Genomic DNA, 72,089 nt, shown 5'->3' with positions numbered 1-72,089 from the left:
TACTAATTGATCCTAATTAATTCTAACTATATTCTAATATCCCTAAAGAAAATTAAAATTTATAATTGAGTCCCACTAACATTCAATGTAAAAAAAAAACGTTAAATGTTATTATTTTACCATAATGCTTTTACGAAGCAATGTTTTAAGGATTCGTTTTGAATGAGAAGATGAAGATCTCTCACAACATATTTCTAGTATCTTTGTTAGGGTTAAAGACTTTTTTCAAGTTTGAATGGATCCAAACCAATTATTTAAAAAAATCTCAACATCTAGGAGTATGAACAAGAGAAGATATTGATGTTTCTATGGGAAAAAGGTGATGGAGCTCTTCTCGTCATCCATGAATAGCTTAGGTAGTATATTTGTGACTTGTTGTAAGTTACCAAAATGTAATTTCTTTGAGTGGATTGATGAAGAAGAAGATGTGAAAGGTAAGGAGAGAAGGACTCACTCCTTTTGTAGAGATTCGCTGACACTTCGAACATCCAATACTGTGATGAATCAAAATAGAAGATTTATCTCCTGCTCTAGTAGATAGGTTTGTATTTAAATTGTATGGGTTGTTATATGTGTTTGGTGAGAGCGTAGGTTAATCAAAGATGCAAATTTCAATATATATATATATATATATATATATATATATATATATATATATATATGGTTAAATTACACAGTTAGTCCCTACACTTTCAGTGAAATTACAAATTAGTCCCTACACTTTAAAAGTTTATAATTGAGTCCCTAAAGAGAATTAAAATTTGTAATTTAGTCCCCACCGTTCAAAAAGTGTTTGATTTAACAGAATATTCTCAGAATATTCTTTATTTTGAACATGTGACCTGCACATGTTTGACAACAGGGACCAATTTATAATTTTAGTGAAAGTATGGGGATCAATTGTGTAATTTAATCATTTGGAGTGACCAAAAACTCCCTAGACTATCTGAACCTACCCCGTCCCCCCCCAACTCTCTCACTCTCACTTTCTCACTTTCTAAAACGACACCCAAACTCCACCGCTCTCTATCTCTCACCTCGGTTCACCGTCGCTACGCCGGATCCACCGCATTTGTGCTCACGAGTCAGGTCTCACCTCCTTTCTCCATCTCGCCTCTCTCATCCGACAACTTTTTCTTCTCTTCCAATCCCAATACTGAACACCGACGATAAATGAAAGAGAATAATTCCAATCACAAGCATGCTCAAAGCAAATAATTTAATGTCTAATAAAAAAATAGCAACAAATCAACACAAAAATAGCAACTCAATTTATTAGTGAATTCGGCATGGTGACGGAGGCGAGAGGCACAACGATTGTGAGCCGAGGTGAGAGACAGAGAGCATTGGGGTTGGGGTGCCATTTTGGAAAGTGAGAAAGTGAGAGTGAGAGAGCTGGGGAGGGGTAGGGTGGATTGAGATAGTCTAGGGAGTTTTTGGTCATTTTCAAATGGTTAAATTACACGGTTGGTCCTCATACTTTCACTAAAGTTGCAAATTAGTCCCTATTGCAAACATGTGCAGGTCACATGTTCAAAATAGAGAATATTCTGAAAATATTCTGTTAAATCAAACACTTTTTGAATGACGGGGACTAAATTACAAATTTTAATTATCTTTAGGGACCCAATTACAAACTTTTAAAGTGTAAGGACCAATTTGCAATTTCACCAAAAGTATAGGGACCAACTGTGTAATTTAACCTATATATATATCCTTACCTTAACCCTAACCCCATTACAATCTTGTGGAAAGTCCTCATAATATTTGTATGCATACATTGAATAATTGTTTATTGTTAGATGAAAAACAAATCTTAGAAAGCATGATTAGAGGAAAATTAAGTGAATCAACCCTATACACTTGAGCAATTAGAGTGTATACACATCTGGTGAGGGTTCGATTGCTCAATTCTATGTTTCCACCGATTATTATCTCCTTCTCGCAAGTTGTTAAATTCTTTTCAATAACTCAATTCAATTGTGGATTTGATTTGATTATGATTGCTTTAGCCCTTATGTTTATACACGTTTTTTTGGAAATTGATTTATTTTGACCAAGTTGTTGCATGCATGTAGATAGGTTGCATATAGGTAGTTTGCATTGAATAAATATTGATACCCCTTTCTTGTATCGTTCTTAACTTAGCATGAGGACATGCTTAGTTTAAGTGTAGGGAGGTTGATAAATCCTAATTTTAGGGTTTATCTTGTGTTGAATTTAGTGGATTTTATTAACTTATCTCACATTTATTCAATAAAATAGCATGATTTTGTGAATTTCTCCTAATTTGTGCTTAAGAGTGAAAACATGCTTTTTAGGCCTTTAATGCTAAATTTAATTCACTTTGATTCTACTCGATGCCTTGATGTGTTTGTTTAGTGATTTCATGCTTAAGAGGCAAGGATTGGATCAAAGAAATGAAGAAAAAGTAAGCAAAGTGAAGAATTCATGAAGAAATGAAGTTTGGAAATCTGCCCAGTTTCGCGTATGCGTGACACTCGACACGTGACTCACTTAAAAAAATTGTGGCTGGTAATTTCTGAGCTCACTCAGGCCCAAATCCAACTCATTTTCTAAAGTATTTGAAGCCAAATTCAAGATGGAACAAGGGGTGAGCAATTAGGGTAGCTTAGGAATCATGCTTTAGGTCATTTTCTAGAGAGAGAAGCTCCTTCTTCTCTTTAGAATTAGGTTAATCTCTTTTAGATTTAGGTTTTATTTCTTGTTTTTATCTATTTTTTTTACCTTTCTTTATTCTATTGCCTTAATTTTCTTAGTTTATCTTGTTAATTTCTCATTTGTGTCACTTCTAGTTTCATGAACCTTTGTTACTTTTAATTTTATTTAATGTAATTTGATATTTTTATGTTTATTGATGTCTGTTTAGATTGTTATTATTATTTTCTTGTATTTGGTAGTAGTAGATTTTATTATTATTACAATTTAATATGCTTTTTTTTATAACTTCCAAGTGTTTGATGGAATGCTTGGCTTAGTTTTAAAGTAGATTTTGAGCATCCTAGGCTTGGAAAGAGAAGTTTGGTAATCTTGAGTCATTAATACCCAATTTAGATTGGTGATCTAGAGTTGTTAGTTGATCTTATTTCCATTGATGCTACTTATGGATTGGGATTAACTAGGTTCATTTGACTTTCTCTCAATATGGGGATAACGTAATAGGCTTAGCTCTTGGTAATTATTGTGTCATGATTAATGACTAGGATAGAAAACCTTGATTCTTAATCCTTTCCATGAATGCCTCTTTAGGAATTGTTATCTTTAGTTGTTTTCTTAGTTTTATTGTCATTTAGATTATTGTTCTCTTATCTGCAAATCCCCTGGAACTTCATAACTGATAATACGCATACCTCACAGCAATTCCTTTGAGAGACGACCCGAGATCTAATACTCTCGGTATTTTTATTGGTTTGCACTTGTGACAAATAAAATTAAACTCTAATGAAGTCGATTGTTGGTCTAGAATTATACTTGCAACGAAGCGATTCTCTTTTATTGAAAAGAAATTCTAGACCGATGATTTGCCCGCCATCAAGTTGTTTTAGCAGTAGAGAGAATCAAGTCCATTAAAATTGTACCCCCTTCAAAGGCCTTCTTACAATTGGCATATAGGTGCTTAAGGCAAAACCTATGCTTAACTACCGAAAGCATTTCATGAAATATTTGAAGTAACTCCTGTCGTAATCAATTTTTCAGGTAATATTTTAACAAGTTATGTAAGAATAAAATTCATTGAAAATGTAAACATTTGGTCATATTATTTAAAGTTAAGTGCCTTGTCTTTTGATGGTCAAACATAGAGACCCATTTCTTAGCTGTGAAGTCACCAATGTCATGAAGTAATAACTCCAAAAATCAGGCCCATTGAATCTTTAGTCTTTGCCTCCACTGCTGCAACTGCTAGGAAAAATAGTTATAATTAGGATCTTTACTTATAGCAACCAACAATTATTGTCCATGATCACCCTTCAGATGGCAACTATCCAATCTTATAATAGGCCTACAAGTAGTCAGGAACCCTTTTTTCATAGCATCCAAACACATATACATTCGCACAAACCTCACCTGGATTGTTGGAGAAGGTTTATCCAACTTCAGCTTCAGTGTAGATCCAGGGTTTGCTCTCAGTACCTTTGCACAGTAGTCACTGATCCTCCCATATTGCAGCACTATCTTTTCATGCACAACTTTTTTTGCCTATTTCCTTGTCCAATAAGCCTTCCACACAGATATATTTGTCATGTATTTATCTTGACGTGTTTGAATTACAGTACCTAACTTCATATCTTCCCCTCTACTTAAGTTATTGGTGATTTTCTTTACAATTCAATTGCTGAATGCAGGACAACTACTGTAATTCCTTTCATAAGTGTGCTTGCTCTTCAATGTCTTCAGTCTAACACATTCATATTTTTCTACTTTACTTGCAAATACCATCTATAGGTACTCTCCACCTAAATCCTTACATTTGACTTTGCATCTAACCTGATCGTTCTTGACATATCTAATGTCCCTCCCATTCAACAATGCATGCTCCTTAATAGCCTCCTTAAACTCAGCAATAGACTTAAATTTAGTCCCCAATCGAAACTCATAATCAACATTCATGTTAGCTTCATTATATCTAGGATACCTCTTCCTCTTTATTGGCTCATCAAAATCTTCATCATAGCTATCCAATGACTGTCTCATAACGTGAAGAAATATCTCTAACATCAATTTTTGTACTATCTTCACTCACCCTTCCTTTGTTAGTTTTCACACCAACTTTCACATTAATATTATTATCATCTTCTCCTAATGAGCCACTGTTATCTCCCAAGACATTTGGATGCTGACCTTGTTGATTTTCATCTTCAACATCAAAATCAAAGTGATCCTCATGATCACCATCATCAGCACTGTCATCAAACTTGTTATCTTCACTTGAAAACTCTGATTAACTGACCACTTCTACTTCAACTAAAGTATCACCACTGTATTCACCATCAGAAGGTACATAGTCCTCATCATTTGAGGTTATTTTAATCTCATTTTCTTGTCTGTATCCATTAACCACATACATATGGTAGTGTTTAGTCTTTTGATCCACTACAAACTTATCCATTCTCATCATATCTCCATCAGACTTCAACTTCCTAAAGCCATCATTCAATGCAGCTCTAGGATTATTCCACTAAATTTTAGCATTGTCCGTGTATCCAAGTTCTTTTAGCTCAGTAACAATTTCTTACATGGACCACTCATCTAAGTTAAACCGTAACACTTCCACTATTATTTCATCAAGATATTCTTTCCCTCCTCTTGTACTAACTAACTGACCACCATGGTGGAGATGAACAGTAAACAGTAAATCTTCTATCACTACCCAAAAAAAAAATCATAGACTTATCAGAGAAATTCTAAATACAGTAGATAGTTTAACCTCCACTAGAAAAATAAAAATCGAAAAAAGAGTAAAATCATAACATTCACATCACAACTGTGTAGGGACTAGGGATTAGGAACTCTTACCTGTTTTAGTGTTGTTCTTGCAAATTTCACTCTTCAACTTTCAACAAGGTCAATCAATCACCAACTCCACACGGTCCGAACCACACTCAACAATCAATTCCAACGATGGAAAAAAAGCATGAGTGAAAAAAGATTTTGAGGGGGATAAAACGCGAAGACAATGAAGCGTGCAAGTGGGGTTTTTGGTTATTATAAAAGAGTAAAGTATCGTTTTTGTCCCCAATGTTTGGGGTAAGTCTCAAAGTTGTTCCTAGTGTTTGAATCGTCCTATTTAAGTCCTTAACATTTCAAAATTAACTCAATGTTGTCCTGTCGTTAGAAATCTGTTAACGGAATTGACGGCGGGATAAAATTGAGACGATTTTAAAACGTTAGGGACTTAAATAGGACAAAAATGTTGAGGACAAAAACGATACATAGAAATAAATTTTAATTTTATCCTTCACCAATATCAATCTTTCATGATACATAGTTATTTAATTATTTTTTAATCATATTTAAGTAAATTACACTTAATCTCATTACTTTGATTCTAAATAAATTTATTTTTTATAATTTTACTCTTAAAGATTTTTACTCATCATGAAATGTTTGTAAAATGAGTTGAATCGCATTACTTTATTGTATATGTATCATTTTTTTCCCCACAAGTTTATGTACTAGTCATTCTACAAATATTTTATGATAAGTAAACAGTTCTAAGAGTAAAATTATAAAAAAAATAAATTTCTTTAGAATAAAATTAATGTGATTAAGTGTAATTTACTTAGATGTGATTAAAAAATAATTGAATAACTATGTACCGTAAAAAATGATATTATTGAAGGATAAAATTAAAATTTATTTCTATGTATCGCTTTTGTCCCCCAACGTGTTTGTCCTATTTAAGTCCCACGTTTCAAAATCGTCTCAATTTTGTCCCGCCATTAATTCCGTTAACAGATTCTTAACGGCAGGATAACATTGAGTCAATTTTGAAACGTTAGGGACTTAAATAGGACGATTCAAACCTTTGGGACAACTTTGAGACTTATCCCAAACGTTTGGGACAAAAACAATAATTTACTCATTATAAAATTTAGAAGACAGAAATAGAGTCGTTTGCTCTCCACCTTTTGCACGTGCAACTCACATGCTCAACATAGTGAATATGCTAACGAATATTCCGTTAAATTAAATATTGTTTGAACGGTATGGACCAATTACAAATTTGAATTTTTTTACGGATTTAATTATAAATTTTTAAAGTGTAGGGATCAATTTTTAATTTGATTGAAAGCGTAAGGATTAACTATGTAATTTAACCTAAAATTTTTATTAAATAATAATAATAATACATGAATAAAATAAAAATATATAACAAATTAAATATATTACATATAAAATTTATATTTAATAATAAATAATAAATAATAATATTATATCATATTTTGCGATCTTTAAAAAATGGATTCGAATTATGGTCCACTCCATATAATCTTTCAAAAATGAAATTCAAACTAATTTAAATTAGTGCATTTTTTATGTTTCGATTAGATTGAAAGATAGTTTTATCTGAGTTGATTTAGATTAAATACACCTACTTTTAACATTTTTTTTTGTTTATGTTTTTATTTATACAGACATTTGTGTTTTCACTAAAAAGTTCTCTTCAATATAAAAATTTTTTGTATTTATTTTTTGTATTTATTTTATTTCATAAAATATATCAGTTCTATTATTAAAAAAATAATAATTTAACAAAAATTTAATTGAAATTTAACTAAAAATACTTTAATTAATATATTTTTTAAAGATTTTTTTTTGAAATGAAACAAAAAAATTTATTATTTCCCTAAACCCAATATTCCAACTTTAATTTTAGAAATGCGATTTTTTTTAGTTAGAGTGAGTTCGCCGGACCTTTTCTAAATTTTCAAAAATTTTAATTTTTACACAGAAGTATACCGACAACAATCATGACTTCTTCAATATCACCGGCACCAATGGCAACCAGAAATATACAAATACACATAAATAAGCCATATTTTAATCAAGATTTTTTTTCCATTATAAATTAAAAAAAATATTATTTATCCAATAAAATATGACTTATTTCTGTGTACTATTGTGTATTCTTATGTACTATGGAGATGATGATAATAGTTACTATTGTCTGCTGTGAAACTTAAGAATTTGAGTTAGTCATTTTTTTTTAAATTTGAAGTAAAGTTCGCCGGGTTAGGCGAACTCTATAAAAATTATAGAGTTCGCCCAAGTGCGGCGAACTTGTTTTAACAAAAAAAAATCGTATTTAAAAAATTAAAGTTAAAAAATGGGGTTTTAGAAAATAATATTTTTTTTTAATTTTATTTTAGAAAAAATTCCTATTTTTTAACAACACTATATGTTGAGAAAATATTGTTATTTTTAACTAACAATAATTTAGACTCATATTTATAGAAATTTTATACACAAAAAATATATAATTTACACTTATATTTATTAAAATTTTGTACATATGAATTAATATAATTTTTATTTATATTTTTTTAAAATTTGTACACAAATTAATAATTTTTTTATTAAAAATAATTTAATATTTATACTCATCAAATAATAACAAAAAATATTAAAAAAATTACTAATTCAAAGGAATTTTCCTCTTTTCTTTTTCATAAATAAATGTTTTTCCAATTTAGAAATGGAACAATTATCGAAGCCGAACCCGCTTTTCTCCACTCAGCTTCACTTGGCAAGTGGCAATCCAACTTTCCATTGGTGACGTCATCTACGGTCCCTCCAACAACGTCATCACATCTAGATCGCCCCTTCAGCGACGGCCACGTGTCGTCATCATTGAAATCCCTAGATCATGATAATGCACCCCCAGCCAAAGACTCAGCGCGTGCATTCCACGCATCTTAATGGCCCAACAGTTTTCACTTCAAATTACTATACACATTTATTGTTCACCAAAATTAGATACAAACGGACCAATAGAATCTTTGTATGCTTTGCCACTGCTCTAAAAAGGATGCACGCGCCTAGTGTCGGCTGAGATAGATAGCATCATCAACAATATTTGTATACTTATCATATTTCTACACTAAATTAATATATGATTTCTTATTAAATAAAATATATATGCCGTTAATTAAAATAACAAACAAATGTAATAATAAAATTAAATACAAATAATAATTTATTAATTATTAGCAGTTTCTTTTATAGCTAAAATTTTATTCTCTTATTGTCATCTTTTATATACATCTTTTTTTTTCTGGTCTGTTTCTCTTTATTTTTCCACAGAGAAGTACACAGCTATATTACCCACCCTATAATTTGTCCAAAAAATCTTCGGTACCAATAGCCTTCACTTGTTTCTATGTAAAGTTGTTGTTATTATTATAATTTTGATCTTAATTTTCAGGAGCATGGATAGCCTTGGGAATTCTTCTTCAGCCATGAATGGTGTCCAACAAAAAACACCAACTAAAAGAAGCAATAAGCAGAAGAAGAAGAACAACAATAATAACAAGAAGGAAATCAAGGTTGTGTACATATCCAACCCCATGAAGGTGAAGACTAGTGCCTCCGAATTTAGGGCTTTGGTGCAAGAGCTCACCGGCCAGGATGCTGAATTTCCTTATGACTCTTCTAGATTCAAGGGTTATGGCAGCGACCACGACGGCGACGACGACAGCAATAATAATAATAATACTAAAGGGGGTTATGATGATAATAATTGTACGGATAAAGTTGGTTATGATGAAGTAAACGATGATACACTTGTGGTAGTACCTCCTCCTTCTCCTCCTTCTCTTCTTCCTCCGCCGGAAAACCCTAATTGGGAAGAAAAAATTGTCGCCGGCGAAGGAGGAGAAAGAGGAGGATCTTCGTCAATAGAGAGCTTTGAGCCGTTTGATGAAGTTTTCACGCCTCAGATGATAGAGAGCATCTCGTCCTTCATTCCATCAAGTGTCTACTATGAATCTCCCCAACTTGATCAAGTGGTGATGCACTACAATTATGTTCATCAATGATGAACAATTATCTCAAGGCAAGTTTTAATTTATTGTTGTTATTGGCAAATAATTGTTGCTTTAGTTTTAATTCAATGTGTTGATTTTCGGGAAAAAATATTTGGGATCAAATGGTCAATCTTTGTTGCAGTTTGTCTATAATTAACTATCATATAATAATTACATTATTATTACTTTATAATAATTAGTTAATTATCTGTACTCCTAATTTCTTTAAGTTGAATGTGTGTGATGTGTCTATATATATGGCCAAGTTGATGGAATATAATAGAATTTAGGTAAATATTGTGATGAGGATATATTTAATTAGCATAGGATAACTCTAGGATAATATTTAGGATAATTATTTCTGGAAATAGTTTGCGTCCTTTTGGTATATTCGGGTTTGGTGTGATTAAAAAGTTACTTAGCAAGTTACAAGAAACTGAGTTTTTTTATATTTTATTTTATTTTATATTTGGGGGAAGGACTTGAATTTGATGTTGGAAATAAAAAAGTGTGGAAAGAGAAATGGGGACCAAACTCACGTAAAGAAGACTTGAATGACCCATTTATTTTTAGTACATTTAATAATTCAAATAGTAAAGGCTGAAACGGTAGGTTCTGGATATGATGAAAAAATAAGAAACTTTTTTTGATTGTGTGCCAAAATGTACGTCCTTGATTTGAATGAAGAGTATTAATTACACATTACAAATACATATATCGTTGCGGCAGTTTGTTTGCAAACTTTTGATCTTCAGACTTTACTTTGTTAAAAAATATCTGATAAAAAAAATAAAAATAAAAAATAGTTAGAATTTATTTTATTTAATATTTATTAATTATTATATAAAAATTAATAAATCAAGTTTTAATTTTTTGTTTCTTTAATATTATCGTTCTACTTTGTTGTTGTCCAAAATATTTAGCACAACTATTTATATTTAGAAGATAGATAATTAATTTTTTTAATTAATATTAGATCATTTTTTAAAAAATATTTTATTTATTTTATATTTTATCTTAAATCATAAATTTTTTATTTTATATTTTAAATTATAAACTCTAAACTCTAAAGTTGGTTAATATAAATAAAAGTTAGTTTTCTATATTCTTATATTTTTTTTTATATTTATGTGTAAAACAAAGGAAAAAAAGCACACTAAAATTTAGAAATGTTAAGTAGTCAAATTATTTTGATAACTAAATTCAACCAAATTGGTTCAATAACTTAAGGACTAATAACAAAAATTTTAGTTAAAGAAAAAAAGAAAAAAAAAATAACGTCACAGTTTAAAATAATATTTATTTACTAAATCATGCTAAGTGTACAATTAATAAATTAGTTAGATGTAAAAGAAAATTTGTTAATTTTGTTAAATTATTTTAGATTAGTCAAGTCACTATACTTACAGAAAAATCTATTTGGACTTAATTACTAACTTATATATTCATCTAACATTTTCCTCCAAAATGTCTTAAGGTTAAGTGAAATTTATGAAGACACTATTTTTGGAGGGGGGGGGGGGGGGAGGTATCAAGTGAAAGTGATATTTTCTTAAAAGAAAGCTAAGATTAAATTTGTATTTAGAGTTAATGTATATTTTAACAATGTAATGCTCTTCATAATTTATCATAATATATTGACTAGAAATAAATGTATTAAAAAAAAACCAAACACAAAGGCAACAAAATGATATCAATGAAAATAATTGTTAAAAGAAAATTACAAATTACTTAATGATGAGGAGATTTAAGTTAATGAACACCAACTTCCCTTCATTTTTCATCTGTCCATCACTATAGCAGAATATATAGTGTAGTGCAGGTGGATAAGATCAGATAGAATTTCATATAAAACAGTAAATAATTAATCAATGCAAATTGCCTATATATTAAGATATAGATCACAAAATAAAGGATAAAGTTTCCTCATTAGGCTTGTTTATCACTGCCTCAAGCCTTTGGAAGATTAATTCGCTTCTTAGCTTGTCCACTTTAATTTATTCAATCACAACCTATATCTTTCTTTATGATTTTATATTCACTAAGTGTCTAAGCCCCTATATATATATATATGGGTCACTAATTATATAGATAATTTACAGAATAAGCCTTATAGCTATATATATGGATAAACTAAACATTATTATTGCTCCTTTGATATTGTATTATTGTTAATATCAATTTCTCAGGATGAGACAGTTATTTCAGAAAATGATGAGATCAGGAAACAATATATATGTTATAATTAATAATAAAGTTCAATGAGTTTTATTTCTTCTGATAACAATTAGTATAATAGGCCAAACATGGAAAAAGGTGAAACCTATATATATTTACTATATATATTTAGAAAAAGAGTAAAGTATTTTTTTTGTCCTAACGTTTGGGGTAACTTTTAATATTATTTTTAATGTTTTAATCATCTTATTTAAGTACTTAACGTTTTAAAATTGATTTAATGTTGTTCTGCTGTTAGGGATCCGTTAACAGAATTGACGGCTGAACAAAATTGAGACGATTTTGAAATGTTAGGGATTTAAATAGGACGAAAATGTTGGGAACAAAAACGATACATATAAAATTTTAATTTTATCTTTCAATAATATCAATTTTTTACTGTACATAGTATTCAATTTTTTTTATCATATCTAAGTAAATTACACTTAATCACGTTACTTTCATTCTAAATAAATTTATTTTTTATAATTTTAAACTTAAAGTAATGTATTTTTTTTATAAATAAATAAATTTTACACTTTCATTTTAAATAAATAATGTCATGTGATTAGAATAAAAGTGTAAAATTAAAAAAAAAATATAAGTAATGTGTGATTAAGTAATGAAAGTAAAATTACATTATTTAGAATGAAAGTGTAAAAGTTATTTATTTATAAAAAAATTACATTATTTTAAGTGTAAAATTATAAAAAAATTAATTTATTTAGAATGAAAGTGTAGAATTATAAAAAAAATTATAAGTAATGTGATTAAGTAATGAAAGTAAAATTACATTATTTAAAATGAAAATGTAAAAGTTATTTATTTATAAAAAATTATATTACTTTAAGTGTAAAATTATAAAAAAAAGTTATAAGTAATGTGATTAATAAAGTTACTTTAGGCCCAGTTTGAGTAACTAACTTAATTAAGCTCTTTTTGATAAAATAACTTAAACAATAAATGACTCTGTTAAAAGTAACTTATAAATAAGTTATTTTGTGTTTGGATTTTTAACTCTAAAAGTGCTTATTTTAAAGAAATGTAATGAAAAGTAGAAGTATTATGAGAGAAGTCATTTTTTTTAACTTCTCTATAAGAGCATCTCCAATGGTGAGTTCCTCTTTGACTTTTTTCTGACATATAGGAACTCTAACCATTGGAGGAGAGAAGGAGTGAGTTCCCGCACAAGGATCAAAGTAAGGGAATCCCTCTAAGCAGGGACTCAAATTAACCAATAACAACTTGCCATTTGGCAAGTTATAAAAAAATAATAATATAAAATCTGAAATAATTAAATAATAATTAAATTAGTAATAATTATAATAAAAATTATATTAAATAATTATATTTTTATTTAATTAATAATTTATATTAATTATTTAAATAATAATTAATTAAATAATTAATTAGATTAAACAATTAAGTTTTTATTTAATTAATTATTTATATTATAATTAATATTGAATATTATTTATATTATTATATTAAATTATAATTAATTAAATTTACTTACATTAAAAAATAAATTTAATTTTTATACCTTATAAAATAATTTTTAGTTGAGTTGGTTATTTTTATTTTTAAAATTTAAAATGCTAATGATATTATTAAAATTAGCAGTTGTAAACACAAAACTATAAATTAGTATAATCTCGAATTATATATTGTGTATTATTATTATATATGAATTTATTTAATATTAATATCTTTTAATAATGAATTATTTTTAAATTTATAAATTTAAATAATATTATTAAAAAAAATTAATTATATTAATTTTAAGTATTTTAATTAATTAATTAAGTGGGACCACAATAGGGACTAAAGTTAGTTCCTCCTAATGGAGAAGAGAGAGATGCTTTGAGTTCCTATTTATTGTTTATGACGCAAAAGCTGATGTGGAGTTACTTTTTATGACAGGTGGGTCATAAACAGGAACTGGGATGAGTTCCCTACTGGAGATGGTCTAAGCTCCAAAATAGCTTCTTAGAAAGTTGCAATTTGGTTTTGAAAATTGCACCCGACATTAATACTACTACTTTTTATAAGTCAAAAGTTAAAAAAAAACTACTTCTAGAGTTTTCCAAACGGGCCCTAAGTAATAAAAGTAAAATTACATTATTTAGAATGAAAGTGTAAAATTTATTTATTTATAAAAAAATTACATTACTTTAAGAGTAAAATTATAAAAGAATTAATTTATTTAGAATAAAAATAATATGATTAAATGTAATTTACTTAGATATGATTAAAAAATAATTGAATATTATATACAATAAAAAATTGATATTATTGAATGATAAAATTAAAATTTATTTCTATGTATCGTTTTTGTCCCAACATTTTCGTCCTATTTAAGTTTCTAATGTTTTAAAATCGTCTCAATTTTGTCTCACTACCAATTCTGTTAACGGATCCCTAATGACAGGATAATATTGAGTCAATTTTGAAACATTGGATACTTAAATAGGATGATTGAAACGTTAGAGATAATTTTAAGACTTATTTCAAACGTTAGAGATAAAAATAATACTTTACTCTTTAGAAAAAGCTTTAATTTCTTTGGAAAAGAGTATATATATATATATATATATATATATATATATATATATATATATATATATATATATATATATATATATATATATATATATATTGCTATCATCATCAGTGTAAAGTGTAGCAAGACTAATAATTGATGAGCATATATATGCATGCAAATTGATTAAGCATTCCCACGAGAATATCATGGATACATATATTGTTATATAGTTAATGACAAATAATGCTATATGGTACCTACTTGTTTTCGTACTTTTGTTCTTTCAACACATTATTATTATTATGAGCTGTCTCTTCAAGCAATTAGTTCACAAAATAATGTATTTTAAGATATAAGTTAAATAAAGAATAAACATTGGGACTAATTTTTAATTAGTAAATTAAATATTAATAAATTTTTATAAAAAAATATTATTTTAATTATTATTTTTTAAGGATTTAAATTTTAAAATTTAAAATTAAAATTTATAATTTATAATTTAATATTTAAAATTTAAAATAAAAAATAATAAAAAATAAACTAATACTAATTAAAAAATAATTAGGCTTTTAGATAAATTCTAAAAAATACACTATTTTTTTGTAACTATAAGAGATAATAAGGATCTTAAATATTTCTTTTCTTTTAACATGATATTATTTTTTTTAGAAATTTAAGTGGATATATAAGTAGATACATAAATGATTATATCTTTAATATGTCCTCTTATGTAATAGTTTTCTTTTTTTTTAATTTGTGTGAATTTTTTTTTCTTGCATAAACTTTTTTTTATTTTTATTTGTCTTATACTATTTTTTTGTTTTTTGAAAATAACAAAGATCAAGCTGTAGATCTTCTAGTCATATAAACTCTGATATTATGTTATAAAATTAGGGTAAATAGTCAAATTCATTTTTGAAAGGCCACTTATTTTTTAAAAGATTTTTTTTAGTCAAATTCATTCTTCAAAGATTTTAAATTAATCGCATTGTTAGTCCTTCTGTTATTTTTTTTATTGACAGCGCCAAAATTTATTAATGTGGCATGTTAAGTGATATACTACAACACACATAGAAATTTTAATTGACTATTAGTCCAGAGCGAAGATAAAATTTGGGAAAAAGCCAAAGTTTAATTTTTTTTAATATAAAGAGATTAAAATTAAAATTGAGAGAGCTAAACTAAAGTTTATACATCACTTATAAAAAAAATTGAAGTTTAGGGGGCCACTGTCCCTTTATATATGAGTGGTTCCACCCCTACTATTAGCATGATAAATTTATAAAATTTGATCAAATTAAAATTTAATTAAAAAATAATTTTTGGAAATTAATTTAATTATTTATTTCTTTTAAAAATTTAAACAAATAAAAAGAAGCACATCAATAATTATATCTCTAATATTCTATTGGATTCATGTATGTCCATGTTAATGTGATATGGTCTTAAAAAAATGCGTGTCATGACTAAGAATTTAATTTTAAATCCATGTTACTAATTGCCGGATATAGTTTTGTTAAGGCTAAATGAGTGTAAACCTATGATACATGACATTGACATAAATATAGAGTACGATACAATACGAGACAAGACATGGAGATATACGAATTTTAAAATCTTATAAAATATATATATATAAAGTATTTTTTTAAAATAAATTATAATGATATTTTGATATTTTATTGTTATTAAAATATAAAATCATTTTTTAATTGTTTTTAATATTTTTGTAATTATATATAGCATATTTAAAATATTTTTTGTTTTAATAAATAATAATATATATTATTTCTAAACTCATTTCAAGAATACATATTAAGAATAAGGTTAGACATATACGCTGATACGCACGTGATGGGTATTTAGCTAATTTAAGTGTGTTCAAGTGTGTGAAAAATTTTTTTTATTAAGATATGGTTAAACACAACAGACATACGTATCAGACAAATATCGTATCCAAAATGTGTCTGATATGCGGACATGGTAATATATATATATATATATATATAAGAATGAATAATATCTTGTAAATTCATAGGATTTTTATTGGGTGAATAAAATTATTAATAAATTTCCATTCTTTGGATTTTTATTAGGAGGTGAAAAGAATATTAACCAAAAAAAAAAAAGATAGGAAGCAACTTGCTAAAAAGATTTCGAAGCTAATAACAATGACAATGAATGAAAAGAACGACACAAGCAAACATATATGACCATCAAATTAAAACTCAAGGACCGACATTAAGATTATTCAATATTTTTTTTTATTTTAGTGAAATATCATGTTAATCATTGTTATAAACATATATACCCAAGACTACTAGCTATTCAGTTCATCGTTATTATTAATTATAAGCTAGAATATATAATCTATTTTAGGAAAAAATCTTAGTTAACTATATAGTATTAAGATAATGAGTCATGGTTATATATATATACATAGAAAAAGGTTATTCTATCACATATTTCCCTTTTTTTTTTCCTCCTACAACTTGCATCTATTTTGTTTATCATCTCTCTTGCTAGTGGGATCAAACCTTTTCTTCTTTCTTTTCTGTCTCTCACTCAACTTGTTGGGTGGGCTTTGATCATTCTCTATCAGTTTACACTTGTCTTGGTCAGGTTAAATTACTTCATGTCTTTTCCGATTCTTCTACTGCTTGAAAAGCTATGGCGGCTATGATAGTAATCAATAATTTCCATATATATTACAAATTCGAAAATAAATTAAAGAATGTAGCAATTTGTTGCACATATTCATCAGAAAACTTTTGCCACTTGATGGTACTTATTTTGTTTGTTTGGCTAAATTTGTGTGCATATGTCTGGCTACTAGCTAGCTAGGCCTGTTATTAGGTTTCTGAATATGTGGATATAATAAAATGGAAAAATAAAGAGAAATTATTTAGAAACATAAATGTAAAGAGGTCCAGATCCCGGTTAGGGTTACTAGTGTGTATCCTCCCCTTCCCCTATAAAAGGAAAATCCAGCCTAGGGTTAATGAGAAAATGAATGTGGGCCTTGACTTCAAATGGAGAAGAGACTTTATGACAAAAATAATAGACATTATTTTTACTTTCTAGCCAGGAATGATTTATGAAAATAAAATTTGTTATTCTTTCTATTACTTAAAAGTTTTAAATTTAAAAATACTAATATTGACCTAATTTATTAAATGATTTTAATTATTCTATTGGTTTTTATAGTTTTACCAAATTTGTAATTAAATTTTTATATTTTTTTTTCAATTGGGTCCATACATCACTTTTAATTTTATAATTAGATTTTTTTCGTGTCAAGAACATTAAAATTAACATAATATTTCTCCCAAAAAACATGTGGTCATCAATAATCATATAAGGTTCTTAATTATAAATATTTTTAATTTACAAAAAAAAATTCAGTTAATAACTATAATACTTTTTATACTAAAAAAAAATTTAATTATAAAATTAAAAATAATATAAAAATTTAATTAAAAATATATATAAAAACTTAATTAAAAATTTAGTGAACTAACATAGTAATTAATTAAATCTTATTAAATTCATATTTTAATAAAATAAGATACTTTTAACTAGATCCACAAGTTAAAAAATACAAATTTTAAAATAAACTTAAAAATCCAATTTTTTTCACACATATTATTTGAATGGCCACATAAATATGGTCAGTAATAGTACTAGTTTTATCGAGTCTTTAACCTTTTCATATTTTTTTACACATTTGAATATTTATTTAATCGTATAATTATAATTGATATTTTTATATTATATTTACTTATGATTTTTGTTCATACCCTAGTCCAAATTATAGGCCAGGCTTAAATTGAGCTAAAAGGCCCAATCTAAAAAATCGATTTTCACTGCCTATTCGATCTCCTTAAAGAGGTCGGGGTCAACGTAAGCAGGCATTTAACACTTATCTAAGTGAATAACTGTCCCCGTAAATCTCTCTCCCACTTTTAGAAGGGAGATCCCAACAACCCTAAGATAAATGGACGGTTATTCACCATCAGAAGTAGAACTATTTCAACGGTGGTTATTGGCTCGTCTCCTGTAGATATCCTGACACACTCAGGTACATCTAAGTTCCAATACTCTAAACCTGCTTAACCCCTTGCTAACTTAAGTATCAGAGTGTCTTCCAGGTATCACCTCCCACCTATTCAAGCATACAAACAACTCGAAAGGCGGCTCACAGACGCGAACCAGTCGGAGTCCACCTCTTTTCAACGTTTGGGTCACACATTCAAGCCCAATCAGTTCGGTTTTAGGTAACCCCCGGAACATCGGCGCCGTTGTCGGGGACCCCGAGATCGACGCATAATGGCAGACAACCAGTATGAAGACAGACACATTGCATCTGAGTCCGATCAAGAGCATCAGGACGCGGTCAATAATGGTCAAGCAATAAATACATCTCAGGCGTGAAGGAATCGCGTGGTGAAGGCCCCTCGAATACCCAGGGATCAAAGAAAGTTTTCTATGAGGTTCATAAGCTTGGAAAGGAGAGGCAACCTCATTCCACTGACCTCATGGGGCTACTACATGGCCACCAAGGTCGACTCGAGCAACTAGAACAAGAGCTGGAGCGACAGCGTAAAGCGGAGAGAAGCCTAAGGAGAGAAATTGAGTGACAAAGAGAGCTTGAAGAAAAGCTCTCGAAACTGGAATCTAATCTCCAAAATAAGGACTCTCGCGCAGACCGAGAGGACACCCCATTGGGGGGAAAAGACCCATTCACTGAGGATATCATGAGGGATAAAGTTTTCAAAAACTTTAAAAGCCCTGACATGGATCTGTATGACGGGACAACTGACCCGAAGCATCACCTCAACAATTTCAAAAGTCGGATGTACTTGGCCGATGCCTCCGACGCTACTCGCTGCAAAGTCTTCCCGATGACTTTAACAAAAGCGGCCATAAAGTGGTTCGACAGCCTCCCCCCAGGTCGGTCACTAGCTTTGACGACCTCTCGCGTAAGTTTCTTACGCGATTTTCAATTCAGAAAGACAAGGTCAAGCATGCCCCTAGCCTACTTGGAATAAAACAGGAGGTCGGAGAGCCCCTGAGAGACTACATGAAAAGGTTCAATAAAGCATGCTTAGAGATCAAGGACCTGCCTACTGAGGCAGTAATAATAGGACTCATCAACGGCCTTTAAGACGGACCCTTCTCCTAGTCCATCTCAAAAAGGAATCCGACTTTCTTGAGCGATGTACAAGAGAGAGCCGAGAAGTACATCAACATGGAGGAAAACGCTAGGTTACGAGAACCAAATTGGCGACTTGGGAACCCTCAACAATCAAAAGAAAGGGAAATGGAGCCCAAGAGAAAGGAAGAAGTCGGATCCGAGAAACCCAGAGGGTATCATAACTACACCCGGTTGAAAGTTTCCCTCGTAGATGTGTACAGGGAAATTTGCCACACCGAGAAGCTTCCTCTACCACGTCCAATAAAAAATAAAAGGGGGAAAGTTGTAATGAATATTGCGAGTACCTTAAGATTTATGGGCACTCCACAAATGATTGTTATAACCTTAAAAATGTGATAGAAAAGTTGGCCAGAGAAGGTCGGCTGGATAGATATCTCATAGAAAGGTCAGACACTCATGGGAAAAGAAAAAGAGATGATGAAGGTCACGAACAAAGAGGTCCACCCTCGCAGACTCCAAAACTACATATTCATATGATATCAGGAGGATTTTCTAGAGGGAGGTTGACCAAATCATCTCGGAAAAGACATTTGAAAGAGGTCTATCAAGTCGGGAGTGAAGGACCTGGCCTTCCGACCATCTCTTTCACCAAAGAGGATGGACAAGGAATCATACCTGGGCATGATGACCTGGTTGTAATTACAATAATCATAGCCAACGTTCACCTACATAGAACCCTGATAGATCAAGGGAGCTTAGCCGACATATTGTTTAAGCCAGCTTTTGATAAGTTGGGGCTAGAGGAAAAGGAGTTAATAGCCTGCCCGGACACACTTTTCGGTTTAGGAGACACTCCTATCAAACCACTAGGCTTCATCTCCCTACACACAACTTTTGGAAGGGGGTTGAAGTATAAGACTTTAAGCATCGACTTCATTGTTGTCGATGTAGCCTCTGCTTACAATGCCCTGATAGGCAGAACGACTTTAAATCGACTAGGTGCAGTTGTTTCTACCCCTCATCTTTACATGAAGTTTTCGACATCAGAGGGAATTGCTACCATTAGGGAAGATCAAAATTTGGCAAGAAAGTGTTACATTGAAAGCCTAAACCTAAGAAGAAAGGGTAAGGAAGTGAATACAGCAAAGCTCGGAGGAGTCCGAGCGAAAGAAGAGTTATGACCACAGCCCGGAGGAAAGATGGAAGAGGTCCAGATTGGACAAGAAGTCGGAAAGAACACTAGCATATGAGCCAATATAAGAGCGGAATTGAAGCAAGGGCTCATAAAACTCCTACGAAAAAATTTCGACCTATTCGTCTGGAAAGCCTCCGACATGCCTGAGATAGATCCCAAATTTATGTCGCACAAGTTGGCTGCTATCTACTCGGGATCCCGACATGTTCAGTAAAGGAGACAAAAGCTCAGCCCAAAACGAGCTCAAGTGGTCGAAGATCAAGTGCAAGCCCTGCTAGAAGCCGGGTTCATCAGAGAAGTTAAGTACCTAGCATGGCTGGCAAATATAGTGCTGGTAAAAAAATAGAATGGTAAGTGGAGGATGTGTATTGACTATACCGACCTCAACAAAGCATGTCTGAAAGACCCATATCCTCTACCTAATATTGATGCCCTAGTAGACTCCAGCTCGGGATATCAATATTTGTCATTCATGGATGCCTACTCGAGATACAACCAAATCCCGATGTACAAGTCGGATCAGGAAAAAACATCTTTCATCACGCCCAAAGCAAACTACTGTTACGTGGTCATTCCTTTCGGATTAAAAAATGCAGGGGCCACATATCAAAGGCTGATGAATAAGGTGTTTTCACCTCACCTTGGAAACTTAATGGAAGTGTACGTAGATGATGCATTGGTAAAGACCAAGGATAAGGCTAGCCTCTTGACCGACCTCTTGCAAGTCTTCAACACCATAAGAATGTACGAGATGAGATTAAATCCCACTAAGTGTGCCTTCGTAGTGGAAGCAGGAAAATTTCTAAGATTTATGCTAACACAAAGGGGAATTGAAGCCAACCCCGTAAGTGTGGAGCAATCCTAGAAATGAAAAGTCCAACCTATTTAAAGGAAGTTCAGCAGTTAAATGGAAGACTTGCAGCTCTATTAAGATTCTTGGCAGGATCAGCACTAAGATACCTGCCACTTTTTTCCCTACTAAGAAAAGGATGCCAGTTCAAATGGACTCCTGAATGTGAAGAGGCCTTTCAGGAGTTCAAAAAGTTCCTGAGCTAACCTCCCATTCTTACCCGGCCAAAAGCGGGGGAAGAACTCGTATTATATCTAGTTGTCGCCGAGAAGGCTGTGGCGTCGGCACTAATACGGAAAGATGAGGTCGGATAGCATCCCGTCTACTTTACAAGCAAGGTGCTATAAGGCCCTGAATTAAGGTATCAAAAAGTTGAAAAGTTTGCATATGCCTTAGTTGTAGCATCTAGAAGGCTTCGGCTCTATTTTCAAACTCACACCATAAGAGTTCGGATGAACCAACCCATGAAGCAAATCCTTCAGAAAATAGATGTTGTGGGCAGAATGGTTCAATGGGCTATAGAATTATCCGAATTCGACTTGAGATACAAAATTCGGACAGAAATCAAAGCTCAGTGTCTAACTGACTTCATAGCAGAGTATGCAGGCAACCAAGAGGAGGCCTCCACAATATGAGAGATATATGTGGACGGGTCTTCCAATAAGTTCAGAAGCGGAGTGGGTATAATACTGGTCAATAAAAAGAGAACCCAAATAGGATTTTCCTTAAAATTCGAGTTCCCTGCCTCCAATAACCAGGCTGAATATGAAGCTCTGATTGTAGGATTAAAACTCACCAAAGAGATCGGTGCCTCCAAGGTAATAATCTTTAGTGACTCTCAAGTGGTAACTTCCCAAATTAACGAAGAGTATCAGGCAAAAGATCCCAGCATGAAAAGGTAATTGAAAAAAATGCTTGAGCTTTTTAGACAGTTCCTTGAAATTGAAGTCAGGCATATAACAAGAGAGTTCAACAGTAGAGCAGACGCTCTTTCCAAACTAGCAAGTACCAAGCCGGGAGAAAATAATAGAAGACTGATATAAGAAACTCTCCAGGATCCTTCAGTCACAAAGACGGATAACAGGCTAGACATCTTACCAATCTCCGGCTTAGATCTCGGATGGATGCACCTCTGATCGAATATTTAAAATTTGACATCGTTCCTGAAGAGCAAAAGGAGGCCCAAAAACTCAGAAGAGAAGCGCAGAATTATACCTTGGTATTAAATGTCCTTTACAGAAAAGGAATATCCACATCATTGTTAAAATGTGTTCCGACCTCTAAGACAGCAGAAGTTAATGAGTGAATTTTTGACGGTTTAGAATTTTACTAATGAAATCACATTGCAAGTATAGTCTCTAAACTAACAATAATCCTTTCATACAAAAATTTGTTTGTCACAAGTACAAACCCCTAATAAATATAATAACCGCAGGGTAGTGTTCTTGTTATTGGCTATGGACATATATATTTTGGGGTTTTGGATGAAAAAAAATAAGAAAAGTAAATTGCAAGGAATTCAAATGATGAAACGGTCTTGGCAAGGGTTGGTGGTCAATGATCTCTATCCTTATCACTAACCACAATATGATAATTGCAAGGATCAATCCCACTAAATCATCCTCTAACAAGTAAAGAAAAGTCAAGTGAGCTATGTCAATCCAAGTCCATAAGTCCTAGCTATTCACTAATTGAGTTAATGAGAGCTAGAGTCAATGGCTACCAACTATCATTCACTTGGACATTAGTAACTCAAGAATTCCTAAGTTACCTTCCCAAGCCAAGAACATAAAATTCTATTCTAACATCCTCTCAAGCATTTTTACAAACACTTGGAAGGTGTAAAAGGAAAACATAGTAAATTGACAACAAGGATGAAATCTAACAATAATTATTGCAAAGAATTAACAACAACAAGCAAAGAAGGCACAATTATCATGAATTACCTCAAATTACATTAAAGAAAAATAGAAGAAACAAAAGTAGATCAACAACAAAGTATAGAAACAAAGTAGAAGAAATTACAACAAAAGAATAGAAGAACAAGATATAACAACAAGGAATTGAAAGGTAGAAGTAGATGAAAGTATGAATTAAAACCTAGATCTAAGCTTATTAACCTAAACCTAATCCTAATTCTAGAGAGAAGTGAGAGCTTCTCTCTCTAAAACTAACTCTAAAGCTAGATCTCAACTTCCTAATGATGATTCCTAATGATCCAAGATGCATTTCCCTTCAATCCTTGGTCCTTTTAAGTGTTTTGGCGCTAGTTTAGATTGGGCCCCACAGTCCCTGTGAATTCGCTGGACACGTTTTCACTTAAAAATCACGTACCAGCACTGGTGTACAGAAATCGTGATTCACACTTTTCACATCTCCGCACAATTAACCAGCAAGTGCACTGGGTCGTCCAAGTAATAAACCTTACGTGAGTAAGGGTCGATCCCACGGAGATTGTCGGCTTGAAGCAAGCTATGGTCATCCTTGTAAATCTCAGTCAGGAGGATTTAAATGGTTATGAGGTTTTGATAATTAAAATATAAATAAAACATAAACTAAAATAAAGTTACTTATGTAATTCATTGGTGGGAATTTCAGATAAGTGTTTGGAGATGCTTTGTCTCTTCTGAACCTCTGCTTTCCTATTGCCTTCTTCCAATCATGCGTGCTCCCTTCCATGGCAAGCTGTAGGATCCTCTCAGTGAAAATAGTCCTCTACGGTTTCTGCACGGCTAATCAACTGTCGGATTTCTCGTCTCGGATGAAAAATACTAGGTACAGCTACCACATGGCTAATCATCTGTCGGTTCCCGCTAGCGTTGGAATAGAATCCATTGATCCTTTTGCACACTGTCACTGCGCCCAACATTCGCAGGTTTGAATCTCGTCACAGTCATCCCTTCCCAGATCCTACTCGGAATATCACAGACAAGGTTTAGACTTTCCGGATCCCAGGAATGCTGCCAATTATTCTAGCCTATACCACGAAGATACTAATCTCACAGACTCGGTCCGTGTATTAGATATCCAAGAGAATATACTCCGGCTGTCGTCCAATGACTACGTTGAACATCATGTAGACCGCTTTGTGGTTGTCAGGCACGCGGATCTTGGCTAAACGAGTAACGAAGGTTGGGTGATTGTCACGGGTTACCCCTTCATTCTGACTTAACTGAATTAAGTACGAGAGTATATCTTGGAGAAGAAGTAGGCGTGGATTGAAATAAAAATAATAGTACTTGCATTAATTCATGAAGAACAGCAGAGCTCCACACCTTAATCTATGGGGTGTAGAAACTCCACCGTAGAAAATACATAAGTGAAAAAGGTCTAGGCATGGCCGTGAGGCCAGCCTCCAAACGTGAACAATTGTCAAAAGATCAAAAGTGATCAAAAGATAAAAAGTTGTAAAATAAATCTCTAAAAGTAGTTTTTATACTAAACTAGTAACCTAGGGTTACAGAAAATGAATAACTAAGTGTAAATAGTGCAGAAATCTACTTCCGGGGCCCACTTGGTGTGTGCTTGGGCTGAGCATTGAAGATTTTTCGTGCATAGTCTGTTCTTGGAGTTAAACGCCAGCTTTGGTGCCAGTTTGGGCGTTTAACTCCAATTCTGGAGCCAGTTTGGGCGTTTTGCGCCAGAACGTTTTAGGCTGGATTTGGACGCCAGTTTGAGCCATCAAATCTCGGGCAAAGTATAGACTGTTATATATTTCTGGAAAGCCCAGGATGTCTACTTTTCAACACAATTGAGAAAGCGCCAATTGGGCTTCTGTAGCTCAAGAAAATCTATTTCAAGTGCAACAGGGTCAGAATCCAACAGCATCTGCAGTCCTTTTTCAGCATCTGAATCAGATTTTTGCTCAGGTCCCTCAATTTCAGCCAGAAAATACCTGAAATTACAGAAAAATACACAAACTCATAGTAAAGTCCAGAAATATGATTTTGAATAAAAACTAATAAAAATATAATAAAAAGTAACTAAAACATACTAAAAACTATGTAAAAACAATGCCAAAAAGGGTATAAATTATCCGCTCATCACAACACCAAACTTAAATTGTTGCTTGTCCCCAAGCGACTAAAAATAAAATAGGATAAAAATAAGAGAATATACAATGAATTCCAAACTTATCAATGAACTTAGTTCCAATTAGATGAGCGGGGCTAGTAGCCTTTTTGCTTCTGAACAGTTTTGGCATCTCACTTTATCCTTTGAAGTTCATAATGATTGGCTTCCATAGGAACTTAAAATTCAAATAGTGTTATTAATTCTCCTATTTCAGTATGTTGATTCTTGAACACAGCTACTTTATGAGTCTTGGCTGTGACCCTAAGCATTTTGTTTTCCAGTATTACCACCGGATACATAAATGCCACAGATACATAACTGGGTGAACCTTTTCAGATTGTAACTCAGCTTTGCTGGAGTCTCCAGTTAGAGGTGTCCATAGCTCTTAAGCACACTCTTTTTGCTTTGGACCACGACTTTAACCGCTCAGTCTCAAGCTTTTCACTTGACACCTTCACGCCACAAGCACATGGTTAGAGACATCTTGGTTTAGCCGCTTAGGCCAGGATTTTATTCCTTTGGGCCCTCCTATCCATTAATGCTCAAAGCCTTGGATTCTTTTTACCCTTGCCTTTTGGTTTAAAGGGCTATTGGCTTTTTCTGCTTGCTTTTTCTTTTTTTTTTCTTTTTTTTTTCGCCATTTTTTCTTTTTCGCAAACTTTGTGTTCACTGCTTTTTCTTGCTTCAAGAGTCAATTTTATGATTTTTCAGATTATCAATAACATTTCTCCTTTTTAATTATTCTTTCAAGAGCCAACAATTTTAACATTCATAAACAACAATATAAAAAATATGTACTGTTCAAGCATTCATTCAGAAAACAAAAAGTATTGCCACCACATCAAAATAATTAAACTAATTTTAAGATAGAATTCGAAATCATGCACTTCTTGTTCTTTTGCAAATAAAAATATTTTTCATTTAAGAAAGGTGAAGGATTCATAGGACATTCATAGCTTTAAGACATAGACACTAGACACTAATGATCATGTAATAAAGACACAAACATAGACAAAACATAAAGCATATTTTTCGAAAAACAGAAAAAATAAGAACAAGAAAATTAAAGAACGGGTCCACCTTAGTGATGGCGGCTAGTTCTTCCTCTTGAAGATCTTATGGAGTGCTTGAGCTCCTCTATGTCTCTTCCTTGCCTTTGTTGCTCCTCCCTCATGGATCTTTGGTCCTCTCTAATTTCATGGAGGATGATGGAATGCTCTTGGTGCTCCATCCTTAGTTACCCCATGTTGGAACTCAATTCTCCTAAGGAGGTGTTGATTTGCTCCCAATAATTGTGTGGAGGAAAGTGCATCCCTTGAGGCATCTCAGGGATTTCTTGATGAGGAATTTTCTCATGATCTTGTTGAGGTCCATGAGTGGGCTCTCTTGTTTGCTCCATCCTCTTCTTAGTGATGGGCTTGTCTCCTTCAATGAGGATGTCTCCCTCTATGACAATTCTAACTGAATTGCATAGGTTACAGATGAGATGAGGGAAGGCTAACCTTGCCAAAGTGGAGGGCTTGTCCGCCACTTTGTAGAGTTCTAGGGATATGATCTCATGAACTTTTACTTTCTCTCCATTCATGATAGCCCGGTCTATTGTAACTTCAGACCGGTTGCTAGTAGGAATGATAGAGCGTTGGATGAACTCCATCCCCTAGCCACGGGTTTGAGGTCAAGCCTTCTTAGTTGAATCGGCTTGCCTCTTGAGTCTCTCTTCCATTGAGCTCCTTTCACACAAATGTCCCTAAGGACTTGGTCTAACCTTTGGTCAAAGTTGACCCTTCTAGTGAAAGGGTGAGGATCTCCTTGCATCATTGGCAAGTTGAATGCCAACCTCACATTTTTCGAACTGAAATCTAAGTAATTCCCCCGAACCATTGTGAGCCAATTCTTTGGGTTCGGGTTCATACTTTGATCATGGTTCTTAGTGATCCATGCATTGGCATAGAACTCTTAAACCATTAAGATTTCGACTTGTTGAATGGGGTTGGTGAGAGTTTTCCAACCTCTTCTTTGAATCTCATGTCGGATCTCCGGATATTCACTCTTTTTGAGCTTGAAGGGGACCTCAGGGATTACCTTTTTCTTGGCCACAACTTCATAGAAGTGGTCTTGATGGACCTTTGAGATGAATCTCTCCATCTCCCATGACTCGGAGGTGGAAGTAATTACCTTTCCTTTCCTCTTTCTAGAGGTTTCTCCGGCCTTAGGTGCTATTAATGGTTATGGAAAAACAAAAAAGCTTAGCTTTTCCCACACCAAACTTAGAATGGTTGCTCGTCCTCGAGTAAAAAAGAAGAAAGAAAGGAGTAGAAGAAGAAGAAATGGAAGAGATGGAGGGAGTAGTGGTTTCAGCCAAGGGGGTAGTAGTGTGTATGATGTGTGAGATTGAAGGTTGTAAGGAGGGGTATTTATAGGGTAAGGGAGAGAGGGAATTCGGTCATGAAGGGGTTAGTTTGGGAGGGAAATGGTTTGAATTTGAATGGTGGGGTAGGTGGGGTTTTATAATGGATGGATGTGAGTGGTGAAGAGATTATAGAGAAGAGGGTAAGATTTGATAGGTGAAGGGTATTTGGGGAAGAGTTATTGATGGGATTGGTCAAGGGTATTTGGGGAAGAGTGCTATGAAAAGGTGTGAAGATGAGAGAAGAAGAGGTGGGGTAGATGGGGATCCTGTGGGTCCACAGATCCTGGTGTGTCAAGGAATTCTGCTCCCTGCACCATTCTGGCATTCAAATGCCCACTGTGTGCCAATTTTAGCAATTAATGCCAGCTCTGCTACCTTTCTAGGCGTTAAACGCCAGCCTGCTGCCCCTTTCTGGCGTTTAATGCCAGCCAGACACCCTTTTCTGGCGTTAAACTCCTAGAGTGCTGCCCATTCTGGCGTTTAACGCCCAGAATGCTGCCAGGCTGGGCATTAAACACCTATTCTGCTATCCTTACTGGCGTTTAAACGGCAGTAAGCCTGTCCTCCAGGGTGTGCTATTTTTTATGCTATTTTTTATTTTGCTTTAATTCAGCAGTTGTTTTTATGACTTCACATGATCATCAACCTAAAGAAAACATAGAATGACAATGGAATATAAATAAATATATTTAAATAACATTGAATTTCCTCCCAATAAGCGCTTCTTTAATGTCAATAACTTGACAGTGAGCTCTTAGAGAGCTTCACAGAGACTCAGAGCTTAATGATGGCCTCCCAACACCAAACTTAGAATTTGAGTGTGGGGGCTCTATTTTACTCTATATTGAGAGAAGCCTTTCATGCTTCCTCTCCATGGTTATAGACGAAGATCCTTGAGCCTTAAACACAAGGTAGTCCTCATTTAGTTGCAGGACTAACTCTCCTCTTTCCACATCAATCACAGCTCTTGCTGTGGCTAGGAAGGGTCTTCCAAGGATGATGGATTCATCTTCATCCTTCCCAGTGTCTAGGATTATGAAGTCAGCAGGGATGTACAGGCCTTCAACCTTCACTAAGACATCCTCTACAACTCCATAAGCCTGTTTCCTTGATTTGTCTTCCAATTCTAGTGAGAATTTAGCAGTTGTACCTCAAAGATCTCTAGTTTCTCCATTACAGAGAATGGCATGAGATTTATTCCTGACTTCAGGTCACACAGAGCCTTCTTAAAGGTCATGGTGCCTATGGTACAGGGTATTTAAAATTTTCCGGGATCCGATTTCTTCTGAGGTAATTTCTGTTGCCCCAAAGCATTCAGTTCATTGATGAACAATGGAGGTTCATCCTCCCAAGTCTTATTACCAAATAACTTGGCATTCAGCCTCATGATTGCTCCTAGATACTGAGCAACTTGCTCTTTAATAATATCTTCATCCTCTTCAGAGGAAGGATACTCATCAGAGCTCATGAATGGCAACAGTAAGTTCAGTAGAATCTCTATGATCTCTATATAAGCCTCAGCTTCCTCTGGTTCCTCAATGGGGAACTCCTTATTGGCTAGTGGACATCCATTGAGGTCTTCTTCATTTGAAGTCACTGCCTTTTGACTCTCTCTAGGTTCGGCCATGTTGGGTATATTGATGGCCTTGCACTCTCTTTTTGGATTCTCTTCTGTATTGCTTGGGAGAGTACTAGGAGGAGTTTCAGTCACTCTTTTACTCAGTTGACCCACTTGTGCCTCCAAATTTCTAATGGAGGACCTTGTTTCAGTCATGAAACTGAGAGTGGTCTTAGATAGATCAGAGACAATGGTTGCTAAGTCAGAGTGGCTCTACTTAGAATTTTCTGTCTATTGCTCAAAAGATGATGGAAAAGGTTTGCTATTGCCAAACTTATTTCTTCCACCATTATTATTGAAGCCTTGATTAGGCTTCTACTGATCCTTCCATGAGAAATTAGGATGATTCCTCCACGAAGGATTATAGGTGTTTCCATAGGATTCTTCCATATAATTCACCTCTTCCATTGCAGTATTCTCAGGGTCATAAGCTTCTTCTTCAGAGGAAGCTTCTTTAGTACAGCCGGATGTAGCTTGCATTCCAGTCAGATTCTGAGAAATTATATTGACCTGCTGAGTCAATATTTTATTCTGATCCAATATTGCATTCAGAGTATCAATCTTAAGAACTCATTTCTTCTGAGTCATCCCATTATTCACAGGATTTCTTTCAAAAGTGTATATGAACTGGTTATTTGCAACCATTTCAATGAGTTCCTGGGCTTCTGCAGGCGTCTTCTTTAGATGAAGAGATCCTCCAGCAGAGTGATCCAATGACATCTTGGACAATTCAGACAGACCATCATAGAATATACATAAGATGCTCCATTTTAAAAGCATGTCAGAAGGACACCTTCTGATCAATTGCTTGTATCTTTCCCAAGCTTCATAGAGGGATTCACCTTCCTTTTATCTGAAGGTTTGGACTTCCACTCTAAGCTTGCTCAACTTTTGAGGTGGAAAGAATTTGGCCAAGAAAGCATTGACCAGCTTTTTCCAAGAGTTCAGGCTTTTTTTAGGTTGTGAGTCCAACCATATCCTAGCTTTGTCTCTTACAGTAAAAGGGAAAAGTATAAGTCTGTAGACCTCAGGATTAACCCCATTGGTCTTAACAGTGTCACAGATTTGCAAGAACTCAGTTAAGAACTGATGAGGATCTTCCGATGGAAGTCCATAAAACTTGCAATTCTGCTGCATTAGAGAAACTAATTGAGGCTTAAGCTCAAAGTTGTTTGCTCCAATTGCAGAAATTGAGATGCTTCTTCCATAGAAGTCAGAAGTTGGTGCAGTAAAGTCACTAAGTACCTTCCTTGCATCTCCACTATTGTTGTTATTTTTGGCTGCCATGTCTTCTTCCTTTTCAAAAATTTCTATAAGGTTCTCTCCAGAGTGTTGTATTTTAGCTTCTCTTAGCTTCCTCTTCAGAGTCCTTTCAGGTTCCGGATCAGCTTCAACAAGAATGTTCTTATCCTTATTCCTGCTCATATGAAAAAGAAGAGAACAAAAAAGAAGAAGAATCATCTATGTCACAGTATAGAGATTCCTTTATGTGAGTAGAAGAATAGAAGAGTAGAATGAAGAAGGGAGAAGAAGAAAAATTTGAACACAGAGAGGGAAGAGGGTTCGAATTATAATTAGAAGAGAAGTGTTAGTAAATAAATAGAATAAATAGAAAGAGATGAGAGGGAAGGAGTATTCGAATATTAAAAAGAGAAATAAAATAAAATTAGAATTCAAAACAATTAGTTAATTAAAAAATTTTTGAAAAAGGGGTTAGTAGTTTTCAAAAATTAGAGAGAGAAAAGTAGTTAGGTAATTTTGAAAAGGATGTGATTGAAATAGAAAACTTTTTAAAATCAAACAAAAAGTCAAGTAGTTAATTGAAAAAGATTTGAAACTAAATTTTGAAAAGATAAGAAGTTAGAAAAGGATTTTGAAATTAAATTTTGAAAAAGATATGATTAAAAATTCATTTTGAAAAAGATTTGAAAAGGAAATTAAAAAGATTTAATTTTTGAAATTAAAGTTGATTACTTGACTAAAAAGAAACTAAAAGATATGATTCTAGAATTTAAAGATTTATTCTTTCTTAATAGGCAAGTAACAACTTGAAAATTTTTGAATCAAAACATTAAATGCTAGCAATAAATTCGAAAATATGAAATAAAAATAAGAAAAGGATTTTGAAAATCAATTTTAAAATTTTAAAAAGTATTAAGAAAAAATGAAAAAGATTTGATTTTTTTGAAAAAGATTTGAAAAGATAAAGTTTTTAAATTGAAATATTGACTTGACTAATAAGAAACAACTTAATTTTAAAAATTTTTGACCAAATTAACTCAAAATTTCGAAAGTTATGAGTAAAATAAGGGAAATATATCTTTTTTATTTTTAAATTTTTAATGAGGAGAGAGAAAAACACAAAAATGAAACAAAACATAAAAATTTAAGATCAAAACAAGTAATGCATGCAAGAACACTTTGAATGCCAAGATAAACACCAATAACACCTTGAAGATCATGATGAACATCAAGAACATAATTTTGAAAATTTTTAAGAAAAGAAAGACATGCAAGACACCAAACTTAAAAATTTTTAAACTATAGACACTAATAATTCAAGAATGCATATGAAAAACAAGAAAAGACACAACAAGAAAAATTAAAGATCAAACAAGGAAAATTATCAAGAACAACTTGAAGATCATGAAGAACACATGATGAATTTTTGAAAATTTTAGAGAAATTAAAAACATGCAATTGACACCAAACTTAAAATTTGACACAAGACTTAAACAAGAAACACAAAATATTTTTTTGGTTTTTATGATTTTATTAATTTTTTTTGTATGTTTTTTTCGAAATTTTTTTTGGAAAAAGAAATAAAGAGATACAAAATTTTTAATAAGAATTCCAGGAATCATACAATGTTAGTCTAAAGTTTCGGTCCAAAAGATTAGACATGGTTTCACAGCCAGCCAGGCTTCAACATATCTCAAGAAACTCTAGAATTCATTCTTAAAAATTCTGAAGAACATTTTTTTTTCATTTTGTATTTTATTTTTCGAAAACTAATTTTTTTTCGAAAATAAAATTAAAAAGCTTAAACATAAAATAAAATTACCTAATCTAAGCAACAAGATGAACTGTCAGTTGTCCAAACTCGAACAATCCCCGGCAACGGCACCAAAAATTTGGTGCACGGAAATCGTGATTCACACTTTTCACATCTCCGCACAACTAACGAGCAAGTGCACTGGGTCGTCCAAGTAATAAACCTTACGTGAGTAAGGGTCGATCCCACGGAGATTGTCGGTTTGAAGCAAGCTATGGTCATCCTTGTAAATCTCAGTCAGGCGGATTTAAATGGTTATGGGGTTTTGATAATTAAAATATAAATAAAACATAAAATAAAATAAAGTTACTTATGTAATTCATTGGTGGAAATTTCAGATAAGCGTTTGGAGATGCTTTGTCGCTTTTGAACCTCTACTTTCCTATTGCCTTCTTCCAATCATGCGTGCTCCCTTCCATGGCAAGTTGTAGGATTCTCTCAGTGAAAATGGTCCTCTACGATTTCTGCACAGCTAATCAACTGTCGGGTTTCTCGTCTCGGATGAAAAATACCAGGTACAGCTACCGCATGGCTAATCATCTGTCGATTTCTGCTAGCGTCAGAATAGAATCCATTGATCCTTTTGCACACTATCACTGCGCCCAACATTCGCAGGTTTGAAGCTCGTCACAGTCATCCCTTCCCAGATCCTACTCGGAATACCACAGACAAGGTTTGGACTTTCCGGATCCCAGGAATGCTGCCAATTGTTCTAGCCTATACCACGAAGATACTAATCTCACGGACTCGGTCCGTGTATTAGATATCCAAGAGAATACACTCCAAGCAGAATGGGTGTTTAATGCCAGCCAGACACCCTTTTCTGGCGTTAAACTCCCAGAGTGCTGCCCATTCTGGCGTTTAACGCCCAGAATGCTGCCAGGCTGGGCATTAAACACCCATTCTGCTATCCTTACTGGCGTTTAAACGGTAGTAAGCCTGTCCTCCAGGGTGTGCTATTTTTGATGCTATTTTTTATTTTGCTTTAATTCAGCAGTTGTTTTTATGACTTCACATGATCATCAACCTAAAGAAAACATAAAATGACAATGGAATATAAATAAATATATTTAAATAACATTGGGTTGCCTCCCAATAAACGCTTCTTTAATGTCAATAACTTGATAGTGAGCTCTTAGAGAGCTTCACAGAGACTCAGAGCTTAATGGTGGCCTCCCAACACCAAACTTAGAAGTTGAGTGTGGGGGCTCTATTTTACTCTGTATTGAGAGAAGCCTTTCATGCTTCCTCTCCATGGTTATAGACGAAGATCCTTGAGCCTTAAACACAAGGTAGTTCTCATTTAGTTGCAGGACTAACTCTCCTCTTTTCACATCAATCACAGCTCTTGCTGTGGCTAGGAATGGTCTTCCAAGGATGATGGATTCATCTTCATCCTTCCCAGTGTCTAGGATTATGAAGTCAGCAAGGATGTACAGGCCTTCAACCTTTACTAAGACATCCTCTACAACTCCATAAGCCTGTTTCCTTGATTTGTCTTCCAATTCTAGTGAGAATTTAGCAGCTTGTACCTCAAAGATCTCTAGTTTCTCCATTACAGAGAGTCGCATGAGATTTATTCCTGACTCCAGGTCACACAGAGCCTTCTTAAAGGTCATGGTGCCTATGGTACAGGGTATTAAAAATTTTCCGGGATCCGGTTTCTTCTGAGGTAATTTCTGTTGCCCCAAAGCATTCAGTTCATTGATGAGCAATGGAGGTTCATCCTCCCAAGTCTTATTACCAAATAACTTGGAATTCAGCCTCATGATTGCTCCTAGATACTGAGCAACTTGCTCTTTAATAATATCTTCATCCTCTTCAGAGGAAGGATATTCATCAGAGCTCATGAATGGCAACAGTAAGTTCAGTGAAATCTCTATGGTCTCTATATGAGCCTCAGATTCCTCTGGTTCCTCAATGGGGAACTCCTTATTGGCTAGTGGACATCCATTGAGGTCTTCTTTATTGGCTAGTGAAAAGTTGTAAAATAAATCTCTAAAAGTAGTTTTTATACTAAACTAGTAACCTAGGGTTACAGAAAATGAATAACTAAGTGCAGATAGTGCATAAATCCACTTCCGGGGACCACTTAGTGTGTGCTTGGGCTGAGCATTAAAGCTTTTTCGTGCATAGACTGTTCCTAGAGTTAAACTCCAGCTTTGGTGCCAGTTTGGGCGTTTAACTCCAATTCTGGTGCCAGTTTGGACGTTTTGCACCAGAAAGTTTTAGGCTGGCTTTGGACGCCAGTTTCGGCCATCAAATCTCGGGCAAAGTATGAACTATTATCTATTGTTGGAAAGCCCAGGATGTCTACTTTCTAATGCAATTGAGAGCGCGCCAATTGGGCTTTTGTAGTTCCAGAAAATCCATTTCGAGTGCAGCAGGGTCAGAATCCAACAGCATCTGCAGTCCTTTCTCAGCCTCTGAATCAGATTTTTGCTCAGGTCCCTCAATTTCAGCCAAAAAATGTGATTTTTGAATAAAAAATAATAAAAATATAATAAAAAGTAACTAAAATATACTAAAAACTATGTAAAAATAATGCCAAAAAGGGTATAAATTATCCGCTTATCAAGCACCGACGCGTACGCGTACAGCACGCGTGCGCGTCCCTGAGGTTTTTGCGATCCACGCGTGCGCGTATAGTGCGCGTGCACGTGGATGATTGCATCCAAATCTTTGGCTTTTTCCATGTGTTCTCTACTTTGCATGCTTTCCTCTTCACTCCTTTGATCCATTCCTAGCCTTTTCAATCCTGAAATCACTTAACAAACAAATCAAGGCATCTAGTGGAATCACAGGTAAATTAAAATCATCAAATTAAAGGTCTAAAAGTATGTTTTCACATTTAAGCACAAATTAAGGAAGAATTACAAAACCATGCTATTTCATTAAATAAATGTGAGAAAAGGTTGATAAAATGCTCTAAATTCAACACAAGATAAACCCTAGAAATGGGGTTTATCAGAAGTCTTGGAAGAGATACATAATGGGATTCGTGAAAATCACCTCGGAGAAAGGTGATACGAGCCGGGTTCTTTTGGCCGACCTTGCAGAAGGACGCCGCTGACTTCGCAAAAAAGTGCCAGCCTTGTCAAATGCATGCAAATTTCCACGTCGCTCCCCCCGAAGAGCTCATTAGTGTAACATCCCCGTCGCCATTTGCAAAATTGGGATTGGACCTACTCAGACCATTTTCCCAAGCGCCAGGTTAGGTCAAATACCTGATTGTAGGAGTACATTACTTCACCAAGTGGATAGAAGCCGAGCCACTAGCCACTATAACAGCACAGAGAAGCCGGAAGTTCTTCTACATGAACATAATTACCCGGTTCGGGATTCCCCACTCTATTAACATGGATAACGGCACCCAATTCATAGATTCCACATTCAAAAGCCTAGTATCTAGCATGAAGATTAAGCATCAGTTCACCTCGGTGGAGCATCCTCAGGCCAACGGATAGGCTGAAGCTGCCAATAAAGTTATATTGGCAGGATTAAAAAAGAGGCTACAGGATGCAAAGGGGCTTGGCCTGAAGAGCTCCCTCAAGTATTATGGGCTTACCGAACTACACCTCACTCAACCACCGGTGAAACACCTTTCCGACTTGCTTATGGCATAGAAGCCATGATTCCTGTTGAAATCAACAAGTAAAGTCCAAGGGTAAGATTCTATGATGAGGTTGACAACATCCAAGCCCAAAAAGAGGAGCTAGAACTACTTCCAGAAGTCAGGGAATAAGCACAAATAAAACAAGCAACGCTGAAGCAAAGGATGGCAACAAGGTATAACCAAAGAGTCATTCAAAGGAGCTTCACCTTAGACGACTTAGTTCTCATCCGTAATGACATCGGAGTGAACAAGTAAGGAGAAGAGAAACTCGCTGCTAACTAGAAGGGACCCTACAAGATAGTTGAGGTCTTGGGAAAGGGCTACTATAAAGTGTCCGACCTAGGAGGCTCCGAGCTCCCAAGGTCATGGCACGCTTGCAATATGAAGAGATATTACAGCTAGAAGCAAACCTTGCTCCCTGATGTACTCTTTTTCCCGATTTCATGGTTTTTTCCCAAAGAAGGTTTTCCTGGAGGGGGTTTTAACGAGGCATCAAAGCGAGGGCTAGGGGAATGAAATTTACTCCCCTAGTAGTCAAAGCATCCTTGTAAAGTTACATTTCATTAATAATATCTCTCCCTTTATTATATTTTCTTTAGAATTTTCATTAATCATTACTACGATACGCACTGACTTAAGCTCAAAAAAGTACAAAAATCCATTGCCCGACCTATGTGGTCGGCAAGATAAAGTGACGAGGTACAAGTCAGTGTAAAGAGGCTATAAAAAGACGATCATAACTACTCGGCCATGAAAGGCAAATGACTTACAAGTTAGAAAGCCCCCGAGCAGAGCAAAATACATCGCAAAAATAACCTAAGTTATGAAAACGATTCAATAAGTAAAGCGAAGTTGAACGTATGTGAACAGAGTAATGGAAAGCGAGAAACACGAAAGTCCCTTAGAAGATCAGAGGTAAAGTTATTCTCATAAAATCCTTGCCAAGACAAAAGATTACTTAACAAAAAGTTTTCTTACCACTTTATTGGAAATAGCAAACACAGATAAAGAAAGACCCATCTAGTCAAAAGCTTCCACAAAGCTTTATGAAACTGAAGCTCAAAACCAAGTGAGAATTTTCTCAAAAGACCTCGTAAGTTGAAGACCATCCAGTAAAGTTTTCATCAAGAAAGAAACTTCATAGCATAAACAAAAAATGATTACTTTGTTATAGGTCCTATTTAAAAAAGGACCAGAAAGCGAGAAGTTGTTAAAGATCCTATTAAAGGACCAATTGTCAGGAACCAACAACACAAATATACAAATAAATAAAGTGTTCACAAATATACAAGTTGGGCCTTAGCAACATCATTACTTGGGACCAAGAAGGGGGTTGGGATCATCAGTTGGAGAAGAGGTCGGCTCGGCTGCAGGAGTCGGAGGGGTAGGAGGAATCTCTTCGGCATCAGTAGTTGGAGCCACCCCGGGCTGAGAAAAAGAACTCAATAGAAACCCCTGAATTGGGCCAACCTCACGAGGAGGAAATTCAATTATACACTGACCCGCCGTCTTCAACTCTGGAATCAGTCTCAAGACGTGGAGAGGAAACTATCTCCCTATTAATGACAACCTTGTCAGGGTGAAGAGGTGATAGGTCCAAGTCGGGAGCGATAACTCCGACTTGTTGCTTCAATATCCTAAATACCTCCTCCGTACCCTCGACGATAGAATCCTTCAGGTCCTGATAACTTTCCCGAAGTAGCTCCAACGCTTTTTTCAAATCAATATTGGCCGAAAAGGACCTGACATAGTTCTACTCAGCTTTCTCCTTCAAGTCCTCAGCCATTGCACAAGAGGCCAATAATCGCTTCTCCTTTTCCCGAGCTTGGGAGAGCTCTTTCTTCAGTTGGGCATTCCCCTCCTGCAACCTCTTCTCCTCCTCTTGATACAAAGTAATTTGCCCTTGGAGGTGCTCCAAAGAAGATTGGGTAGCACTTAAAGGGGTTTTCTCCAATATATCAAGAAGAGAGGTACAGACCCCGACAGTCCGAATTCCTCCTCGGATTAAAATCTGAAGATGATTACGAATAGCAGCATCATCCATGGCGATTTGGATATATGGAATAATATGCTTCCTGGTAAACTTTACTCTGTCAAAACTGGTGTCCCCAACGTTAGAGGAACCAGCTTCTGAGATCTTGCAGTTTTTCTTTTCGAGTTCCGAGGAGGAAATAACTGTGGGAGTAGGGGCAGGAGGAGGAAGAGGAGGAGTGGAAATTAGATTTACCAAAATTGGCTGAGAAGAAGTTCCCAAGCCCGACTTGTGAGGAAAAGAAGTGACCGAGGTCCCAGCCTCCTGTGCAGCAGCTCGGGCACGAGCATTCCTTTTAGCCTCTTGCACTTTTTGGTAGGCTTCCTTTGACCTGCTTTTCATTTTCTCTAAAAAAGAAAGTAAAAATGATTAAGTGCATAAGTTGGAGTAATCAGAATTACCTACAAATTCAAAAATAAAAAACTACCTAGCTCGATCTTGACGAAGCTCGGAGATCCAAGAAGAAATTTTTTGGTATCCAGGTTTGGAGCCCGTCCCCAAGCCTCTCGAAAAAAATCTACCACAGCCTCCTTTATCTCATCCAAATCTACCAGGCTGTACTTCTCTACAGGGGAAGTTTCAACCAGTATAGTAGAAATCGGGGCTCATTATTTTCATTCAGAATAAAGGGATGATGGCCTTCGACGGCTTGGACTTTGAAAAAAAAATTTGAAGTCATGGAAAGACTCATAACAAATTGAAAAAACTTTCCGACCTTGTATAGCTCGGAAGGAAACCCACTGTTGCTTATTCTTAGCACTAAAAGGCTTGTTAAGTGGAAAAGATAGAAAAAGGTCTTTAAAGAGATCGGGAAATCGAGTGCATGACTGACAAGCTGGTAAATTCTAAGGAAACCCCAGAAATTGGTATGGAGTTGGGTAGGAGCTACTCCACAATGAGACAACACCTCCATCTCAAAATCGGAAAATGGAAGGGTAACCCCTAGACGGGTAAATAGACAGTCATACATAAAGAAAAAATGGGGGAGGGGAGGGGGCAGAATCAGTAAACCTCCCACAGCAAGCCCGGTCGTCAGGGTCTGGGGCCACTAATTCATATTTGGATTCATTAGCGTCAAGGCTACAAATTCTATGGTGTTTCCTAAGCTCAATCACAAAAATGTCATCTACTATAGGGTGTTCAGAAAGAACGAAAGAATCTACCCATCTCAATAAGGCTTTGGAAATCCGAGACATTTCAGAAATAGAAAATATGTAAGGAGATACACCTACGTTGCATAAAGAAAAAGGGGCATCATCAAAAACCGGTTCGAAACAGTTCTTTTCAAACAGAGAAAGAAACAATCAACAGTCACAACAGGAACGATTTTTGTAAAAGAAAAACACAAAATCTTAAAGTTTTCTATGATAAACAGTAAAGAAACCTAAATCTCCCCCTCAAGCATACAGTGTACAGATGCAAAAAATATTGGGAAGCAAAGAAGGATACAAGCCAAAAAAGAACTAACCTTTCAAAGAGGTAAAGAGTTCCAGTAGCAGACGGATGAAGGCTGCAGCGAACGGAAATCAAAGGTTTTTGAGTAAGAAAGCAAAAAATCAAAGAAAGGCAGTTTTCAAAGAGGAGACGAAAAGAAAAGAAAGAGAAATGAGGGAAAGGTATTTATAAGATATCAGGGCATAATTGTAAAATTATCTCCCTCATTAAGAAGCGCGCAGTTACCAATGTAACCGCTTTCCACGAATAAATGCGAAAAGCTAAATGGATGCGACGGTTGACAAAACGCGACGGTTGATAATTTGAAATCACGTCGGTTTCTCAAAATCGAAATCATGTCAGTTTCTCAACTCGAGAAGAAGATAACAACCTAGGCAGTCCCGAGCTCTATCAACACTCGAATCCAACTCTTATTAAAGAGATCGGACTCAAGTAGGGACACTGTTTATACCCTGCCCCAAATTATAGGCCAGGCCCAAATTGAGCTAAAAGGCCCAATCTAGAAAATCGACCTTTACCGCCTATCCGACATCCTCAAAGAGGTTGGGGTCAATGTAAGTAGGCACTTAACACTTATCTAAGTGAATAACTGTCTCCGTAAATCTCTCTACCACTTCTAGAAGGGAGATCCCAACAACCCTAAGATAAAGGGACGGTTATTCACCATCAGAAGTGGAACTACTTCAAGATTGGTTATTGGCTCGTCTCCTATAAATACCCTGACACACTTAGGTACAGCAGCGAGCTGCTCCCTCCCCGACGCCATCCCCCTCGCCCCCCTTCCCTTCCCCTCCCCTCCCCGGCGCCATCTCCCTCCCCCCTTCCCTTCATTTCACTACTTGATGTAGAGCAGAGAGTTAGGAAAAGCGAAAAGCATCAAAGATTACCTGGATCGCTTCAATAAGGTACTTTTGGAGGTTAATACACAAATTCTTGAATCTAAGTTCCAATACTCTAAATCTGCTTAACCCCTTACTAACTTAAGCAACAGAGTGTCTTGTATGTACTACCTCCCACCTATCCAAGCATACAAACAACTCAGAAGATGGCTCACAGACGCAAACCAGTCGGAGTCCACCTCTTTTCAACGTTTGAACCACACATTCAGGTCCAATCAGTCCAGTTTCAAATAACCTCGGAACAGTTTCCCTCTAAGGGAGGAAAATAGTTGCCTTGTACCTGTGAGAAAATTCTAAATCTTGTATTATACTATAAAAATATATTATTTAGACATCAAAATTAATTATTATGTTTTTTATATATATATATATATATATATAATTTAATTTATTTTAAATATATATTTTATATTTTAATATTTATTCTATACTGATAATTAATTTTAATAATTAATTTTAATAGTTAATTTTAGTATATATCTAATACAATTATATACTATAATGCACATAGTTCATTGAGTAAATTTTCTGGTGTAGTAGTTGAAAAGGGGACTTGTACCTTGTAAGTCTATATGAACCAAGATTCAAATCTCCTTTCAAGCATTTCTATTATTTATTTTTTATTTGGTTTGGTTGTTTTTTTTTTTCTTTTTTTTTTTTTTTTGACATTTTTGTTTTTGACATTTTTGTTTTTTCCCTTATTTTTATATCTATTATTATATAAAAATACTTTAATACTTATAATAACATTAACATCTAATTGGATGTGACAAAAATCCATATATATATGATAGTACAAAAAACTAAGTTATCTCAAAACACATTTATCTTTCTATTAAAGTCATAACATATTAAGTAAATTTATTAAAATAGTATATTTTCCATACTTAATTCACAAATATATTTTAAATGTATATAACAAAATTATTGGATGCATTGATTTATATTGTTTTATGCTATATTTTTTTATAGATAACTAATTAATACCAAAAATCAAAATAGATAACTTTCATATTTAACCAAATCTAAAAGAAAAAAAATTATAAGTATCAAAATAAAATTTTTAAACTTTTGACCGAACACTTGTTAAATTTTTTCATACCTAAAAGAAAACAGTAATCACATAAAAAAATCAACTATTAAATCAACTGATTATATATTTATGTATAAATATATGTGTTATTTAATTAATTTTTAATATGTATTTTTTATTCTAACATAAATTCTATACAAATAGTTATTATTATTGTGCATATAGCATGATTTATTATACCAAATTATAATATTATATTTAATACATTTTTTTAGTTTTGATGTGCTTGGTGGCATCCCTATCATTGCAGGTGTATCTAATATTAGATTTGCCCAAAACTAGGGTAAATATCTTAGTGTAAATATTAATCTTGAAAGAACTAATAGGACAACTTCTAAAATTATTGAGAAGATCAGAGGCAGATTGGCATCCTTAGGCAGAGTGTCCAAAATTTAGAGGAACGACTACGTTAAAATCAAATTCGAATACAATAAAAGATTGGGGACAAATTCGATGTTTAAATTAAATTATAGGAGTCAAAATTGTACTGAATCCTTAAACTTATAAGTAATGATGAATATAACAAATTAAAAACCATAAAATTGAATTAAATTATGATACTTGCTTCAATACGGTGACTAATTTATATATATCAGGATGATAAGATAGGCGTACGAATAAAAAATTACCACATAGATTATATTTATCTATATCAGCATTTGGTTTTTATTTTTTTAAAAAAATATTATATCATTGTGTATACAAAAATACTTTTATAAAAAATTATAAAAGACAAATATATTCCTATAATTATTTTTTATTAAAAGACCAAACATTCTTTTTTATTGTTATGACGAAAATATTCTTCTATAATAAAAAATTGAAATCAAATCATCTAATTTAATAATCTCAAAAAAGAAAAGATAAAAAAACGAAACCAAAACTAAAATTCCAATTTGAAGATCTTTGTTTCGTGTTTGCTCTTCTTTTAGCTTACTTGATGTCTTTAACAAAACTACCAAACCTTGATAAACTCCAAAAATGAAAAAAAAAATCATTATAGGTGTTTGATAATCTTTTATTTATAAGAGAGAAGAACATATCTTGTTTTTTTTTTTTTTTTCAAAAAGAATAGAATGAAGAATTGCGTAATAGGAAATTAAGAATATCACTTAACAAAGAGGAGAGAGTAATAGATTTTGCTCTTCCAAAATGAAACAGTGAAAGATTAATCGTGATTAAATCATTTAGTAAAGGAAAATTCTATGGTGTCTATCAATTGTTGCCTAACTTTTGCCTAATTTATCTTTTGTGATAAGTTTTGAATTTTTAAAAATAATTTATTTTTATATCTTTTAAATTAAATATTAATTTTTAACCCTTTTTAGTAAATAGACACTATTTTTTAGGCACCATAGCATTTACGGTAACAACATATTATACAAATAGTACGTAATCTGTTCTTTCTCTCTTCCGGTTCCCTCCCACCCTCCAAAAAAAAAAAGGTTTAACATCTTGTGCTTTTGAAAATTTTTTAAATTCTAATTTATTTTGCTCCAAAATATGTATAAACTTCAAATAGTGAGCTAATAACGAATACAATGCAACATCAAACTGAAGAGGCTGAACAAGACAAACGCGCCGTTTCTCCCAAATAACGAAAAGTAAACGGCTTTTAAGAATGGAATATTTCAAAATTTGATCTTACAAGCTCGGTTTCATTTTCACCGGGTGCAGTAGATTGCTACTGCAATTCTCAACAATGAATGTACTTTGATGCAACATATTCAAACTTCTCTCTTTGGCTTCCTTAGCTTTCCCTCTCCTTCTGGCCCAATATGCTATAACCATATATATAACTCAATGTGACATTTGTATGCCAAGACAAACTAAAGGAATGTTCTTATTGCAATCACAGTAGATGAAGTGGCCATATTTGTGCTGAATCATTGAATATATCGATCAGTAACTCTGAATAATTTTCAACAAAGCTGAATATGTTCCAAGGGAAGCACTGGCGATTCCAATTGCAGCTATTATGATGCTTAACGTAACCTAATACAGGCAGTAAAGAAAGTTAGAAACAAAACCATTCATATGTACTGGTTTAAGCTTTTTTTTTTGGTATACTGGTTTAAACCTTTTTTATAGATAGTTTATAATATAGTTTCAGAGCCCATATAAAAGGCCCAACTGCCCAAGATTCACTTCTTGTTATGTTACACTATTCTTCTACATATAAATATGAATTGGGGAGTGCTAAAAAAACAATGACTATCTTGAACAACATGAACAACCACCAATCAAATAAAAATACACTACATCCTAATTTAATGCTACTAATTAAATTTACTCTTTTAACCCTATTAATTCACATTGTTTACACATTGTTCAAAAATATTGTTGGTTACCTATACTTTTCCATATGAATTTTTAGTACAAGATGGATTTGTGTATTGTTCAAGTCTAGACATAACATGCAGCCCAAGCCTTGGATCAATGGCAGCATCACCTGCCTTATTGGGAGCTGCATCCATGTTGGAATCCTCAATGAGGAATATAGAACTCATCTTAGTAGTAGTAGTGTGTGTGAGTGGGTGTGTGTTGTGTAATGTATAAGACCCCAAAAAAAAAAGTCTAGACATAACATTATTCATGTGCCTCTATCAAAGCTGTTGTTTTTGGAAGACATGGTTGATGAGAGAGAGAGAGAAGAGAGAGCATATCAAGGGTATCTCAATTTCAGTTCTCACATCAAGAAAATAAGATTTTCATTTTTTTTTAAATTATGGAAAAACAACCATGCATGCATTTGGTCATAGACTCATAGGCTATTTAGTTGATGTTACAATACAGCAAACATGAACAATTAATTCTTATAATTATCAACCGTACTAGAATCTGTTCGCAGCTACTTTTAACCCACAGAGATTAATTGCCAAACTATACTATACCCTGGTGAAGGTAAGATTCAATAACCATAAACTTCTCATAAGATAGCCACAGTTGAAAAAACAATTATAACTTCAAATGATCAGATGCAATATACCTGTGTACTTGTTGCTCTTTTCCCCACAATTCTCAGAAAACATAAAGCTGGCAATATCAAGGCCTGAAAAGTGTAACATTCCTACATCACTCACCGAACGAGTTTCATCCATGTGCAAGAAAAATATTTAAAAGCTTTGCTAAACCGAATAATGATTTATTCTTTACGAAAACTCTTGATTTTCTTTCCGAATTTCTAAATGTAATTTAGCTGTAGCTAAACATAAACAAATACTAACATTCCAATATATTATTATCCCCTCAACCCAATCCTATAAAGTTACAGAACATGTATTCTGGAATTACATGGAGGAATGTGCATGCTACTTAAAAATCATGAGATGTTGAATAGGATGAATGTTGGACTTAAGTGCATGCTTGGCTTACCACAAGTGTACTGAGGAGAGAACCAATTAAAGCCATCACAAGTCCTGAAATTACAATAAAGTGAGTAAGCGAGTATAACTACTTTCTTTCATCCACTGAGAAATATTGTTTTGTATAAAAAATTGAATTTTTCCTGATGATGTAACACTGCTCAAGATTTAGTGGAAGTACATTAGCTATACAATAGAAGTTTATTAACTTAACGAGGAATGCTAGGGCCAGCAATTTTGGTGTTTTGTAACCATCAATTGGCCATCAATAGTGTTTTTAATGGTGTGAGATTACATCTAATGGTAGAAAATCACTCACTATTGTTTTGATGGTTAAGTGTTGGCCAGAAAACACAAAAGTTGCTGGCCCCTAGACTTTTCCTTAACTTATTATACTTCGTCCTTACACAGACAAAGCCTAGGACTTACCGAAAAAAGGAATTAGAAAAGCAGCTAAAAGTGTAGCCAAAACCAATATTGTTCTGAGGAGCATGAAAGACCAAGTGGTACTTGAAATTCTATGGGGCAGCAACTCCTCCAGACTCCTTGCAAGCGGGTTCATGGTCAAAGCATATTTGTTTAAAATTAAGGAAAATTTAGACTAAAAAAGTTCCATGAACATGAACAAGCCTTGCTCTACTTTCATAGATAAGTATTAGCATGTGGCTAAAAAAAAGGATATTTGGTGAAGGGGCTAAGTACCTGAAAGAGAAATGAAAATACAATATAAGCAGAAGTTCATTAGAAGTTTAGAAAGAAAACTAAAAACCCTCTTAAAAAAAGAAGAAGAAGAAGAATGAAACTCTTACTATTATCCACAGGGCAATTTTGGAAGCAAATGCATTAGCAGGCAGGTTCAATGTTATCTGAGACAAAACCTCGTCACCAAACATGAGATATCCGGGGATTGCGACGAGTCCATATAGAAGCACACATAAGATGAAACTTCACGCAAAGAAGAAACGACTTAGTCATTATCAGAAAGAATAAGAAAAATTATTATCTGATGCAAGTGACAAAGTCCATACACTATAAGGATTGCCTTGCTAAATTCTCGTTTGTTGGCCATAGACTGGTAAATATTCGGAAAAACAGAGTGTCCTGCGAAGCCAAACCCGTAGATACCAAATGCAAATGGAATGCCACTCCAATGAAGGAAAGAGCCAGTGTGATGGAATCCAACATTAGTTGTCCCAACAACAATCACACAGATAATAATCACCACTGTAGTAATTACTCCTCCAGCTGCAGAAAACCATTAGAAGAAATTCGGTAAGTTTAACACAAATTGGACGAAAAATTCCAAAGATGCATCAACCAAACAAATCTTTGTTGCGTTTGCAGGACCTGAGAGATAAGAGATTATGCGAAGATCCTTTAACCATACAGTAGGGAGAATGATAAGGGCAGTCAAAATTCCAAACAAATGTTTGGAGTCCAAGTGGAGGCTTCCAATATCCAACGATGATCCAGGAAACAGCCCTGTAAGGTTATCTCCTTCCATGATGATAAATTCCACACAATATGACTGCAATCACGAAACAAGATTTCACACCCAATAGTGCAGAGTAATACACAGTTTTGTACGAAAACCAGAAAGAAGAAAAAGGAGTGTATGCGATTCAGCACTTACAAATAATTCAATGTACAAGATGATCTGCAACGTGAGTCCAAACTAAACCAAGTTAGTGAACATAGAATATTACAACAATCAATAAACAAAAGTAATCAGAAAAGAAAACATGTGTGGCACATTTTGTCATGGCTTTCAGATACAGAATATGAAGAAGAATACCCCATGTAGAAACATGTTAATCAAAGTACATATTGCACGACAATTTTAATCAAATTTAATACAGAAAAAAACAAGTTACCGATACAATAAGACGGCCATATCTCCCGAATGCGGCTTCTCCTATATCTGGGTAGCTGACAATCCCTTCTCTGCTTTCAAAGCAGTGTCTCATAAGGTCCGCTGTATATAAACACATAACAGCAAAAAGAAGCATCACCAGCAAGCTGGCCCACCCTGCTTGCATCACCGTTAAAGGTGAAGACAGAAGGCTAACTCCAGCCATAACATTAATCCCTGGCCAAGTACAGCATTACCACACAAAATGATAAGTTTCTTTGAATTTCAAAACCAAGGAAATATATATATCAAAAGTTAATTATTCTGAACCATATCTTCCAGAAAATTTTCCAAACAAAAATCAACCTTTCAGTCCCTTATATTACTAAGCAGTAAGGTAAGTAATAGCACAGGAGTTATTTACAAGTACTCCTTGTTTCATCGCAATATGACTTATTAAATCAATATCCATTACCAAACTTCTTTTGTTTTTTTTGCACAGCTTAAGTCACATTGTTATAAGGCAAATGCACGTCCTCCTTTTTTCTTTTATCCATAACTATCACTTTTTTAATATATCTTTAAATTATTAATATATCTAAATAAGCATACATGGTTACTGAAAAAAAGGATCACCAAGTAAATAAAATACAATGTGATACCATTGAAAATTGTTTGAGTGAGGTTGCATCCATAACCAAGGGGTAATTCTTCAGGAATTTGCATTTGAATTGAAGCTTTCTCCCACCATGTTGATTGTCTTGTGATCCCATCTTGATGCACACTACCACCATATCCCAGACCAGACAGAAAAGAAGCCTTTGCATCTAGTTCTAAATAACTCTTTGACTTGTTGACGAAGCTTGAATAGATAACACTCGGTCCTCGAAGAAATGATCCAAGACTCGGAGCTGCAGCAATTGAGTAAGAATCAGTTGCTTCTCTGTCATAAGAAAAAAAAAAGAAAGAAACACATAATCAGAGAAGAATAGTGAATGGCCTCATCAACGAAACCAATAACAGAGACACAAAAGGCTACACACATACATCACGTGCCATACTCGCAACAGCTGTTGAGTAAACCAAAAGAATCTAGACAATCTTAGTCACCCTCCTCACACAACCATTACAATGATTTTATTTTATTTTAATAATTCTTTGGTCCCTCAACATTCAAAAAAAAATGGCAAACATAAAGAAGCTCAAACATGCCTCTCTCTCCTCCCCAAGGCATTTGTCAAACACACTCTTTTTCTGTCTCCTTAACATTACCGCAAATCAATTATGCATAATTAATTGTAACTAGAATCAATTCTAAGAAAGGAAAAGCAAACACAGGAAACAAAAATGGCAGTGAAGAAGAAAAAGAATGTCCGTACTTGTAACTTTGAGGCCATTGGCGAGAAGAGAAAGACTCAGGCGGATCTAGCTTATCTTCATTGTCACTACCACTGTCGTAGTTGACGGTTTCAATGTCTTCGTCTTCGTTACCATCATAATTCAACGAAATCTGAGATCGAGAGCCTCTCACCATTACTGCTACCGCACTCTGATCTCTGAGTTGATTTGAAGTTTTGAACTACTCAAACCTGAAACAAACAAATAAATCAAAGAAACTCTATCTTTTTGAACGAGATCCAGATGAATGACATGGCGGTATGGGAGTGAGTGCGCGCGCTCTGAAAATTAATTAAGAAAAATCCAAAACATGGATAATTTTGTGAGGGTTTAGATGAAAGGAACGGTGAGGATTGGGTTTGAATGCGTAACGCATGCATTGGAAAGCGGCGTGTGTAAGAACGAAAGAGCTCAGTAGTACGTAGCCAGTGCTCGACAATTGTAAGCATCTCTTCTCACACTTTCAATCCGTGAAATATGGGACCACTCATCATTTGCTTAGTGTCCTCTACGAACCTTGCTCAATAATAATTCTCATTATTTTAAACGGATTTGAATTTCATTAGTTTGTCTTCCAATGGGTAGATACTAATAATTAAAAAAATACAAATTTTGTTAATCAATGACAACTATTTAACACGCAATTGTATCTGATTGTGACTAGTTGATGATTCAGCATGCAACATGTTGAGGTGGCGCTGATGATGCAATTTCGATAGGCATGGGCTAAATTATTTTTAAATATTTTTAATTTCTTATCTATTTCCTTCTTAAATTGAACAAAATTAATTATTTCATTGTGGAAACGTACCTTTATTTATAGAAATCAAAAACTGATGGAAGAATTTGGAGCTTGTGATTCTTTTGATCTTCGTCAACTAAAGTCTTTCTGTATTTTTAGGCGGTTGAATTGTGACTCTTTTGATGGAAAAAAACAATAAAGGCAACTTTGGTATCTTGGGACCGAAACTCTGAAGGCCTATTTATATTTGAGCATGGCACCTATTCAACTCTAAAGTCTAAATAAAATAGTATCTAAAGTCCAAAAGATAATATATCAAAAATCCAAAAGATAATTATTTAAGGAACAAAAGATAATATCTAGTTTTATTCTGATTTAATTTCAAATCAAAAGTAATAATGACTTATTCAATTTAACATTTATAACAATAAATGAGATCATCATTATATAAGTCATTTACTTTGAAATAGCATAATTTGTTATTATAATCAATATATGTATTGCCCACAAATAAATTAGAAAATTAAATAATTTCCTAATATTTAAAAGTAGGTTTTAAAAGTTAGTTTTTAAAAGGGAATTAAAAAAAATTAAAAAATTATTAAAATTTATTGTTTTTAATTTTTATTTGATAATTAATATTTAAAAGTATAGAATAAAATATATTATTAGATTTGAGTGATGGTTAAATAATAATAAAAAATAATGAATTTTAGTAATTTTTTAATATTTTTTTTAAATTATAGTATTTATATTTAATAAATTAAATAAAAATGACTTTAATAAATACAAACAACAATAAACATGTTTAGTAAAATAATTTTTAAAATTTAAAAATATTATTATAGATATTAATATAAAAATTAAATTTAGATATTAATTAATATATAAAATTATATTAGACTTTTTAATTTTGATGAGCATAAACTAATTTTAAAATATTCTCCTTTAAGTATTTTCAAAAGCACTCCTAATTTTTAAAAACTGTATAAATACATAAGTTTTTTAATTTACCAAATACAAAACGAGATATTTATACTTTTAAAAATTTTTACCAAATTAAATCTAAGTATATCTTAAAATTAGTTATCAATATAAAATATATATTTAAAATAAATTAAATTATAGATACATATATATAAATTAATAATGATTAATTTTAGCATTTAAATAATATTTTTGTCTTACTTTGTATAATAATGTTTCCATTTTTTCACGCATTGCCTTAGAAAAAAGAAAAACCACTTCGAATGTGTTATTTTGATAAAAGGAAAACCTTATTTGTAACACCCTATTATACTAAATCTTATGCTTAAGTCATAAGAATGAGATAGTAAGGTATTACGAACATCTAACAGTAAAAATATACATATATGTATAAAAGAAATAGTATACTAAGAGCCTTGAAACAAACGGGTAAACAAAAATCGCAAAATGAAAAGCGCAACGCTCAAGGAATAGGGCTACTTGCGTACTAAGAAATCTAATATGAAAATGATAATGGTAAACCAAAGATGTAAAGGAAAGCCAAGGAAACAGTAAAACTAGCTCTTGACTCAGCCTGCGAAGCTAAGGCTGGCCGGAGGATATATATATACATATGAACATACATAGGTATCCCCAAAATACACCAAAATACCAAAATAAACTCCTATCTCTCCCTCAACCTCTAGGAGGAGCAGCATACACAAGTTACTTGAATATACAAAAATATAAACAAAAACCCAAAATACATCCAGAAACTACTTCGCTTCAAGATCCAGACGCCTAACGAGGAGCCTCTCGACCTGCATCTGAAAAACAGCAACACAATATGAAATGAGAACCGGAGGTTCTCAACATAGTAAAAGTGCCACGCATATAATAAATAAGGTCCTGAGAATGTCATAGGCAATCCTAGAACTCCGTTATTCAATTATCCAACTTAATTACTAAACAGAAACCATAAACAAGGGTAGGTATTCTAAATCTATCTAACTTACTCAATTTCAATCCTAGTCTAACACCAAACCATTTCTCCATTTCCTCCATCATCCATAATGCAACAGAAACAAACAACCAAATAAGATCAAGCACAAGTAATGAGCAGATAGTACAAGTAGCAAGTATAACAGGTAACAACTGGTATATATCAGTTAGGCATACCCAGGAAGTGCAAAACAATCAAAACAAACAAATGCATATGATGCATGCCTGTCCTATGGCTGATGGGGCCCATCTGTCGGTTATCCAGCCAACCCGACAAGTTCAAAAACCTTAGACTATCCCCCGTCGCGCATCCCCAAGAGTCTATGCATCGAGTTCACATACATTCATCATATAATCACTCAATGGAGGTTATCCATACCCGGGAATTTATACGTGCCCGATCACCCTTACAACGTAGAGTCAACAGAGTATCGAGAATCAACCTGGAACACGCGGTGGCGAGCCACGGTTTTAACCCAGGGAAACTTGTATCTCAGATATCATTATTCATAAGCCATGGCAATTTTATTATCAATACATCATCAATTATCAAGCCTTAGCGCTAAACTTCGTTAACATTCTTATTTTCTTCATAAGCCGCCATTTACAACTTTTTTCACCCTCAAGATATCTTGTTTTCCTAGCTTCTTTTATCCACTGGACCTAAAACCATACTCTAAGCCTTAAAAGGAAGAAAATGGAGGTTTAGAAGTGGAAAATTGGTTTAAAAATAGTCAAAATTGATTTTTGCAGCAGGCAGCATCCACGCGTACGCGTAGGCCACGCGCACGCATGGAGCATACATCGAGTCACGCGTACGCATGAGTCATGCGCACGCGTGGATATGATCACACGCGTATGTATGCTTCTCGCGCATGCGTCGCCAAAATTCCACTCCACGAATACGTGTAATCCACGCGCACGCGTGGATGGGCGTTCTTTCAAAAAAATGGGCAGAATGCCCAGGAAGATTGCTGCAACCAGTTTTCACCATTCCTAAACACAGATTCATACACTAGATTTTCAATGTCCATAACTTTCTCTACAAAAATCCGTTTTTCACAAAATTGATATTAATCAAAAGCTCTTAAAACCATCTTTTATTTGCAACAAATCACAACTCAATCCAAGACTTGAGGAGTAAATTATGGACTTCCAAAATTCATCAAAAATTGGTTCTTAACTAATTCTCAACCAAACCTCATTTTCATCACTCATGTTCCTTACCATTACAACTTGCATTCTAATACCATATTAGCCTATGTCATTAACAACCATTGTTCATACTACCTTTAACCAATTCCACAAACCTTGAACAACAATAATTATCAACATTTACCTCATACATTAATAACCCCTCATTTATTCATATCAACTCTTCACTTATACCACCCTTTATCATATATTTATCAACCTTCTATTAACATATAACAATTAAATTCCATTAACACAACTCAACCCTTCAATGACACATATCAACTCTTTATTAACAATTCTTTATTAACAAACACCATCCATATATACCAACATCAACACAATCCATCGTAAGTAAATCCAAGAGCATAAAAGTAATAACCTCAAAACCCCATAATTTCAACATGTATTCATCAACAATTATTCCAATAACATTACAAAACTACTCATTAAATGCAATTAACAAATTCAACTTATCCTATGATTTCTCTAACCTAAGTTTTCACAACACTGTAAATATTAAACGTGCGAAACTTAAACCATACCTTGGCCGACCACTTAGTTTCACCCAAGGCAGCCTCACAACACAAAACAAAGCCCCTCCAAGCTCAATTAGAACAGCCATAAACCAAGATTTGATCACCAACAAGCCTCCAAATATTCCCAATTCAATTCCAAAGCATATATACCCACTCAATCTACACCTAATACATATACATGTTCCAATTTCAGTTTTCTCATTATAAATACAAGATTGAGATAGGGTTTGGTGTCCTTACCGTACCCATATGCTCAATAGCTCGAGCCCATCAAGTCCCGGAAGCTAACTTGATCCTAAAACACATAATTGGACAAGATTTCACTATAGGATTTCAATTTCACCAAAGAAAGGGGAATAGAGATTCTGAATCAAATATAAGACCTAACAGTGAAATTGATCAAATAAAAAGGTAGAGCTTGACGCACTGAACACGTGGCCGCAAACGGTGCGGCGATCGGAGCCCGGACGGAGGAGTTATGGTGGATCAAAGGTTGTGGGGGTTTGAGATCTCCTCTCCCCTTTCCCCCAATTCTGTTGGCTTCGTTGGATGCAAATGAAAGAGAAGAAGCTGCTGCTTCTATTATGGGTCTGGTTGGATCCACGAGCCGGGTTTAGGCCCCAGTTCAATCGGTTCGGCCCTTCCGGTCCGATTTTGTGCCAAATTATCGAATTTGGTATCAAAATTCTCGTTTCGACGAGCTCTATCCTATTTTGATATTAGTTTTGAATTTTTATCTTTCCTAATTAAAATTCAATTTATTAACTAATTATTTACTGATTTTAGCAGGATTTACATCCTACCCACCTAATTAGGAATTTTGTCCCCAAAATTCAGAGTGAGATACCTGAAAAGAGGTGGGAGTAGTACTTCCGCATCTCTGATTTAAGCTCCTAGGTATATTCTTCAATACCAGCTCGACTCCAAGCTACTTTCACTAAAGAAACCTCCTTTCCGCGTAGACGCTTGATGCTGGTATCATCAATCCTAACCGGAGTTACTGGAAGCGTCAGATCTTATCTCACTTGGACTGATTCTGGTTCTAGGACATGGCTAGGATCAAAAGTGTATTTACGAAGCTGCGATACGTGGAACATGTCATGCATATTCGAAAGATGTGGTGGTAACGCGATCCTATACGCCACTGGTCCAATTCTCTTCAGGATTTCAAACGGCCCAATGTAACGGGGATTTAACTTCTTGGTTTTGATGGACCTCCCTATTCCAGTGGTCGGAGTAACCTTCAAGAAGACGTGTTCTCCTTCCTTGAATTCTAAGGGCTTCTGTCTTTGGTCAGCATAGCTCTTCTGACGGCTTTGAGCCTCAAGCATTCGACTCCGGATTCTCTTTATTTGCTCAGTGGTTTCACTTACCATTTCAGGTCCTATCAAGCTCTTTTCTCCTACCTCATACCAACATAATGGAGACTGGAATTTTCTTCCATACAAAGCCTCATATGGAGCCATTCCAATACTCGCATGATAGCTATTGTTGTAAGAAAATTCTACCAGAGGCATATATCGATCCCAGCTCGCCGGTTGATCCAAAACACAAGCTCTTAACATGTCTTCCAGGGTTTGGATTATTCTTTCTTATTGACCATCCGTCTGAGGATGATAGGCAGTACTTAGGCTTAATTGAGTGCCAAAAGCTCGCTGAAAAGTACCCCAGAACTGTGATGTAAAGCGAGGGTCTCTATCCGATACAATAGTGGAAGGTACGCCATGTAACCTCACAATCTCCTTTATGTATAAGCGCGCTAACTCCTCCATAGTACAACTTATCCAAATAGGCAGAAAATGAGCTGACTTGGTCAGTCGGTCTATAACTACCCAAATAGCATCACAACCTGTCCGAGTTCTTGGTAAGCCCAATACAAAATCCATAGCGATGCTCTCCCATTTCCACTGTGGAATCTCCAAAGGTTGAAGGGTTCCGGCTGGTCGTTGGTGTTCAATCTTGACTTTCTGACAAGTTAGGCATTTGGAAACATGTAACGCCACATTATTTTTCATTCATGGCTACCAGAACATCATCTTTAAGTCTTGGTACATCTTTGTGCTTCCAGGATGAATGGAGAACCCGCTCTTGTGAGCTTTCTCCAATATGCTCCGTTGCAAATTCCCGACATCTGGCATAATTATCCGGCCCTTAAACCTCCACAACCCATCTTTATCTTCTGACACTCTCCATTGCTTTTCTTTCTCAATCGCGGGCAAAATCTTATACAATTCTTGATCATTCTGATGAGCCTTTACTAGTTCAGCCTTGAAGTCACTTGAAATCTATAATTGGCTTAGGCACCAAGTTCCAAACTCTTCTCTGATTCCTAGTTTCAATCCTTGAAAGGCTTTTAGCAATTCTTCCTCTTTTAGCATCATCCAAGCGGCACATAGGAATTTCCTACTCAAAGCATCTGCTACTACATTCGCCTTTCCCGGATGGTAGTTTAGCTCGAAGTCATAATCCTTCAAGAGTTCCATCCACCTCCTCTGACGCATATTCAATTATTTTTGCTCAAACAGATACTTCAGACTCTTATGGTCTGAATAGACTTGAAATTTAAATCTATAGAGATAATGCCTCCAAATCTTCAAAGTAAAGACAACGGCAGTAAGCTCCAAATCATGAGTTGGGTAGTTTCTTTCATGTGGCCTTAACTGACGTGAGGCATAAGCTACAACTTTGTGATGCTGCATTAACACGCATCCTAAACCTTTCAAGGATGCATCGCAGTATACCTCGAATGGTTCTCTCGGCTCAGGCAACACTAACACAGGGGCGGTAGTCAATCTCTAATTTAAGGCAAGGAAACTCTCCTCGCACTCGGGAGTCCATACAAAAGAAACATCCTTCCTGGTCAGCTTGGTCAAGGGCAAAGCGAGCTGTGAAAACCCTTTGATGAACCTCCGATAATAACCCACCAAGCCTAAGAAACTCCTGATTTTCGTCACTGAAGTTGGCCGCTCCCAATTCATCACCGCCTCAACCTTAGCAGGATCCACTGCTATTCCTTGCTTACTCACCACGTGGCCAAGAAATTTCACTTCCGACTTCCAGAACTCGCACTTGGAAAACTTAGCATACAACTTCATATCCTTCAGGATTTGTAGTATTGTTCGCAAGTGTTCTGCATGCTCATCCTCGTTCTTAGAATAGATAAGAATGTCGTCAATAAACACAACAACAAACTTATCCAGATATGGATGGAAGATTCTGTTCATGTATCCATAAATATCGCCGGAGCATTAGTTAGTCCGAAGGACATCACGGTATATTCATAGTGGCCATATCGTGTTCTGAAGGTAGTTTTAGGAATATCCTTATCTCTAACCCTTATCTGATGGTATCCGGATCGTAGATCAATCTTAGAGAACACACCGGCTCCCTGTAACTGGTCTATCAGGTCGTCAATCCTTGGCAACGGGTATTTATTCTTCACTGTAACCTTATCCAGCTGCTTATAGTCAACACATAAGCACATACTTCCATCTTTCTTCTTCACTAGTAATACTGGCGCACCCCACGGAGATACACTTGGTCGGATAAAATTTTTACCCAACAGATCCTCTAGTTGAGACTTCAATTTGGCCATTTCTAGAGGCGACATCCTATAAGGAGCACATGAGATTGGTCCGGCCCTAGGTACTAAATCAATAACAAACTCAACTTCCCGTTTTGGTGGAAATTCATCAATATCATTAGGGAACACCTCTAGAAACTCACACACAACTGAGATTTGTTCTAAGTTCTGATCATCACCCGAAACACCCGCAGCTAACAATAATATTCTTTGACATACGGCCTGAGAATAGTTCACTATCATAGAATTCAAATAGTAGTTATTCACCACCACCGGCCCTTCTGTGTCCTCAGGCATGAAACATACTGTTTTTGCAGAGCAATCGAGTAGAACGTGATTCTTGGATAACCAGTCTAATCCCAAAATGAGATCAAGACCAGTCATTGGCAAACAGATTAAGTTATGCAAAAAATCACGATGTTGTATTCAAAAGGGAACTTGGGGACACCCTAACCTAGTGATCATAGCCTCGTGGGTGGCATTATACACCTTCAAATCATATCCCATGACTACTATTTTCAATCCTAACTCATGAGCCTTCTCAAATGCAATAAAAGAATGTGTAGCTTCAGAATCAAACAAAGCATTCAAAGTTTTACCAGCCATCTCACAGTTACCTCTGATCAATGTCTCTGACCCCTCAGCACCTACTAAAGAAGTAGTGTATACTCTGCCTGGTTGCTGTATTCTACCTGTCTCATACTTCTTCTTCTCTAGGCAACTGTTAGCCAAGTGTCCTGCCTGTCCACAGGAGTAACAGACTCCGGTCCCAAACCTGCATGGCCCAGAATGATACTTCCTACATCTATGGTAACTCATATTTTGTTGTGGCTGGTTTTCCTGTCTCCTTCCCTGGTTAGCACTAGCATTAGGCCTCCTGGAGTTGCCTTGCCCCTGATTGTTCTGAGGGACAAAGCCACCATGCTTGAATTGTCTGCCCCTAGGTGAAAAATTCCTCCCTGTGGTCCTCTGGAATGGCATCCTCAGACTCCCTTTTTCTTATGCAGCCCTTTTGACATAATCCTCCGCCACCCTGCTCCTATTCACAAGCTCAGAAAACTCCTGAATCTGCATAGGTGCCACAAAGCTCTGAATGTCACTCCTAAGGCCTTCTTCATACTTTATACACTTCCATTCAGCAAAGTCCTCAAGAGCTCCCTGATAGATGCGTGAAAAGCGACATAATTCCTCAAATTTACTTGGATACTCAGTGATGGTCATTTGTCCCTGTTTAAGCTGAAGCAGTTCGAGTTCTCTGGCATTTCTAGCTGAGGTAGGGAAATATTTCTTATAGAATTTTTCTAGGAACAACTCCCAAGAGATCACACCCCCGTTAAGCTGCAGAATGCGCCTCATGCCCTGCCACCAGTGCTGAGCTTCACCATGCAACTGGTAGGTTCCAAACTCAACCCACTGTTTATCAGGAACCTGCTGAGCCTGTAATGCCCGCTCAATAGCTTTTATCCAATTATCAGCATTGGTAGAATTCGAAGTCCCTCTAAAAGTTGGAGGGTGAACCTTCAGGAAGGAATGCAATGACATTGGACCATTCTCGTCATTGTTACCATTGTTTCCATTATTAATCTGATTTCCCAGGGCTTCAGTTGTCGCTTGCATTGCTGCTGCCATATTGCATAATGCAGCCATGAAGTCTATAGGGTTAGGAGTATTTCCTGATGTTTCAGGCATAGAATTGCCTATTCGGCCTCTACCTCACCCGCGTCCGCATCCGTGAGTAGACATCTGGTCCCTATACACACCAAACAAGTGATATCAAGTTGATCAGTCTCAATATCGCAAGTTCAGTGCTTTAAGTCCCAAATGCATGCTCATGAACGTTTATACCACATATATCAATTAGATATCCTAATAGCAAATAAATTCATACACAGAGAATGCACAGAAGCACAATCAGTCCGTCCTCAGGCTCTATAGGAACGAAGTGCTCTGATACCATAATGTAACACCCTACTATACTAAATCTTATGCTTTAGTCATAAGACTGAGATAGTAAGGTATTACGAACCTCTAACAGTAAAAATATACATATATGTATAAAAGAAATAGTGTACTAGGAGCCTTGAAACAAATGGGTAAACAAAAATCGCAAAATGAAAAGCGCAACGCTCAAGGAATAGGGCTACTTGCGTACTAAGAAATCTAATAGGAAAATGATAAAGGTAAACCAAAGATGTAAAAGAAAGCCAAGGAAACAGTATAACTAGCTCCTGACTCAGCCTGCGAAGCTAAGGCTGGCCGGAGGAGATATATATATATATATATGAACATACATAGGTAGCCCCAAAATACACCAAAATACCAAAAAAACTCCTATCTCTCCCTCAACCTCTAGGAGGAGCAGCATACACAAGTTACTTGGAGAGTAAGCTACACATATATATACATAAATATATACAAAAACCCAAAATACATCCCGGAACTACTTCGCTTCAAGATCCAGACGCCTAGTGAGGAGCCTCTCGACCTACATCTGAAAAACAGCAACACAGTATGAAATGAGAACCAGAGGTTCTCAGCATGATAAAAGTGTCACGCGTATAATAAATAAGGTTCTGAGAATGCCATAGGCAATCCTAGAACTCCGTTATTCAATTATCCAACTTAATTACTAAACAGAAACCATAAACAGGGGTAGGTATTCTAAATCTACCTAACTTACTCAATTTCAATCCTAGTCTAATACCAAACCATTTCTCTATTTCCTCCATCATCTATAATACAACAGAAACAAACAACCAAATAAGTAATGAGCAGATAATACAAGTAGCAAGTATAACAGGTAACAGCTGGTATATATCAGTTAGGCATACCCAGGAAGTGCATAACAATTAAAACAAACAAATGCATATGATGCATGCCTGTCCTATGACTGATGGGGCCCATCTGTCGGTTATCTAGCCAACCCGACAAGTCCGAAAACCTTAGACTGTCCCCCGTCGCGCATCTCTAAGAGTCTATGCATAGAGTTCACATACATTCATCATATAATCACTCAATGGGGGTTATCCACACACAGGAATTTATACGTGCCCGGTCACCCTTACGACGTAGGGTCAACAGAGTATCGAGAATCAACCTGGAACACACGGTGGCGAGCCACGGTTTAAACCCAGGGAAACTCGTATCTCAGATATCATTATTCATAAGCCATGGAAATTTTACTATCAATACATCATCAAGTATCAAGCCTTAGCGCTAAACTTCGTTAACATTCTTATTTTCTTCATAAGCCGCCATTTACAACTTTCTTCACCCTCAAGATATCTTGTTTTCCTAGCTTCTTTTATCCACTGGACCTAAAACCATACTCTAAGCCTTAAAGGAAAGAAAATGGAGGTTTAGAAGTAGAAAATTGGTTTAAAAATAGTCAAAACCAATTTTTGCAGCAGACAGCATCCACGCGTATGCATGAGTCATGTGCACGCGTGGATATGATCACACGCGTACGCATGCTTCTCGCGCATGCGTCGCCAAAATTCCACTCCACGCGTACGCGTGATCCACGCGCACGCGTGGATGGGCGTTCTTTCAAAAAAATGGGCAGAATGCCCAAGAAGATTGCTGCAACCAGTTTTCACCATTCCTAAACACAGATTCATACACCAGATTTTCAATGTCCATAACTTTCTCTACAAAAATTTGTTTTTCACAAAATTGATATCAATCAAAAGCTCTTAAAATCATCTTTTATTTGCAACAAACCACAACTCAATCCAAGACTTGAGAAGTAAATTATGGACTTCCAAAGTTCATCAAAAATTGGTTCTTAACCAATTCTCAACCAAACCTCATTTTCATCACTCGTGTTCCTTACCATTACAACTTGCATTCTAATACCATATCAGCCTATGTCATTAACAACCATTGTTCATACTACCTTTAACCAATTCCACAAATCTTGAGCAAAATAATTATCAACATTTACCTCATACATCAATAACCCCTCATTTATTCATATCAACTCTTCACTTATACCACCCTTCATCATATATTTATCAACCTTCTATCAACATATAACAATTAAATGCCATTAACACAACTCAACCCTTCATTGACACATATAAACTCTTTATTAACAATTCTTTATTAACAAACATCAACCATATTCCATCAATATATACCAACATTAACACAATCCATCATAAGTAAATCCAAGAGCATAAAAGTAATAACCTCCATACCCCATAATTCCAACATGTGTTCATCAACAATTATTCCAACAACATTATAAAACTACTCATTAAATGCAATTAACAAATTCAACTTATCGATTCCTCTAACCTAAGTTTTCACAACACCGTAAATATTAAACGTGCGAAACTTAAACCATACCTTGGCCGACCACTTAGTTTCACCCAAGGCAGCCTCACAACACAAAACACAGCCCCTCCAAGCTCAATTAGAACAGCCACAAACCAAGCTTTGATCACCAACAAGCTTCCAAATATTCCCAATTCAATTCCAAAGCATATATACCCATTCAATCTACACCTAATACATATACATGTTCCAATTTCAGTTTTCCCATTATAAATACAAGATTTAGCTAGGGTTTGGTGTCCTTATCGTACCCATATGCTCAATTGCTCGAGCCCATCAAGTCCCAGACGCTAAGTTGAGCCTAAAACACAAAATTGGACAAGATTTTATTATAGGATTCAATTTCACCAAAGAAAAGGGAATAGAGATTATGAATCAAATATGAGGCTTACCAGTGAAATTAATCGGATAGAAAGGTAGAGTTCGACGCGCTGAGCGCGTGGCCGCGAACGGTGCGGCGATCGGAGTCCGGACGGAGGAATTATGGTGGATCAAAGGTTGTGAGAGTTTGAGATCTCCTCTTCCCTTTCCCCCAATTCTGATGGCTTCGTTGGATGCAAATGAAAGAGAAGAAGCTACTGCTTCTTTTTAATTATGGGTCCGGTTGGATCCACGAGCCTGGTTTGGACCCCGGTTCAACCAATTCGGTCTTTCTAGTTCGATTTTGTGCCAAATTATCGAAATTGGTATCAAAATTCTCATTTCGACGAACTCTATCCTATTTTGATATTAGTTTTGCATTTTTAGCTTTCCTAATTAAAATTTAATTTATTAACTAATTATTTACCGATTTTAGCAGGATTTACATTATTGATGTTTAGTTTTTTAAAGAAATAATTAGCAATTCGGTACACTTATAAAAATCTCTAAAAGATGTTATTAATAAAACAATTTTTGAATAATTTAAAAATGTAATAAAAATAACTAATAAAAAATATATTATTTATAAGTAATGAAAAAATTTTATATTTTATAAACGATTTATTCATGTAATTTGAATTTGTGGTAATATTTAAACAAATATTTAAAAGGTGTATCCAAAAATTTGGAATAAAAATTAATTTTTAATTTTTTTTCAAAAAAAAGTCATTTACAATAAAAACGTTTTTTTAAAGATCGTATTAAAATATAATTTTTAAAGTCTTTTAATGTATATTTAATATCTACTCTTTTTTATCACGTTTTTCAATTTTTAAAAAACCTATTTGTTATTAATATCTTTTGAGATTATTTTTATAAGTATGGTAAATTTTTGGATATTATTTTAATACTTTATTTCTTTTTTAATGATGCAATGAGCAAAAATTGTTGTAAACTTAAAATGGCATATCTAGGTTTGCACATGTGTGATTTCCTATGACTTTAGTTATGAATTTTTGACCGATAAAAATATTGACAATTTACTTACAGAACTACCTATAATGTAGTAATATGTGCCTTTTTTTTTTACGGTAATTTTTAACCAGATAAGTTAAGGATTAACTCGTCGTGAGTTTGAGTTTTATTTAAATATTTATTGTTGATTAATGAATTGTTACAAAATAAAATTAAATTTTTCAACATTTACTTAAAGAAACGTACTAATAAATTAACTATTAGACCAACTTAAATTAATTTGTGTAGTAATATATATAGCTATTTGTTTGTCTCATTGTAGAAGGAAAATTAGTTACAAACGTTGTTATGAATTATAGAATTTTCAGCCAAAAATTAATAACATTATAGTTTAAAATAGAAAATTCATAAAACAAAATAAAACAAATATTGCAAAAGTAGAAGAAATCTATACTTGCCAATTTCACTATCTCTTTAGTAATTTTCTAGTTTAAATCCTAGAAAGTTTTTAAATAAAAAAAAACAATATTGTTGAAACAAAAGTTTATGATATTATCTAATTATTAACATATAAATTAAAGTATTTGACGGGACATAAAAAAAAAAAAGTATTTGACTCTTAAATAACTTTTCTTTTTAATAAAAGTCACTTACATACTCTAACAATTAAATAATTGCTTGATATCCCTCATTACTTTGTTTTAATGCTCAAAATTTATCTTGAAAAAATAAACCGCATATTAGTTTATCTCCTTTAAAGCCATGGTATCAAAATGGATAATAATATAGGAATTTCTTTGATAAAAAAATAGAATTATTAAAAATAAAAAATATCTTCATTTTTCACCAAAACTTTACTTTTTACCATAACATTATCCTAATAATATACCTTACTTCGATAATAGAAAGTATTCTAAATTTCTAACTTGGTCCTTGGATCATCACATAAGCTTTCCTTATCTTATAACTCAAGAGACACATTGTTCTTTTTCCACCATTGCAAGTTTTATTGCTATGCTTTAATTATTCTAATTCTATATAAAGGACCCATAATTTAATTTCTTTATACATCTGCCATCACACAACGTAACTGTTTCAGATCAAAGCCAAAAATATGGGCCAGTCTCTGCAGAAATTAGCTCCTGGTACTTAATTCATTCCATATCTAACTCTCTCATTACTTCAATAATGTCAATTAATTAGCAAAAGATTAATTATTTGTAGGTTTAATTACTCTATTAGTCCATATAGTTTCATGAAATTTTCAATTAGGTCTCTATATTTTTTCTTTTTAATTAGGTCCCTGCACTATTTTTTTTCCAATTAAGTCTCTATTAATAGTAATTGACTTAATTTTATAGGACCCAACTAAAACAAAAAGAATTAGTATAGGGACCTAAATAAAAGGAAAATAAAGTGTAAGGACCAATTAAAAAAAATTGGTGCAAGGACTCAATTAAAAAGAAAAAAAGTATAGAGACATAATTGAAAATTTCGCAAAACTATAGGAACCAACAGAGTAATTAAACCTTATTTGTACTCTTTCATATATAATTGTTTTATTTTTCTTAAATTTTGACATATAGGTTCCGAAGAGAGAAAGATCAAAGAGATTATTCCAATTATAGAATCATGCTATGAAAAAAATCTCAAGGATGCCAAGAACCTCCAGTTCGAAGAATTCTACCGTATCGTATGCGACATAGTCGAGTACTAATTACTATTTTCACTCTTGAAATTTGTTTAATTGAAAAAAAAAAAAAACTTTAATAAGATTTTATTATTTATAATTTTTTATTTCTTTGGTTTTAATTCTTATATTTTTTGTGTTGACTCTATAATATATATCTAAGTTTTTTTACATTATTTTTTTGCCCTATTCTTATATTTTATATGAATGAAAAATATTATGTAATTAACATTTTTTTAACATTTTGAACTAAACCTAAACAATTTTTTTTTCTATTAAAAGTGCTTATATGAATTTTCATAGGGTATCATTCTAGGGTTTAGGTTCAACTTATTTAATAGTTTGTATGGTGCATATAGCCAGGTTGAATATACTGTTAATAACTTATTAATTAACAACAAAATGTGATGATGCTTTAATTTATTTTATTTGGCAGGAAAATCAACGAAAATCTTAAAAACACGCAATTTAAGCTGCCTCCAGTGAATGATCTAAAGGACGCATTCGATGTAAATAAGTCCACTATCATCTTGAAACTTTTACATTTATTATAAAGTAAATTATCTAATGATTATAAACATTTAGGCTCCATTTAGAAAGAAGACTAAAAGTAAGAGACTGAGATTGGAAGATAAAAATTAAATTAAATTTCTGTATTGTGTTTGATGTAAAATATACTAGACTGAATTAATTTCAAAATAAATATAAAAATGAGAAATAAATTTAAAATTAAAAAAAGTTAAATAAAATATTTTTGAAAAGAAATATTATTAAATAAAGTTTCAGTCGCTATTTCAAAAAATTTTTAAAAATATTTAAGAGATTAAAATTTTATATCTCGAAATTAAAATTTTAATTTCAATATGTGACCACTAAATACAATACTAAATCTCAGTCTTAATTTCTTAGAACAAACACTATAACATTGAAAAATTTTAACTTTAGAATTAGAAATTAACTTAATATTTGATTGGGTTAATTCAACCAAATTATTAAAAACATTCAACAAAACTACCCAACAAACTAAACTCATTTGGGATAATTTTGTCGAAAACTAATCAAGTCTTGAATGAATATAAAGTTAGTTTAAATATTTTATAATTAGAGTAATTATCAAGTATAGAATATAAGACATAGACTTATTTGTGATTTGAAAATAAAAGAATAATGAAATTGTTTGATTGATATATAGAAACATCATGGTGGAGAGAAGAGGAAGGAGAAGCTAGAGAAAGCAGATTTCCATGAGATCCTTAAGGAAGTGATGACAAAAGGGTCATCAATAGAGTTATTAACAGGAATTGGTGGAGCAAAGGAAGTACTCATGTACATCTTTGGTGTCCCTTTGGCAACCCTTTTCCTCAAGCGCACAGCTATGCCTAATGCTCTTCGTGATGACTTCTTCATCCCTGGAGTTACTTCCCTCACTGTCCTCATCCTTGCTGCCCTTAACAAGATTTGATGCCATTAATATGAATACTACTTGTGCTTCATGCTTAACATTTCTTAAACTTGGGGCTTCATTTGTGCATGCCATCAAGTTCTTATTACCTTAGTTAGCATGGTGAGAACAAAAATGATATGTTCATATACAAAATTAACCATCAAATCAGACACTACCTATTTATTTATTAATAGGTGTTAGAGGAATTAAGTCAATTATTTGTATTACTTATTAATAGGCGCGATTTATTAAGGTAGATGTAGTAATAATATAAGATGAAAACTCATATCCAGGTGTTATTATGTAAAGTTGATAGTTGAAAGTTATTAGATAACAATCTAGTCAAACCTGTCAAATCATCTAACGATTTTCAGCTATCAACTTCACAATAAAATAATTGTATGTGAGTTTTCACTATGAGATTTAATATATGTATGATTTTTATAGTTGGATTAATCTCTACATACATACAAGTGATTCTGCTATACAAGTCTTACAAGTCTTCTAATTGATATTACGCTCAAACACGCCTCTAACATATTTTTAATTTTTGAAAGGATTCTATTTCCTTTTTCTAATTTCTTGTCTTCTCTTTCTCCTTCTTCATTTACATGCTTTTCTCTCTATTCTCTTTCTTCATTATTCTCGATTTCCATTGTTTTTTGACATCAAGCTCTGAAATCGTTTTTGAAGTGTTTCATCTTCATCGTCGTGTTTCTCCTCGTTCTTCTTTTGATTTTGTAACATTATGTATTTTTTTCTTCTTTGTTTGATTTTTTCCTCCAAAAAGAATTATGAGAATATGAAATAAGAAAATGAAGAAGAAGAAGCAGCAGAAGATGGGAGGAGAAAGAGGAAGAGTTTTGAATTATGCATAAGGTGTATTTCAACGAATTTTGGGTGTATTTCTTAAATTCTTTGGGTATATTTCTGTAATCGTTTGGGTGTATTTCTGAAGTTCCATTATCTTCAAAACGATTTCAAAGCTTGATTTCAGAAACAATAAAAATCGAAAAAAAAACGAAGCAAGAATACCAGTGATAAACGCAGGTAAAACAACGAATGAAAAGGCGAAGAGAGAACACACGAAGGAGATCAAACAAATTTGGCAAGAAACTCGTTTTCATGGAGGAAGAAGAAGAATAATCGTTCATGATGAGTTTGGAAAACTCCTATTTAATTTTGATGATGAACAAACATTATTGAAATATTTAATTACAAAATTATTAATTTGATTTCACTTAACATATGTTAATTAATAATTTTGTGGTGCAGATTTTACCTTGGGCCGGAAAATAAAAATGTTGCTAGCCCAAATTAAAAATCAGCCTTGCTGCATGTGTTATATTTAGTGGCTGAATTTTTACTGATGGGCCAAGCTCAATGTTATTATAGCCAAGCCCATATTTAATTTTGATGAATCCTTCCTATGTTTGATCCGAAATCAAATTCATCAAGAAAGCAAATGTTAACCATTTGGGCCAGATTAAATCCTAATGCTACCAAGCCCAACATTATTTTGATGAAAGTTTCCAAGCCTGGTCCGAAACCAAGGTTAAATGAAAGCTAAATGGCTTCATGCTTTCCAACGGATTCCATCTCTTTGTTAAGAATGGATTTCAAATTTTAATATGTTAGCATTGGAAACATGAGAGAGAACTTGACTTTGATTTGATGGGAATTATTATGATTAATGCTATACGCTACTCAAAGCAAGAGAAGTAAAAAGCAATTTATCAACTTGTTTCATTTTCATTTAATTGCTTTTACTTTAACTTCACATTCTCTCTCATCTCTTTCTTCTTCTTTCTTCGGTCCTTGTCCAGGAAATAATGGAAGAAATGTTCTTCAACCAACAGAAGGAAGAAGCTGCATGCATCAAGACCATCAAGCTAATGATGGCAAGAAAACATACTAAAATAAAAATGAGCTGTGGCTGAGATATTCACCATATTTGGTTAGATTTGGTGATGTATCTTGAGCCTCTCATGCTCAAAAATAGACGTTGAAGATTCGGCCAGCATGGAGGAGATTCTTGAAGCATGACTTGTCTTTGATTCTGCTCAACCACCACAGGGAGTAGCTAGAGTGGCGAAGTGATGGTTGAAGGCAGAGATTGAAGCAGATGAAGTCATCATCATCATGAAGCATCAAGGGCCAGAAATCCATCTTGGAGAGCAAGCCAAGGATGGAGAGCTCGGATTGATGAAGGGTGATGATCAAGAAAGGTCCAGAGGTAATTGCATGTTGGGTTTTACATGGTTATCTCTTCTCTCTCTATATGGCCGAACCGGTTCTGTTTGTTGAAGGAGGAAGAAGTTGGTTCGGTTTTGGCTTCAATAAGTGGAGGCTCCCCTCTTCTATAATAAGGGTGGACAGCCACTGTTTGAGGCAAGGAGAAAATTTGAGAGTGCAAGGCACAGTGTTCTCAGAGCTACTGAGCTAACAGTTTTCTCTTCTCCTTCAATGAATTCTGTTTTGTATTTTTCTGTTTAATTTTGTCATGTCTTGAGTCTCATGGAAAAAGGCAAACAGTGAGGTTTGTATGAAAAAGCCATAGAGCGAAAAAAGGCAGAGAGTGCAAAATTAAAAGAAAAAGTCATAGATGTCTTAGAGTTCCTTTGTTCATCTATGTTGTGTTTCATGATTCTGTGGGAATCCCCTTGTAAGTTGGGTTAGCACTTTACAAGTTGTAATCAGATTGATTATAGTGAAATTCCATCATGTTTGTGATGGAGACTGGATGTAGGCTGCACTGCACTTAGCAGCTGAACCAGGATATATCTGGGTGTAATCTTTCTTCTCTCCAACTCCATTTCTGTTTTCTACTGCACAGGAGCAAAAACTAAAATGTCTCGTGCCAAGTGACGAAACAAAACAAAAAGTCTCGTGGCAAGTGACGAGCAAAAACAAAAAGTCTCGTGTCCAGAGACGAGCTAAAACAGAAAAGTCTCTTCTGAGTTCAGCAAGTATTAAGCAACAAAAAAAGGGGGCTAAGATTCAACCCCCCCTTCTCTTAGCCACTGAAACCATCAATTGGTATCAGAGCTTGGTCTCAAAGAGATCAAGCTTTGCAGCTTGGAGTAAAGATCCTCATGGCAGAAAACAGTGGCGCAAATGTGGTGTCTTATAATCTAACTGAAGGTCAATCAAGCAACAGACCCCCTCTTTTCAATGGAAAAAATTATACCTATTGGAAGGAGAGGATGAAGATATTTGTACAAGCAGTGGATTACAGACTTTGGAAGATTATTCTCGAAGGGCCTCAATTTCCAACTATCACAAGTGCAGAAGGAGTTGTTTCTCTCAAACCAGAAGCAAGATGGATAGAAGAAGATAGGAAGAAGGTAGAGCTAAATGCCAAGGCAATAAATCTGCTCAACTGTGCTATAAGTTTCGAGGAGTACCGACGGGTATCAAGATGCACAACGGCAAAGGAAATCTGGGACAAATTGCAAATCACCCATGAAGGAACCACCATTGTAAAGAAGACTCGGACAGACATGTTGAATCGAGAGTATGAAATGTTTGCAATGAAGGAAGGAGAGTCCATTGATGAACTGTTCGAACGGTTCAATGCTATCATTGTTGGCTTAGATGCTCTGGGAATTACACATTCTGATTCTGTGCTAGTGAGAAGAGTGTTGAGATGTCTCACAAAAGAGTGGGAAACTAAAGCTTTAATTATTTCTGAGAGCAGTAGCTTAGATTCCATGACACTTGATGATTTGAGAGGAAATCTTCTTGCTTTTGAAAACACCTATTTAAAAAAAGATTTAAAAAAGAAAGGAATTGTTTTTTCTTCTATGACTAACCCTCTGGATGATGAATCCAGTGATAACTCTTCTGAAAATGAGTTTGTGTTGTTTGCAAAAAAATTCAGGAAAATGGCAAAGCTCAAAGGCAAAGGCAGCAGCTCAAGGAGGATGAAGAAAGACTTGAGCAAAGTAATTTGTTACAATTGCAAGGAAATGGGGCATTTCAAATCTGATTGTCCCAAGCTGAAGAAGGAGGAAAAGCCGAAAAAAGGAAAGAAGAAAGGACTGATGGTCACATGGAAAGACTTGGAGAATGATTCTGATGATGATGATGAAGAAATCGAGACCAAGTCACAAACATGTCTCATGGCAGACCACATAGATCAGGTAGTCTTTCATAACCCTAACACTGAAGATCTTCATCTTATGATAGACCACCTTTCTGAAAAAATAAGATGTTTTCTGCTAGAAAATCAAGAACTTGAACAGCAAATTACCATTCTTAAGGCCGAAAACAGTTTTCTAAAAGAAAAAGTGAGAGAGGCCGAAACTGCTTGTGATCTTGTTGAAGAAAATAAGCAGTTAAGAGCCCAAGTTAGGAGCTGTGAAAGTAACCATTGTGTTCTTGCATATGTAGATTGTTTTAAGCAAAATGAAGAGTTGCTTAAAGAGGTTAAAAGACTTAAGGAAGACTTGGCCAAGTTTACACAAAGTTCCGAAAGTTTAAATCACATCTTGGCTAGTCAAAAACCTTTTTATGATAAGGCTGGGTTGGGGTTCTATAAATCTGAAAATTCACATTTTGAAAATATTGCTTCATCTTCTAATAACACAAGATTTCAAGATCCCACCTACTTTAACAAAAAGGCAACTCCAAGGTTTTGTAGACTATGCAATCGGAATGGACACTTTCCCATTCAATGCTTTTTCGGTGAAAGAATGGTTGGTGACAAGGTTTATAAAATTGTTTTTGATTACAATAGCTTAGGACATAGAAGATGGTTTAACGTAAAAGGATCCAAAAAGATTTGGATACCTAAGGTTACTTAAGCATTGTTTTGTAGGTGTGCCTAGCATCCAAAAGGAAGGAAAATATGTGGTATATGGACAGCGGATGCTCTAGGCATATGACCGTAAAGGCAACCTTCTTCATAAAGCTTGATGACTATGATGGAGGACTTGTCACTTTCGGTGATGATGCAAAAAGAAAAATTGTGGCTGTTGGGAAAGTTGGTAAAAACTTTTCTTCTTGTATAAATGATGTTCTCCTTGTACATGGCTTGAAACATAATTTGCTTAGCGTTAGTCAACTTTGTGATTTGGGTTTTGAAGTTATCTTTAAGAAATTTGTTTGTTTAGTTGTGTGTGAAAAAACTGGGAATGTTCTTCTTGAAGCTAAAAGATGTAACAATGTGTATGGATTAACTCTTGAGGATTTAAAGGAACAAAATGTAACATGCTTTACATCTTTTGAATCTGAAAAATGGCTTTAGCATAGAAAGTTGGGACATACTAGCATGTATCAAATTTCTAAGCTAGTCAAAAGAAATTTGGTTAGAGGAATCCCAAACATCAAGTTTGATAAGGATCTTACTTGTGACGCTTGTCAATTAGGCAAACAAGTAAAATCCTCTTTTAAATCAAAAGATGGAATCTCAACCAAAAGGCCATTGGAAATGTTACATATTGATCTTTTTGGTCCTACTAGAACTCAAAGTTTAGGAGGAAAACATTATGGTCTTGTGGTGGTAGATGATTACTCTAGATTTGGTTGGGTACTTTTCCTTACTCATAAGAATGATGCCTTTCATGCTTTTTCCACCCTTTGTAAGAAAATTCAAAATGAAAAGGATTTGAAAATTGCCCATTTGAGAAGTGATCATGGAAGAGAATTTGAAAATCAAGATTTTGAAAAATTCTGTGATGACTTAGGGATTTCTCATAATTTTTCATGCCCTAGAACCCCCCCAACAAAATGGGGTGGTTGAAAGAAGGAATAGAAGCCTTCAAGAAATGACTAGGGCTATGTTATGTGAGAGTGAAATTCCTAAATTCTTATGGGCTGAGGCTATGAACACAGCATGTTATATTTTGAATAGAACAATCATTAGAAAAGGGTTAAAGAAAACGCCTTATGAGCTATGGAAAGGAACCCCTCCAAATCTTAAGTACTTTCATGTTTTTGGATGCAAATGTTTTGTGCTTAACAATAAGGAAAATCTTGGAAAATTTGATCCAAAATCATATGAAGGAATGTTTGTTGGATATTCCACCACAAGCAAAGCCTATAGAGTTTATCTCAAGGAACATAGGACAATAGAGGAATCCATACATGTTACTTTTTGTGATTCTAACTTAATCCCCAGTATTGTGAAGGATATTGATTCAGATTGTGAAGAGGATGGAACAAGCAAAGAAAATCCCAAATCTGTCCAGAATGAAGAATCTGTCAGCCCGGTTCTGTCTCGTCAGATTAGAGGAGAAACTTCCATTTTGTCTCCTGAACAGGCACGAGCAACTGAAACAGTGAGACCACCAGAAGTTCATCAAAGTTCTACACCTGTCCGAAAGCCTAGAGAATGGAAGTCTATGAGGGGTTATCCTCATGATTTCATCATTGGTGATCCTTCTCATGGCGTAACAACAAGATCCTCCACCAAAAGGCAAACCGAACCTAGCAACTTTGCGTTCTTGTCACAAATGGAGCCCAACAATGTCAAACAAGCTCTTGAAGATCCATCATGGGTCAAGGCCATGCAAGAGGAGCTAGCTCAATTTGACAAGAATGAGGTTTGGACATTAGTACCTTATTCGGATGGTATGAAGGTAACGGGTACTAAGTGGGTCTTTAAAAATAAACTTGGTGAGGATGGACAAGTTGTTCGTAACAAGGCTAGATTAGTGGCCCAAGGTTACGATCAAGAAGAGGGTATAAATTTTGATGAGTCTTTTGCTCCGGTAGCTAGAATGGAAGCAATTCGGTTGCTTCTTGCCTATGCCGCCCATAAAGGTTTCAAAATGTTTCAAATGGATGTTAAATGTGCTTTCCTTAATGGATTTATTGATAGAGAAGTGTATGTGGCACAACCCCCCGGTTTTGAACATAAAGAGTTTC

General features: G+C 34.3%; 4 protein-coding genes and 1 long non-coding RNA gene across 6 annotated transcripts; 2 read left to right on the top strand and 3 right to left on the bottom strand.

Moving 5' to 3' along the window:
• The first annotated feature begins 8,775 nt into the window (after nucleotides 1–8,775).
• Nucleotides 8,776–13,867, top strand: LOC107647936 (uncharacterized). Its single transcript, XM_088489596.1, has 2 exons — nucleotides 8,776–9,577; nucleotides 13,689–13,867. Exon 1 carries the CDS (start codon nucleotides 8,952–8,954, stop codon nucleotides 9,558–9,560), a length of 609 nt encoding a protein of 202 aa, XP_088345722.1. The 5' UTR covers nucleotides 8,776–8,951; the 3' UTR covers nucleotides 9,561–9,577; nucleotides 13,689–13,867.
• A 29,466-nt stretch (nucleotides 13,868–43,333) lies between these two features.
• Nucleotides 43,334–48,934, bottom strand: LOC107645555 (amino acid transporter AVT1A). 2 transcript variants are annotated; one of them, XM_088492201.1, is made up of 12 exons: nucleotides 48,362–48,934; nucleotides 47,645–47,925; nucleotides 47,005–47,219; nucleotides 46,764–46,787; nucleotides 46,478–46,658; nucleotides 46,159–46,375; nucleotides 45,940–46,075; nucleotides 45,816–45,832; nucleotides 45,560–45,708; nucleotides 45,141–45,184; nucleotides 44,755–44,817; nucleotides 43,528–43,760 (listed from the first exon to the last, which is right to left on the bottom strand). In XM_088492201.1, the coding sequence occupies exons 1-12, from the start codon at nucleotides 48,514–48,516 to the stop codon at nucleotides 43,668–43,670; spliced, it is 1,575 nt and encodes a 524-aa protein (XP_088348327.1). In that variant the 5' UTR covers nucleotides 48,517–48,934; the 3' UTR covers nucleotides 43,528–43,667. The 2 variants fall into 2 exon arrangements, with proteins under 2 accessions (XP_088348328.1, XP_088348327.1); XM_088492202.1 differs by lacking the exon at nucleotides 45,816–45,832 and having other exon boundaries at nucleotides 43,334–43,760; nucleotides 45,560–45,731.
• Nucleotides 48,935–57,405: 8,471 nt separating this feature from the next.
• Nucleotides 57,406–58,095, bottom strand: LOC107646308 (uncharacterized). The gene has a single exon (XM_016350499.1). It carries the CDS (start codon nucleotides 58,093–58,095, stop codon nucleotides 57,406–57,408), a length of 690 nt encoding a protein of 229 aa, XP_016205985.1.
• A 626-nt stretch (nucleotides 58,096–58,721) lies between these two features.
• Nucleotides 58,722–61,284, bottom strand: LOC107647935 (uncharacterized). The gene is made up of 4 exons (XR_001621668.3): nucleotides 61,140–61,284; nucleotides 60,999–61,048; nucleotides 60,760–60,918; nucleotides 58,722–58,897 (listed from the first exon to the last, which is right to left on the bottom strand). It is a non-coding gene; the product is annotated as an uncharacterized LOC107647935 (long non-coding RNA).
• A 1,873-nt stretch (nucleotides 61,285–63,157) lies between these two features.
• On the top strand, nucleotides 63,158–65,645 carry LOC107647934 (uncharacterized). The gene is made up of 4 exons (XM_016351983.3): nucleotides 63,158–63,227; nucleotides 63,669–63,792; nucleotides 64,209–64,281; nucleotides 64,965–65,645. The coding sequence occupies exons 1-4, from the start codon at nucleotides 63,197–63,199 to the stop codon at nucleotides 65,232–65,234; spliced, it is 498 nt and encodes a 165-aa protein (XP_016207469.1). The 5' UTR covers nucleotides 63,158–63,196; the 3' UTR covers nucleotides 65,235–65,645.
• The last annotated feature ends 6,444 nt before the right edge of the window (nucleotides 65,646–72,089 follow it).

Source organism: Arachis ipaensis, chromosome B6 (genome assembly GCF_059453495.1).
Source record: "Arachis ipaensis isolate K30076 ecotype BB chromosome B6, ASM5945349v1, whole genome shotgun sequence".
In the NCBI taxonomy this organism is placed as follows: domain Eukaryota; kingdom Viridiplantae; phylum Streptophyta; class Magnoliopsida; order Fabales; family Fabaceae; genus Arachis; species Arachis ipaensis.
Note: the sequence above shows the minus strand (reverse complement) of the source record. Positions and strands in the feature narration are given on the sequence as shown.

What these genes read in the sequence shown, in the direction of transcription:
- LOC107647936 (XM_088489596.1), top strand. Translation starts at nt 8,952, where the DNA reads ATGGATAGCCTTGGGAATTCTTCTTCAGCCATGAATGGTGTCCAACAA.
- LOC107645555 (XM_088492202.1), bottom strand. Translation starts at nt 48,516, where the DNA reads ATGGTGAGAGGCTCTCGATCTCAGATTTCGTTGAATTATGATGGTAAC. An exon ending in ATGGCCGTCTTATTGTATCG is followed by an intron (nt 46,788 to 47,004) that starts GTAACTTGTTTT and finishes CTCACGTTGCAG; the next exon opens with ATCATCTTGTACATTGAATT. An exon ending in AAATTGCCCTGTGGATAATA is followed by an intron (nt 45,732 to 45,939) that starts GTAAGAGTTTCA and finishes GAACTTTTTTAG; the next exon opens with TCTAAATTTTCCTTAATTTT.
- LOC107646308 (XM_016350499.1), bottom strand. Translation starts at nt 58,095, where the DNA reads ATGCCTGAAACATCAGGAAATACTCCTAACCCTATAGACTTCATGGCT.
- LOC107647934 (XM_016351983.3), top strand. Translation starts at nt 63,197, where the DNA reads ATGGGCCAGTCTCTGCAGAAATTAGCTCCTG. An exon ending in TCTGCAGAAATTAGCTCCTG is followed by an intron (nt 63,228 to 63,668) that starts GTACTTAATTCA and finishes TTTGACATATAG; the next exon opens with GTTCCGAAGAGAGAAAGATC. An exon ending in ATCGTATGCGACATAGTCGA is followed by an intron (nt 63,793 to 64,208) that starts GTACTAATTACT and finishes TTTATTTGGCAG; the next exon opens with GAAAATCAACGAAAATCTTA.